This window comes from Myotis myotis, unplaced genomic scaffold (genome assembly GCF_014108235.1).
Source record: "Myotis myotis isolate mMyoMyo1 unplaced genomic scaffold, mMyoMyo1.p scaffold_m19_p_15, whole genome shotgun sequence".
Taxonomy (NCBI): Eukaryota; Metazoa; Chordata; class Mammalia; order Chiroptera; family Vespertilionidae; genus Myotis; species Myotis myotis.
In genome coordinates, this window is record NW_023416319.1 from 3,214,433 (window position 1) to 3,284,534 (window position 70,102).

General features: G+C 50.0%; 2 protein-coding genes across 5 annotated transcripts in view; one reads left to right on the plus strand and one right to left on the minus strand.

The window, feature by feature from the left end:
• Window positions 1–17,562, minus strand: part of CUNH10orf143 (chromosome unknown C10orf143 homolog) — a 17,830-nt gene extending 268 nt beyond the window's left edge. The window contains exons 1-5 of one of the 2 annotated variants that reach the window (XM_036335696.1): window positions 17,416–17,562; window positions 10,864–11,025; window positions 10,693–10,755; window positions 4,729–4,814; window positions 1–294 (exon numbers count right to left, since the gene is read on the minus strand). The exon at window positions 1–294 is cut by the window's left edge and continues 268 nt beyond it. In XM_036335696.1, the coding sequence (XP_036191589.1) occupies window positions 75–294; window positions 4,729–4,814; window positions 10,693–10,755; window positions 10,864–11,025; window positions 17,416–17,484 (600 nt within the window). In that variant the 5' untranslated portion in view covers window positions 17,485–17,562 and the 3' untranslated portion in view covers window positions 1–74. The remainder of the gene's footprint in view (window positions 295–4,728; window positions 4,815–10,692; window positions 10,756–10,863; window positions 11,026–17,415) is intronic. The other variant, XM_036335697.1, reaches the window with a different exon arrangement.
• A 12,281-nt stretch (window positions 17,563–29,843) lies between these two features.
• On the plus strand, window positions 29,844–58,217 carry GLRX3 (glutaredoxin 3). 3 transcript variants are annotated; one of them, XM_036335698.1, is made up of 11 exons: window positions 29,844–29,983; window positions 34,977–35,085; window positions 41,285–41,359; window positions 42,205–42,406; window positions 47,838–48,010; window positions 48,243–48,304; window positions 50,617–50,674; window positions 52,212–52,264; window positions 54,346–54,385; window positions 54,464–54,556; window positions 57,981–58,217. In XM_036335698.1, the coding sequence occupies exons 1-11, from the start codon at window positions 29,880–29,882 to the stop codon at window positions 58,029–58,031; spliced, it is 1,020 nt and encodes a 339-aa protein (XP_036191591.1). In that variant the 5' UTR covers window positions 29,844–29,879; the 3' UTR covers window positions 58,032–58,217. The 3 variants fall into 3 exon arrangements, with proteins under 3 accessions (XP_036191591.1, XP_036191593.1, XP_036191594.1); XM_036335701.1 differs by lacking the exon at window positions 29,844–29,983 and adding an exon at window positions 41,036–41,124; XM_036335700.1 differs by lacking the exons at window positions 50,617–50,674; window positions 52,212–52,264; window positions 54,346–54,385; window positions 54,464–54,556; window positions 57,981–58,217 and adding an exon at window positions 48,540–49,166.
• The last annotated feature ends 11,885 nt before the right edge of the window (window positions 58,218–70,102 follow it).

The window sequence follows — 70,102 nt, forward strand, 5'->3', positions numbered from 1 at the left end:
TTGATAACTGAAGTTTTCAAACGTCCCAATGACACAATCGCCCTCCTTCCCCCCAGGACGCATGGGGAGACGGCTCAGGAGGTGCAAGCGATCTGCAGTCTCTCTGGAAGTGACAGGGTCCTCCTGGCTGGGTTGCGGAGGGCGGTGGGGTACCTGGATGAGAGCACAGGTGTGCACCCACACCCATCCGTAAGAGGGTTACGTTCGCCATCACACGGAGGTTCCAAACCAAATTCAGAATATTCCTCTTCCGTCTCCCATCTTCTACTGATTCTCGGAATGGTTAAAGTGGCCCTAAAATGATAAAACAGCACACGTGGGAATTAGTTTTCATGGACTAAATTCATCCATTGTGGCTGCGTGTTCACTGACACATAGACCTGCTACCCCTGAAGGGACTGGCTACCCTGGTGAATGAGGCCTCATTTCTGAGGCAGCTGTGTGCTTACAGAGTGTACAGGGCCGACCTCGGAGACAAGGTGGCCGGGTCCAGACCATCACAATAAAGGGAGTATCGTGATAGAACTCATCATGCGAATCCGTTGGTTTCCCAGTGCACATTGTTTACACTGTACTATAGCCTAGTAAGTGTGCAATAGCACTATGCTTAAAAATGCATCTCTCTTAATTAAAAAATACTTTCTTGATAAAAACACTACGCATCATCTGAGCCTTCAGCAGGTCAGAATCTTTTTGCTGGTGGAAGGTCTGACCTTCAATTTGTAAAAAAAAATCAGTATCAGCGAAGCACCATAAAGCAAAGCGCAATAAAACGGGGTATGCCTATAAATGTAAAAATATTATAGTTAAGATAGTTAAAGCACTTCCTACCGCGCCCGCACTTAGAATGTTCTTAATAAATGTTATTTCTCCTCTTGCCTCTGAGGAAAAAAGAGAATAAAAATATCTATATATTCATAAAATAGAATTTTTAAAAATGATGTCCAAATAATGAATCGGGATTCAACACAGAAGTGGCTCCTGGGGGGACGGGACATGGAAGTAGCCCAAGTTCATCACCATCCGGCCAGGGCCCTCTGCCCCGTCTCCTGGACCAGGCCTCACATCGCCTCACCTCACCGGAGAAAGAGCTGGGGGAGCCAGATGGCTGGTGGCAGACAGGTGGCCGGACCCTGTGCTACCGTGAAATGAGAGGTCTCTCCAGCATTTAGAAACCTTTGTCACACTTGGCCATAATACAGCAGGAACAGCATGGCTCCGTGGCCCAATGGCAGAGGCCGCCCTGCCCTCCGAGACCACACTGGGGTGGCAGTGGGCCCCTGGGTCAGTGGATGCCAGGAAGGGTGGTGGGCCCAGCGGTGGGAACAGCAGCCAGGTCCACGATGATGTTCCAGTTTCCCGGCGAGCAGGTGTGCCCGAAGCCACGGGGACCAATAGGAGAGACTCAGGCCTGACTGACAGCAGCCGTCACACCAAACGGCTCATTCAGGTGATGGGAACGAAGCTGTGGTGGCACTGATTCCACCTGATGAGGGTCGGGGAAGTCTTCACAGAAAGCCATGTGTCCTGAGTGGACCACGACAGTGGAATAGAGTCTTACAGGGTGGGAGAGGCCATCCTAGGCAGTGAGAACAGCATGAGGTCAGAACTTTCCAGAACGGAGCGGCTGTGATTTCGCCGCACACGGGCAGTGGTGGGAGACCTGCCTGAAGAGCCCAGCGGTGCCCAGACTGTGGAAGGCCCCGAGCACCACGATGACTGCAGGCGCTGAATTTCCCCATCAGGCTGTTTCCCCAGCAGTCTCGGAAGACCATGGGTGCGAACACTCTTTCCAGAAGGACACTGAAGGAATGAACAGGTTTCCTTACTGACTCTCCGGGTCGTTACTAGTCCAACGCACACCAAATCTACAAGAAGTGGGGAAGCCCGGCCGGCGTGGCTCAGTGGCTGAGCGTTGACCTATGAACCAGGAGCTCATGGTTCAATTCCCAGTCAGGGAGCATGCCTGGTTGCGGGCTCAATCTTGTCTGGGAAGTGAGGAGGCAGCCGAACAATGATTCTCATCATTGATGTTTCTATCTATCTCTCTCACTCTCCCTTCCTCTCTCTCCCTCTCTCTCTCTCCCTTCCTCTCTAAAATCAATGAAAATCTATTTTAAAAAAGAAGTGGGACCCAGCCAGCATGACTCACTGGTTGAGCGTTGACCTATGAACCAGGAGGTCATGGTTCAATTCCCGGTCAGGGCATATGTCTGGGTTGCCAGCTCAATCTTCATTGTGGGGCCGGCAGGAGGCAGCCAATTAATGATTCTCTCTCATCAATGATGTATCTGTCTCCCTCTCCTTTCCTCTCTGAAATCAATAAAAAATATATTACAAAAAAAAGAAATAAAAAAAAAAGAAGTGAGGAAACGGATTCAGCATTTCTCAAACTTCTTTGACCTAGAAACTTGCCCTGAGACCCTCGGCGGCAGCAGGGAAGAGCAGCTCTGGGGAGGGGAGGTCAGACAGCGTCTGGGCAGCTCACTTGGAGCTGCTGGGGGCGAGGGAGAGGGGTGGATGGGTCAAGAGACAAGACAGGGCCTCTCTCAGCACAGTTTACAGAATACCTTGTCATTTCCAACTGATTTGTAGTATCTTTTCTGTAAAGTATAAGCTGCCACATGTTTGTTTAAAGCCCTTGACTTTATTCATTGGCCCCTGTGTCCATTGCTGGACTCATAACACATCACCTTAATTATCACAGCTCTGTCATATGTCTGGATACCCGATAGGTGATTTCCCTCATCTTGTTCTTCTGCTTCAAAACTGTTTGGCTTTCTTCCAATTCTAGGAAATTCTCAGCCATTATCTTTTCAAAAGTCATTATTCTTTGCAAATCTTTTTTATTTTCCTCTCCCATTCTAATATTCCTCCATTCTGGGTTTCCTAATACATCTTCTCATTTTTTTTTCTCTATGACTCCTAAACACTTTCCTAATTTCCATTTATTCCACTTGGTGCATTTTAGAAACTTTCCTGATTTATCTTCTAATTCACAAATTTGGTCTAGAACTGTGTCTAATCTGATGGTTTTTTTAACTTCAATGACCATATCATTCACTTTAAGAAGTTTTTTTTAATCTTCCAATTGCTTTTTCTTCATACTCTTCTATTCTTTCATTATGGCTCCATTTCTCCTTTGATCACTTTTAAAAATTAAAATACTTATCTTTACAGTAAACTTCATTTATTTCAGATTCTTGGAGGTTTGTATTCTCCTGTTTGCTATAGTTCCTGCCTCCTACCCCCAGCCATGGCTGGTTTGCTTATGTGCTGCTGTTTCATCTCTGCATCCTGTATGCTCTGGTGGGGATGCCTACAGGATAATTCTGCATTTGTCACGATGAAAGGCCATAATGTGTTCAATAGTTGCACCTGTTTTTATGCTAATGTTTGGCTTTTGGTTCTTGTGCTGCTGAGGCAGACTAAAACTGGAACCCACCCCCATGCACGGCTGGTGTTTGAATTTCTAAGCCCTAAGGTACAGACAGGTCTTCAAGGCTCTGAGCTTTATGCAAATTCTGGCTCCCACACCTCCACTGGGAATTAGAATCCTAGCCCCCAGCCCCTGGACCAATCCTGGGCCAAACCCAGCAAAGGCCAAGACTGAGGACAGCGGCGAGGGGTGTGCTTTGTGCTCCCTCTTCACTTACAGGATTAACTATGCACTTCACTTCCTGTTTTCCGAGCAGGAGGGACACCTTTGTGTTAGCTTAGTGTAACATGCTTATAAGAAGTCTAAACTGCATTTTTCTTAAAGTGCTAACTTTTCTTTTATTCCATTCCACCATCTCCTCATAGAGTAACATTTGACTCCTAGAGAAAGGTTTTTGTTTTGTTCGTCTTATCATCTGAAGGCTCTCTTCCTTCAGAGCCTAGCAATGATCTAAGTTAACCCTCTTTAACCCTTTGTGTGCCAACCAATATCCTAGGAACTATGCTAAAATTGCCAAGGCATTTTTGCTGATTTTACAGCAGTTCAGGAAAAAAAATTATGAATCGCAAGTAAATGAAGTTACATATTCAAAAACTTAAGGAAACCTTTACTACACTGACATATTTAGCAATATCATCATCACTAATAAAAGCAGACTTAGAACTGGACGCCATTTCGAAGCTTTGATAGCGCTCCCGGCACTTTTGGCGAAAGACAGGAGGAGCGCGATCACACTCCCCGGCACTCTAGGGGTTAATAACACTATTTTTCTGGGACCCACGTTCCAGAGGAAGCATTCACTATCAGAAGCTCCATCAGAAGATTGTGGCAGTGAGTCTATTCACAAGCATCTATTTTGGGATTCACATTTGGCTGCACTGGCACAGCCCAAGTTTCCCCTTGGCCAGCTCATTCGCTCACAGTTTGAATAATTCAGCTCTGCGTCTGAGCCAAGCAGCTCTCATTGTGTCTGGGAATGAGGTCCACGAAGACCCACCGTCTCCCTGCTGCCCTTCTTGGGGTGTCAGAGCAGGCCGCTGCGCCCAGTGTTGGGAAGTGATGCTGGCACGCTGGCTGTAAACACACACACCAGCCAAGAAGAACAGGAGGGGCGGGCGCAGTGCGTGCTGGAGCCAGCCTCCCCATCAACCACGCCGCACGGCAGGCCAATCACTTAACCCCCGTGGACCTCATTGCCCTTATCTCTAAATTGACGGGGTTAGACCGATGAACTCAGGATCCCTGACACCTTGAGGGGGGAAATGCACAGAGCACAATTTCATTCTTACAGAATGATCAATGAAATCCCGTTGATAACTCCATGATTGCGTTTTCTTCTCTCAGGACGTAAGAATAAAGGCCTGACAGGAACTAGCTGTTGAAACAGGACACACGGAGTGAACCACGGCACATCGATCTCTCTTAATCTATGTCAGGACATCACATTTCCCTCCTTGGCCTTGGTCCCGGCCTGACACCTGGGCCTGCGGTATCGAGCACAGGCGGGCACAGGAGACAGGCAGCCTTGCTTCCGCCGGGCCCGGGCCCGCTCCTGCTCTGCTACCGTGCTTCTAGATGCTGCAGACGTGCAAAGCAATCACCAATGAGACAGACAGGCAAACAAATAAAGCAAATATTTTAAAGGTCACCCACTTGGAGATAAAAGTATAAAAAAATGTATGTCCATTTAGAATCAGAGTCATCATCACGCTTCGGCTCCTGCTGCGCCTACAGGGCAACAACGAACCAACACCCCCTCCCCTGCCCTCGATTCCTCCCCCTGCAGTGACCCACCCCCGCCATCAGGCAATGGAGTCGAAAAGTGAGTGTCACAGTGAACAGCACAGCGGCTGATGAAGGCCACTCCCTCAGCAGCTGCCCTCAGCCCCCAGCACAGGCTAGGATCACAAATCAATTTGTTGGGAAGTGGGGGTGGGGTGCTGGTCAGCAATCCAACAATCATGGTTCCCATACTGGGTTCCAGTTTGGGCAGTAACGCCCACTAAGGCCAGATAAAAGCAAGTGAAGGAACCCCAGTGATGGGCCAGAGTAGGGGCCTGACTGTAGTTTTCAATGTAACACCCCCCCGTGTGACTCACAGCCAGGACCGGCTCTGCCACACGCCACACGCTGAGCCCAGACCAAGACCCTGAGCCTGAGCGGAGGCACAAAGGCCCGGAGGCCTGCGTTTAAAACCGCAGTCTCTGCCCTGGCCAGGTGGGCCCAGTGCATAGAGTGTTGGTCGTCGGATTGAAGGGTCTGGGTTTCTATTCCAGTCAAGGGCACATACATGGGTTGCAGGCTAGATCCCCAGCCTTGGTCAGGGCACGTGCGGGAGACAACTGATTGATATGTCTCTTTCAGATCAATGTTTCTCTCTCTGTCTGTCTCGCTCTCCCTTCCACACTCTCAAAAAAAAAAAAAAAATCAATGGAAAAATATCCTCAGGTGAGGATTTGCCGGGAGCCGGTCCATCCTTGCTGTTTCAAGGGACCGGCATATATGGCATACTGTTCTTAATGTTTGCTCACCTTCTTGGCACTATGTGTTTTAACCAAGGTCTCTGAGAAAGGTTGTTTCCCCAGGTAGGGATTTTCCCCTGAAGTTAGGGAGGGAATAAAACCTCTTAACTAGTGCCAGGTGGGTAATTAATCACTTTAACTACGAACAATCATGCTTGAGCTACATAATCTTTACTCCCTGGAATGGAGATAAGAAACGCCCTAACCTTTGTAATAGAGATTGATAGGATTGAATCAACTGGTATAAATACAGATGTAATAAGACAGCAAGACACAGAACTTAGAATACGGAACCAAGAGAGACAGAACCTAGGCACAGAACCTACACAGAACTAGAGACAGAAGAACTTCGCTGGAGAGAACATGGCAAAAGATCCTGGACTGAACCTGACTACAGAAATGGGCAAGAGAACCTGACTAGAACCTGGTGACTGAACCTGGCTGGAGAACCTAGCAAGAGAACATGGACACAGAACCTGGCTGGAGATCTGAAGCAGAACTTCTCTGGAGATCCAGACCAGAACTTGGCTGGAGATCCTGGCTAGAGATCCTGGCTAGGCTGCTGATCAACTGAACGCTGTCTCCGTGTCCTTCCTTCTTCGCCGACTCCGTCCACACCTTTGGGGACCCCTGGACCTGCTGGGGTTGGACCCCGGCAAGGATTAACTAAAAACAAATACAAAAACAAAACACGCTATCTTTTCTTTTCTTTTCCAGGGAAATCTGTCCGTGCATTAGCTGATTAGCCCAGGTGAGGTCCAATCTAGGTATTCCCAACACAGGAAATTGAGCATGGGATTCAAGGACACAAATGGTGAAAGAAATCTTAGCCACACAGGGCGGGGGCGGCAACACAACAACCCCCACTGTGGGACGCCCACCCTGGGCGGCGAGGGCCAGCAGAGTTGGGACCACAGGGACCCCTCTGCGGGAGCCAGGGCCTTGGAGAAAGGCGCTGAGAGGCCCTTAAGGAAGAAGGAGGGAGAAATGCTCTGGCTGCCACCCCTCCAACCACGCTGGTGTCCAGCGTCAGAAACCAGAGCAAGGGAGGCCAGAAATGCAGCCTCCGCAATACCGAGCAGGGGACCCAAAGCTGGGGGGGTGGCACTGAGAGAAAGCAGGCCACTGCCTGTCCCGCTGACCCAGTGACAGCTGAGGGTGGCCCCTTCCCTGAAAGGCTCCCGCTCAGAGGAGCGACAGAGTGTCCGGGGCCAGATCCCCTCCAACACTTGGTGCTGAGAATACAGACCTGTCCCTCAACTACCACCCCAATCTGTTCTTCCCAGGGTTTCTGTCTTACAAGGCCACCCCTTCTCATGTACCTGTCATGCCACCCCTTTCGTGTATCTTTCTTGATTGTCCTGGAGAGTTCTGGCAGCCTCCTTCGGTTTCGTTTAATGGGTCTGACTTTACAAAGAATGGTGTGCTTTCCTGGTCACACTTGGGACGCTCTGGGCTGAGCTGGCCCGAGAAAGGAAGCCTGCTGCAAGGCTCTGGTCCAGCTCTGGAACCTCTGAGGAAGGAGAGGAAGTCTGCCAATGACAGCGGCCACTGGCACTGCTTCCAGACTGGCAGCATGGGATGGTGCATAGAGCGAGGGCAGCCTGGCCGGGTGTCGTGGAGAGACCCCGAGTGACGTAATACCATGTCCTACCACGTGAGTAGAGGACGGTTTCGTTCCAACTGTCAGTAACACGAGCAGAGGAACTCGCTGAGAGATGTTTCTAAATAACAATACATATGAGTTCAACCTTAACAGTGACTACTATAAACAACATCGGCTACTACTGAAATAGTGTCTTATAACAGCGACCTAGCATGAGAAGGTAGGGGAAGATCCTGGCAGATGTGAGCAGTCAAGACCTTGCATTTGTGAGAAATGACTTATGATAAAAATAAGGGAAAGCGCCCTAGCCGGTTTGGCTCAGTGGATAGAACGTCGGCCTGCGGACTGAGGGGTCCCGGGTTCGATTCCAGTCGGGGGCATGTACCGTGGTTGCGGGCTCGTCCCCAGTGCGGGGGGGGGGGGGGGGGGCGCGGGGCGGTGCAGGAAGCATCTGATCGATGTGTCTCTCTCATCGATGTTTCTGGCTCTCTATCCCTCTCCCTTCCTCTCTGTGAAAAAATCAGTGAGATATATTAAAAAAAAAAAAATAAGGAAAAGCTTAGGGACAGAAGGAGGACAGGAACTCGGGCACCGAGCTGAGACAGCCACGTGGAGAATTCAAGGCAGAACTGATCAGCTGATATCCCACTGGGGTCAGAGCCATACCAGGGAATTAGGATGTGAAGGGGTTTGGGGGGAAAAGCACCAAATAAGCTCACAATCACACACAAGATCCCCGTTAAGAATCCCACACAAACTACCCCTGGGCCAGTGGTGGGGATGGGGCCTGGGTGGGAGGCACTTTTGCCTGGTGCAACCTGGTGCGTGGCAGGGCCTGGTGTGTGCAGGGCCTGGTGCATGGCAGGGCCTGGTGCGTGTGGGGCCTGGTGCGTGCGGGGACGGTGCATGGCAGGGCCTGGTGCATGGCAGGGCCTGGTGCGTGTAGGGATGGTGCATGGCGGGGCCTGGTGCGTGTAGGGATGGTGCATAGCGGGGCCTGGTGCGTGTGGGGCCTGGTGCGTGCAGGGACGGTGCATGGCAGGGATGGTGCGTGGCAGGGACAGTGCATGGCAGGGCCTGGTGCGTGTGGGGCCTGGTGCGTGCGGGGACGGTGCATGGCGGGGCCTGGTGCGTGCGGGGACGGTGCATGGCGGGGCCTGGTGCGTGCGGGGCCTGGTGCGTGCAGGGATAGTGCATGGCGGGGCCTGGTGCGTGGCGGGGCCTGGTGCACGGCAGGGCCTGGTGCGTGGCATGGCATGTTTAATGAAGCCGTCTGACATGCAGGGCTACACCCACCGGTGATCTGCGTTAAGCACTGCTCCCTGGGATCCTGCATCGCTAAAAATACTATTTGCTTTTTATTTAACACTGGACTTTCAATGTTCTAAAATGCAAAAATAGTGTCTTATTATTTTAAAAGCTTAGGAGGGAAAGTAGCCATATTATTAGAAAAAGAAGATATATGCAGCTAGAGTCTGTTCAAATATCAAGAGGTGTGACTTTTCGAATTCATATTTCAATCTTTATTTACATAAGACTTTTAGAAATAGTGGGTGTAAATATTAAATCACCCAAGGCTGGGGGAAATTTTATTGAAAATAACTACAAATAGAGAGAAACTGATTTTTTTAAAGTCGGTTTCTGAAATTTAGATGAAAAAGAGTATCAAGCATTAACCAAAAACTGATATATTTACATATCAATATAGGTTTTCTGCTCATAGACTCATTTCCTATGAAACCGAACAGAGGCGAGCTTGGGGAATTACAAAGGAAGGAAAAACCCTAATCAAATAGGTACTGTTGTTCAAACAGAATATTAGCCAAAATGATCCAATCAGTTGCTTGAGCCAAATTTTTTTCCTTTAAGCCACTCATGCCAGCGCACAGCTCTGAGAGCACAGAGATCCACGGTTCATGCCCAGTGTGTGCCCCACGGGTGGGTCTGGAAGACACTGAAATTGGATGAGAAGGGAGGGCGGCAGCAATAAGCAATGGGCCCAGAAAGGGTCCCATTTCTCAAGGTAAATATTACTTCTTTGCATTGCGTGGTGTGTGTGGCAGTCGCGTGAGCCATCCTACACAGAGTAAGTTCAGGTGCTGGCTCTTGGCCTTCCCCGCTGTGAGGGCAGAGCTTCCTAAGGACAGCACTGAGGCAGAAGAGCGCGCCTTCTCGGGGCGGGTCTGACACGGGGCTTTGTTTTCATACCTGACTCATGACTCCACATGAGCAGAGGGGCACGCAGGTGACAACTAACACCCTTTCAGTTCTTGGTTTAAAACAAAATCGTTGCCTATCCTTGTAAAACATAATAACTTGCAATGTGTCAATTGAAGGTCTAATTCGTTGACTCAATCTTTTGCTTATCAAAATCAGAACAATGTGCTTCTGTAAAAACCTTTAGGGAGCAAAAGCAGATATACACAGACGACACACACAGACATGCGCGCACACACACACTTACACACACTCCTGGTTTCTATGTAAAATTAAACATAATTCTATTTTATTACAATATTAAGATTCCAATTTTTAAATTGAAAAACCCCCAAGAATTACAGAGGTTATCAAAGATATATTAACTTGTTCTTAGAATAAGCTCAAAATTAATAACCAAGGCATGATTATGCTAATGTATACTTTATGATATTCCGCCTGACACAGGAGACTGAGAACCGGGCCCTGGCAGTGTTAGACCGCCCTTGACTTTGAATTAATGGTGTGAATATTGCATTTCTCCTGAAATCTTTGGTTTATGGGAAGTTTATGGAAACATGAAGGAAAAGCTTATCAGAGATGAGAAAAAACAACACTGATTCCTATTTGGATACTTAAATGAGGGCAGGCCTTTCTTCCCAGATGTCCTCCAATTCCCTTCCCTGAACCCTGCTTTTAAAAAGAATTTTAAACATATTTGCAATTTCTATTTCCAACTTGAAGCTGGAGACAAATTAGTTTGCACCCCAGTAGAATGCTAAGAAAAGCTTAAATCAAGCGGCACCTTTTTATTTACATCCCTCATTCCTTAGAAGCGTAATTGCCTTTTTTATTAACTTTGTTTTATGGATCTAATATTTAAGAACAAGTCTACCCTTTATGTGACACAAGAAGGTGAATGCACTTACAGACTCCCCTGCAATACATCTCGGGCAGGGCTGGGCGGAGCTCCTCCCACCGGTCGGAGGGACCTGGTTGACAAATCACAGGCGCAGATGGATCAGAACAACGGTTATTTACACTTTTTATTAGAATATTTAAATGGGTTCCCAGCTGGTTTGGCAGGAACAGGAACCTACCCCCGCACTTGGTGGCCCCTGGCCTCTGGCTGGCCTTGGCGCAGGGAGGCCTCCCGGCTGCGCCTCCAGCTCCGGGCTGCCCCAGGACACCAGGGCGCCGGCCTTCACCTGGGGACAGCCCCGCTCCTGCGCAGCTGCTTCGAGGCTCCTGCACACCCGCTTCTGAAACGAACAAAATTTCACTTGAGATGGCCTCGTAAAGCACACAACGCTAATTAAATTTGCTTCCTGAAAACTTCAGCTGCAAATACAGACCCTGTGGAGCTGGGAAAGTTTATAGGACATTTGAGGGGATGACTTTAAACTTTATCTTCAGGAATAACTGCCATCAATTACATTTAACCTCATTATTTCCTAAATTGTCTGATATTTACTTAGCTTTACAGATTTAAAACAGTCATTTTAACAATTTGAGCAGAAAATCTTGTCATAAACTACTGTGACTGGTTTATTGATATTGAAAACGTACAAGACCCATAAATTTTGCTCAAGAAACTAGTTTTATGCTGCACCACATTCTGCCAGTACTCAGTGACACAGCAGGAATAATCCACACATGAATAACTCTTTCTCTTACGGGCACCGAAGACCCAGTTCATTTTATTTCAAAAGTTGCACACACAGTCTTAACTGATAACCTTTGGGAAAGTTAGCATTTGGTTTCTGCTTCCACTTGAGCGAAAGGTAAACTACCAAAGCAATCCCCTGAAGCTAAAGGAAACATCGCTCTCAGAGTGCCAAGGCTGTGTGCTGTGAGGGCACCGCTCGCACGACACCGAGTCAGATGCCATTGCCTTGCCCAGCCCCAGCGGTGTCTCTGGATCCCTGGGCAGCCTGCAGGCCCGGCTGCTAGACAGCGCCTGCCCGTGACACCCGTGGCTACAACTTCTTCAGTCACTTGCAAACCAGCATCATGATTTGTGCCAAATTACTTATTATCTGTACTGTCATTTATTTAATATTTTCTAAACTGACACCTTTTTACTTAATGGATTTATTCAATAGAAGCTTTATCTCATAGGTTTAGGCTGCTGGTTCTACTGTTCTCTAACATGCCTTAAAACAGATACGTAGAGATTAAAGTGAGACCCTTAAGCCACTTGGAGTCATTTCTTGGGGTAAGCGCTTGACCTCTAGGTGGCAGAAGACAAGGGCGGGTACACAGTTACCTACTCCTACAGTTCTTCCCAAGTGACAGGAAACTAAAGCCTGAGAAACTCAAAATTCTGCACCAAACCACACCCCGAGCAAAACTTAAAGACAGAGGATGCCAAAGTCTGCATCACAGTCTGCTAGTACTAAGTGACACAACAGGAATAATCCACAATGAATAACTGGTACAAAGAGAAACACCACCAAATCTGAGTGTGGGTCCCGGGCTCCCCCACCCCCACTGAGGCGGGCTCTGTGAGGAGCCACTAACACAGGGTGAGAGCCGTCTCCATGGCCCCGGAGAGGCCACTACAACCACGAAAGAGCTATGACAGTCCCTGCGGGGCCCAGAGCATGGACGCAGGGAAGGGACTGCAAAGTCCACACAATTCTAAGGAGCAAACGCCATGTAAAGAGGCCTCTTCACAACTCACAGCTCCTGGGAGCCAGCAGGGGAAAGGGGAGGGCGACGTGCCCTTTGGCAACTGGTGGTGAAGATAAAAAGAAGAAAAGCAGGGAAAATTTCGGGTCCTACAAGTAAAGAGGACCACGATATCAGGAGGCTCACGCCCTCCCGTCAGACACAGGCACACACACGCACACACACGCGCACACACGCACACACACGCACACACACGCACGCGCGCGCACAGCAGCTGCACTGACTGGACCAGGTGCCATCAGACCAGGATCTTGTAGAAAGACCAATGTTATAGAAATTCCCTCCTAAAAAACCACCATGAACCAAAAGAAAACTGTAGTTCAATACTCTGCAAACATAACTAAACGTATTCAAGCAAACACTGGAGACGAAAATCACCTTGAATTAGAGATGTCAATTAAAAACAGAAAGGGACAAAAGTAGGGAGCAAGAAGGAAAGCGGTGAATGAACCCAGGAAAGTAATGGAAGGGGAAAACGAAATTACGTCAGAAATGAAGGATAAAGTGTAAAGTACCCAAGGAGAATTCAAACGAAAATTTTAAAAAAGGGTAAAGGAGGTCAAATACGTGGTGAGGAAGAAAACTGGACTTTGGGTGGTGAGCACAGAACAGATGTTCCATGATAAAGTCGGACACCTGAAATTTAAATGATGTTATTAGCCACTGTTAGCCCAATAAATTTAATTTAAAAAAGAGGTGTGACATGTTAAAACTGGGTTATTGTCAGCTTTCAGTAATCCGTGTTAGCACAACCCACGGACAGAGACAAAAGGGTGATGAAGGCCTGGGGTGGGGGGGGGTAGGCTGGAAGGGGTCAATGGGGGGGAAGGGGGACAGATGTAACACTTCCAACAAAAAATATTCAATTAAAAAGAATCTGTGTTAAAGGGAAGCAGTGAAATGCCACAGGCCCCCTGCCATTTTATACGTAGGCGCGGACCTTCCATCAGCGACATCACTCAGCAATGAGCACTCCTACTCTGTCCCTGCCTTTTGAGTGCCGTCAGACTTGCTGAGAAGGAAAGCGCGGGGCAGGGGTGGGGGAAGGGAGGCAGAAGCACTGCCTCTGCGACATGCCCCGCGCTCCACCATGACATCTCAACCACTTCTGGGTGGGGCCACAGCACAACTGGCACGTGAAGGTCAGCAGACTGGTGAGTATCCATGGTGACAAGCCGAGGTTCTTAGGGGCTCAGGTGGCCGAGGAGGCCAGCTTCCCACCTCTGTGGCAGGTGAAAGGAGGTCCCACGCTGACGCCAAGGTGCTGGGTTAAGGCTGGGCTCCCCAGGGAACGTGGGGATCACCGGCTTGATGGCCCTCAGTCAGCCGAATGGATTAAATTATTCATGTGTGCTGCTATTTACTGTGGATTACTGAGAGCTGACTGCACGAGACTGACCTGGACACTTCCTCGGCAAATAGGCGGGCCATCGCGGGCTGGCCTGGACCACAGCAAAAGGAAGGCTGCAGAGGCCTCTCATGCCGGATGCCTGTGTTCGGCTCTCCCCCTCCCTTCTAGCGAGGCTCTGTCAGCCTTCATAAGGCAGACGGAGATTTACTGCCCGACTATAAAGACACTCGCACTGTATAAACAAAATTAAAACCCCGCGTCTACACGAAGACCCCACTACTTAACAATAATTGAAGGAGATCAATCGAACAGCAACCTCGCCGGAGAATAACTGAAGCAGGAATGTGATGAAGAGAAGACACTTGATACGACGCATAAATTAAAACAGAAGATATGTATCCTGTTGCCTCAATGATGGAACAAAGTAGACAGGCCTGGGAGAGACACGCTGCCCTCGCCGAGGAGGTGCGGCCGCGCCTGTGTTGCTGAGGACGTGCTTCTTTATTGGAAGTGATGGGGCCCAGGGAGCTGGGTGAGTGGACGCGGAGGGGGGAGGGGAAGGGAGGGGTTAAGGGTTTCACATTTGGGCAGAAATGAAATTCAAAGCCTCGGCTTCCGTGCTGATGCGAGTGAGCCCGCGTAGCAATCAGACTGGAGATGCATTCCCCACGAGCCTGGGGAGCCAATGAACGGTACCAGAACGGGGCACGCAGAGCAAGGCCGGTACCAGCCGTGCTAGGCTGAACCCGGCAGGCTGCCACCTCCAGAACCCATTTTCCACTCCACACTAGAGAAGAACGTGGAGAGTAAAGAAAACAGATACCGACTCCCTTGAACACTGACAGAGAGCACCATGCATTCGCTTCAATCGGCACAGCGAGAAAAAGCCACGTTCACCTTGAATGAACGTATATAATATATAAGCTAATATATGAGTTAAGCATATATACCATGAATTAGAATACCAAGGTAAATCATTAGAACTCAGTAATGTAATTAATGGTAAGTCTCCACACACACACACACACACACACACACACACACACACATCTAACCTTTCAGATTGAAGGGATTTGAGGGTTTTTACTGACTAATGGCCTTTATTCATTTGTATTATAAATGTGTAATGCTGGCTAATTGAATCCTAGTTGCTAGAAACAGTTTGCTGAGTGAGGATTTTAGTTGAGTTTGGTTTTAATTCTACCACAGTAAGGAAAGTTTACTTTTGCTGATATGGAGTAGCTGATACGGACGTCCATCAGCCCTGAGTACAGAACGGTTAATGCTGATGAGAAAGATTAATAAGGCCCTACAGACCGCCATTTAGAAAGAGAGCATGGTTTCCATCAAGCAAAGATCCCTCCTCGATGACACTTTCATTTGGAAAATGACCTTGCACTTGGGAGGTTTGCTCTACAACACAGTGAAATCTGGCACAATGTCAACTACAGAGAAGACCAGAAATTAGGAGTCCCGCCATCAACTCCCATGTTATCAGGGCATACAGGACGTCAACCAAATCTGAGTATCTTGATGCTGTGCTTTCTCCAGCTCTGACCATGCCTTAAGACTCAACGTCCTGTACACAGCCACACTCAACCTCCTGTGCAGGTCCACACGCTGGACCAGTGGTTCTCAACCTTCCTGATGCCGCGACCCTTTAATACAGTTCCTCGTGTTGTGGTGACCCCCAACCATAAAATTATTTTCGTTGCTACTTCATAACTGTAATTTTGCTACTGTTACGAATGGTAATGTAAATATCTGATTGCAGGATGTATTTTCATTGTTCGCGACCCACAGGTTGAGAACCGCTGCTCTGGACCAATCTAGCCTGACAGAGAGAAGGACACTTATGAGGAGATAAGGCAAGCCGGTGGTCCGAAGTAAGAATGCCAACTTCATTCTATGAGAGTGAGTTATCTAGAAGAAGATAAGCAAAGAAGAGCAAAGAAAAAACACTTGTATTTCGAATGACAGTAAAAATACATAAATGCACATACTATACTTATTGGGGGGTAATCTTAGGCTTGCAGTATTTATCAAGTACAACATAAATCTGTTATATTCCTGATTAAGATTGAGAGTCCTAAGGAAAGCGGGTATACAAATTTACTTACAACAGGTAGAACCTAATAAACATCCCTTCCCATCAAAAACAAACAAACTACGGTTTAGGGTGTTTCCCTATTTGTTCTCTCATTTGATCCTAACAATCATCCACTCCATAAGCAGGACCTGTCCGTTCTTCCTCCACAACATACTGCTGTCTACTCTCACCATGTCACCGTCCTCTGGCCAAGTCTCTGCTGCCTCCCTATGTACTCAACCCATACCTTCCTGCTGACCACCACCCCTTTCAGTTCCCACAGAGCCGCCAGATAAGCTCTTAAAATGGCAGTGTGATCCCGTCACTTGACTATGGACCCCCCAGTCTGGAAGGTGAGCACTGTAGTGATGAGCCGGTGCTGACCTCACGGAAGGGGACAGCACTCAAGGGGGAGGGGGGCGGGGGGGGGGCAGTGCTGGGACAGAAGGAGCTGGCCTCCCTGCGTGTCTCTGATTTGGGCATCAGCGGTCTCATACCTGCATGTAGGGTACCCATGTTCCATTGTCCTGGACTGCTCACCTCTATACTGTTAAGGGAGAGAATCCATCCAACTTGTTTGAGCCAATGTGGTATGAAGTCGCCCTGTTACAGAAGCTACACCTGTGCCCTAGTAACATGGTCCCTGGAAGTGGGGTGTGGCTGTGATGTAAGTGATGCTGGCCTCCTGATCCAGCAGTGAGTGGGTGGCGAGGAAACAGAGAGAGGCTGCAGGGTAGAAAGGTAAGCCACCTGTCCTACTGTGCGGAACATTGGAAAACGCCTTCCGCATTACCTCGGGAGAGATCTGTCTCTTGGAGCCTGTAGGTCCAGGAGAAGCAGACCGGAAAACGTTCGACGCTGGGTGTGCAGGCAGCGGGCCCACGCTCTGGGGCAGAACCGAGACTTCACCGAGGTGGCGAGGAGCCAGCAATCCGCGGACAGAGGCAAGGATGCCAGTGCTGCCCGCTTCAACCCCACAGACTTCTTTCCGTCCCCGGAAAGGGGAGGTGCCTTCCCGCGTCCTACACTGTTTTTCCTCCCAGTCTCGCACCCACCTGACCACCCACCCACGCCATCACCTCCCACCCGGTTCTCTCCCGTGAGAGCACTCAACCCAGGCGGGACTGACCCGTCTGCCCAACCAGCACTCCTGCCACAGCAGCCCGGCGCCTGCACGTGGAGGTGGGGCGCAGGAACGCCCCTCCCAGGCCCAGACGCCAAGTCCTCCAGCCATGCGGGGAGGCCCGCGCACCTAGAGGGACCCTGGGCTCCCAGTGCCGGGACAGCGTGCGGGTCTGGCGGCAAACGAGTCCTGATTTCTGCGCAGGCGCGGCAGGAGGGATGACCACGCCCACCCCAGGCCCCGCCCACCTCTGGCCCCGCCCCAACAGGTGCGCGCAGGCAGCTGCCAGGCAGGGCGCCTCACCGAAGAGGCCGCCAGGAGACGCGAAGCCCACTGTGGGCCAGCCCGAGGACACCGCCTTCCCGTTCCCAACGCCCAGGCCCCTGAGGGCTCACCGCGTCTGCTGGAACCTGCAACTCCTCCGGCCTCCGCCGACGCCACCGGCCCAGCGCCAGGGTGTCCATGCGACCCACAGGCCCGAGTCCCCGGGACTATCTATCATCTCCACCAGACGCCGGGCGCCCCGCCCACGCCGCCGCGTCCACGCCCTCTACCTCCACGTGTCCCGCGGGAGCCAATGAGAAATGGGGGCGGGGTTCCGCCGGACCACTCGAATCCTGCCGGGCGATCGCTTCAGGCAGGAGTAGCGGAGACCAGAGTCTTCTGGACTTAAGGGACGCCTGTCCCAGGCCATTATTTTGCAACGAGGGCCGGCCTATCGCTTCTACAATCACTGAATCGGTCGTGAAGGTCGGAAGAATTTAACTTTTTAAGGGACCCACCACGCTTCGACTGTAGACCTTGGATCGGAGGGAGGAGCTCCCGCCTTCTCGCCCTCGTAATTGGCCACCTTCCTGGCTGGTTGGCTGATAGAAGGCGCAGTGAGCCAATCAGAACGGGCGAGACCGCGGGGTCTCTGGGAATTGTAGTCCTAGTGAGGTGGCCTCACTTCCTGGCGGGAGCTGGCAAGGACAATTGCGGGGTGACTCCACGGTCTCCAGCCCTGTTTGGCCAGGTGCACGGTGGCTTCCGGTCCGGAGACCCTAGGGCAGTGGTTCTCAACCTTCTGGCCCTTTAAATACAGTTCCTCATGTTGTGACCCAACCATAAAATTATTTTCGTTGCTACTTCATAACTGTAATGTTGCTACAGTTATGAGTCGTAATGTAAATATCTGATATGCAGGATGGTCTTAGGCGACCCCTGTGAAAGGGTCGTTCGACCGCCAAAGGGGTCGCGACCCACAGGTTGAGAACCGCTGCTCTAGGGCCAGTATTTCTCTGCTGGCTGAGGGCAGCGCTGCGGGGCCCTTGGATTGTGTACAAGGGGAAACCATGGCCTCACCGCCAGACCTTGGGGAGTGGGGTTCTGGCTGTGTGCATGGTGAGCTGGGGTACCCAGGTGCCTGGTGTTGGTAAACAGTGCTGAGCTACACCACATCCTTCTAAATACACCTACTGTATGTCGTGTTGGAGGAAAGATATTCGTGACACTTGTTAAAAATGGTAAGGCAGACTTTCCCCGGGGGACCATCATGACAGGTATTGGGGTTCGCAGCAGGGAGAGAGAGTGGGCTCAACTCTGACTTCAAAGACAAGTGGGACTTTGTACCCTATTTACTTAGTATGTTTATTGAATTTTTAATATCTTAAATTTTTTAAAACTTTAAAAATAATAAAATGATAGTTAACGTGCTCGTTATTTAAACGTTAAATACATTAACCAGTGGAAGAAAAAGGGAGACTTTCATGACAATGGAGTCTTGCATAAAACACAGTGAACAAAAAGGGGACAAAGGTAATACTTTCAACAATAAAGATAATTTTTAAAAAAATCACAGTCAACAAAAGAGAAAATACCTAAATTGAACTATTTTAAAATTTGAAACTTTTATGCATCAAAGGTGATAATACAAATGGCCAATAAACACATGATAATATGGTCAATATCACTAGTCATTAGGGAAATGCAAATATAAACCACAATGAGATACCACTTCATACCCATTAGGAGGGTTGTAATAAAAAAAATCATTGTTGGCTAAGATGGGAAGAAATTGGACCCCTGGTGCATTGCTGGTGGGAATGTGAAATGTAGCCACTACTAAAAACAGTATGACAGTACCTCAAAAATTTTTTTTAAAAAGTTATCATATGATTCCACAATTCCACTTTTGAGTATAATTGAAAGCAGTGATTAGAATATCCATGTTCAAAACAGTACTATTCATAATAGCCAAAAGGTAGGAGTGACCTGTGTGTCCATATATGGGTAAATGGATAAACCAAATGTGGTAGATACAGACCATGGAATATTACCCAGCCTAAAAAGGAAGGAAATTGTGCAACCAGCTGCATTATGCTAAATGAAATGCGCTGGTCACAAAAGAACAAATGCAGTGCAATTCCACTATTTGAAGTACTAGAATAGACAGAGGATAGAGTGGTCTCTCTCCGTGAATAGAATTTTCAGATTTTCAGAGTGCTGAAGGGAGAGGGCAGAGGACCTATTGTTTAATGGGGACAGAGTCTCAGTTTAGAAAATGAAAAGGGCTGTGAACACGGAGGGGATGATGGTTGACAAAAAGGTGGATGTGCTTAATGCTACTGAGCTGTACACTGAAGAATGATTAAAATGACCCATTGTAGCCCTAACCGGTTTGGCTCAGTGGATAGAGCGTCGGCCTGGGAACTGAAGGGTCCCAGGTTCGATTCCGGTCAAGGGCATGTACCTTGGTTGTGGGTACGTCCCCAGGAGGGGGTGTGCAGGAGGCAGCTGATCGATGTTTCTCTCTCATCAATGTTTCTACCTCTTTCTCTCCCTTCCTCTCTGTAAAAAAATCAATAAAATATATTTTTAAAATAAATAAATAAAATAAAATGATCCATTGTATGTTATGTATGCTTTACCACATACCTGTTACAAGTTGCTTCTCCGTGCACCACTTCCCGCCGCCTTGCACACCACCTTCAGGGGAAGTGGCTCAGGAGGTGGGTGACCCAAGTTCCAGTTTCCCCCTGGGGACTTCCAGCTCCAGGGCAAGGTGCTTTCACCTGGCAGTCCCCACCCCTGGGTTACAAATTGGGGTGATTAGGGGTCTACCTTAAGGGGGCGCTCTGGGTTCTCAGTGAGCCTGCCATCCAGGACAAAGTCAGCTCCGGCTCCTTGTCCCTCCTGTGACCACCTCCAGCCTCTCCCAGCTGAGCACTGGACCAGTTGGAGTTCACAAAGGGTCAGCAGGGGTTTCGTTTGCACTTAACTAAAGGATGTGTGCTGGGTGAGTGTTGATCTCTGAGTCTCAGTTCCCCCCTCTGTAAACAGGAATACAACAGCCTGCTCCTGTCGCCTGCCTTCCAGGGGAGTCAAAACTTCAAGGAGTAGCTGTGGATTACCTTTCATAAGTGGCGCAGCTCCTGGCCAAGGGATCATATGTGTGTGTGTGTGTGTGTGTGTGTGTGTGTGTGTGTGTGGTGGGGATGGGATTGCGGTTTTTAAAACAGTTTTTAAAAATATATATTTTTATTGATTTCAGAGAGGGAGAGAGAGACAGAAACATCAAATCAAGCCCACGACCCAGGCATGTGCCCTGACTGGGAATCGAACCATGAGCTCCTGGCTCATAGGTTGACACTCAACTACCAAGCCATACTGGCTGGGCAAGTGAGTAACAGTTTTCATTCAATTGTTGCAAAGCCATTCTATTCTTCCACTGACTTAACCTTCCCCCCTTTCAATTTTTTAATGGCCTCTTTCAAAAATTACTGTCCTCTTATCTCATTTGGGATATAAAAGAGGTGGTACTCAGGGCAAGGCCGGTGAATGATGAGTTCAGCATTTAGCTGTGTGGCATCTGCTCCAGCCAGGGCCTGGGGAGGCCTTCAAAGGGGCACCCCGCCCTCCAGCTCCTGTCCCCTAAAGACGTCTAATATGGCACTGGTCCACCTCTTGTCTTTATTCAAATCACAGTGTTTCTGCAGAGCAGCTGACCAGTGTTGTCTCGGGCCCATACTTGGCCCTCACCTTCTGCCTCAGTGATCAGCTCTGCAGCGCACAGGTAACCTGTCCGGTCCACTCTGGGCAGACAGGTGTCCATCCCGGAGGACCGGATCTGCAGGACACCTGTCTCTATGAGGTCAGCACACATCCGTTTGCTGAGGGTCATGATCTTGTTCCAGTGGCATCTTCGCTCAGGTTTCTTGTTTGTTTTTTTTAATGTATGACAAGTTCAGTACAAGATTTTCCTAGATGCAGTCCTTATAATGATCTAGACATACTTCTTTAAGGCAAAAAACAATAACTCACTGCTTTTCAGCTTTCTAAACAATACCTCTATGTGGAGGCCTTTGGGATCTGAGCCAGTGACATCATATGTGTGCTCTTCAGGGATGACCATAAATAGAGGATTGTTTACTATTGAAAGACTGGTGCGCAAGCGAGAGTTACACGCGACCGACCGGGCGATGGACGTGCCCCGCTTCATCCCCTCATGTAGACATTTGCTGGGTACACAGCGGGGATTTTTAATCTGTCACTTTGCATTTTCTTCGCAGGTGCTGTGGGTGAATAAAAATATCAATAAACCGCAAATGTGTCTCCTAAACTCCACAGCGTTAGGTTTGACTGGAAAGTATTAATTGTGCCTCATTTGAGCGCATCCCTGCTTCGGCTCTGTTGGTGACATTCCCTGTGTGTCACACACAGTGTGCTGTCTGTGCTATGCTATGCTTCGACAAGAGATTAAATTTTAGCACGCTTTATATTTCATCCTAAATTTTTTTTTTCGAGTGTATGAAGTCACATCGGTTATGTTTGATAACCCACTTTTGCATGGATTTTCCTATAAATTAGAGGGTGTTGTGCCTCTCAACTCTCACACCACAGTACGGAGAAACCCCCAGCACGTGGAAATATGACGGATGTCGTGTTAGTGTGTGGCTTGGCAATAATAAGGATTATAAATGACTCACTAGGCAGAGAGAACCGGGGAGACTTGCTGGGAAGAAAGAAACGGCGTGCTGTCTTTATGGGCAGCCCGAAGAAGGCACCAGAAAGATATATCACTTTCACCTGGTTTGTATTTCTAAGGGGGTTTTATTAACCCCTTTTTATCAATCGAAATAAATTGATTGCCAGTGAATGCAATATTTCCTGACTCTTTGAAATTATAAAACAGAAGCAAAGACCGAAAACTCACGTATTTCATCTCCTGGTAAATGAGAGACAAACTCCCTCCGACGAGACTGCTAAATAGTGTTAAAGATTTCTGTGGCGGTTCCTTAAGATAGGATGTTTCCTTTAAGGCCAGGAGTGGGCCTTGGGGCGTCTGGAACTGGCTTTATCCTGCCGTGTTAGTGGCCAGGTATTCCAGAACACCGCTCTTTAATATTCATGCCTCATCATAAAAGGACATATTTCTGTAGGTAAATACATTTATGGCTAATAACGCGCTCTGGGTAGAGAATGATATAATAACCTGCTTCAAGGAGAGAGGAAGCCGGGTGGCCAGGAATCCCTTGACAAGTGCCGCCTGAAGCCACTTCCAGCCGCGATACAGTGATGGCGAACGTGTGGGAACGAGAAAATCAACAATTCTTCCAAGCGGGTGAGAGCCTCCCTCCTGCTCCTCCCCAGTCTGGGAAGAAGGCTGAGTTTGGGGCAATTGGAATAAAGCCCAGAAGTTCAGACGATGGGACCATGTGGGGCTCCACGGAGAGGGGCTGAGAATGGGAGGGTAGCGGCCTAGGCTGAGGACCCCCAGGCACCCAGAGCTCTTTGCCTGTCCCCCCTCACCCTCAGGGGGGCTGCACCTCACTGCTTGAGGGCCCGGGGCCTGGCAGAGCCTTCCTGTCCTGCCCGCAGATCGGCCAGGTGTGGTTTAGCACCCCTGTCCCTCAGACCCAGGGCCACCCATTTTGGGGTCTCACACATCTGTCCTTTATCATAGGAGGAGACTCCCCCCACCTCCTGTTTTTAGTTTCTTAGTTCAAATATGAACTGAAGAAAGAATGGATGTCACGTGGGAAAGTCTAAAAGTAATGTTGGCGTTGAAATTTCTAAATGAGGGATTTCTTCTGATTAAAGTGTGCATTTCACAGGAATGAGTGAATAGCAGATACTGACTTAAACTCGGGCTGATAATGGAGTCACCGCAAGTGTTTGCTTCATCTGGTGAGAGAACACAGCCTCTGAGGCTTAAACTTCAGCGACTTTATCATGAGAACGTGAAATAAAGCCCATTTCTTTTTACACATCTTACCGAGCAGGAGGCCTCCGCACCATTTGAAAATCACAGGTTTGCGTTTTTCCTTTCTTTTCTGTTTGATTCCACAGGAAGGCATTTGAGGTCAGCAATCATTCCACAGAAAACGTATCCCAGCCACCCCAGCCCGAGGGGGCAGCCCCGATGGGAGACCCTCTGAACTGGGAGTTCTTCCAGGATCGGAAGCCATTCTGGACCCGGCACAGCCTTCAGGATGGCTTTACTGTCACCGCCTTCCTCAGGGCCCCTGAGCCTCGCTGGGGGCAGCTGTTGACCCCTGGGCACAGGAGGTCTGGAGGAGGCTCAAGAATACAGGTTTCAGAAGATTAAAACAAATACTTGGCCCTGGCCGTGGTGGCTCAGCTGGTTGGGCGTCATCCATCCCACACACCAAAAGGTTGCCAGCTCAATTCCCTATCAGGGCACATGCCAGGGTTGCAGGCTCCGTCCCCGGTAGGGAGTGTGCATGAGGCAGCTGATTGACGGTTCAATGTTTCTCTCTCCCTCTCCCCTCCTCTCTCTATAATAAGTCAATAACAAAATCTTAAAAAAACAACAACTTGGTGTTCCTTTGTCCTGAGCTGGGAGGAAATGCCATGCTCTCTGCTGGAGGACAGAGAAAGGAGGGGGGGAGGGGGAGGAAGGCCTCGTAGGTGTGGCACTTTTGGGGCTCTGTGGCAGGCAGGAGACATTGTGGTCAATTATTTAACTGGTTAAGCCCATGAACTTTCCAGGTTGGGGTGGTGTCTGCCATGTGACCGAGGACCAGTGACTGTGTCCTTGGCCAGAGCTCGGACCCCAGAACTCAGCGGTATCTTGCCGAGTGGTATCTTTCAGGGGCACACACGTGTGTTTGTGTCCCAGCCCTCTGCACCCTGAATTCCTTCTACAGGCTGGGAGGGCCAGCTCTGCTTGGCGTTCCCACTGGACACTGTGGGTGTCCACTCCGTGAGGTAAGGTCTCTGTGCAAAAGCAGCCTGTATGAGAGCACCCAGGTCAGCAGGAAGAGGGTCCGTCAGCTCGAATGAGGCAGCGTCCATGGGGACCCAGTGTCTGGAAGGTTCCTTGTTGAGGTGTGAGCTCTTGGAGCCACAGAGCTCATGCAGCCCACCTGGTTACAACTTCTTAGCTCTCTTAAGAATTACTTCTGGCCCAGCTAGTGTGGCTCAGTGGTTGAGCACCGAGTATGAACCAGGAGGTCATAGTTCAATTCCCAGTCAGGGCACAGGCCCGGGTTGCCAGCTTGATCCCCAGTGTGAGGCGTGCAGGAGGCAGCCTATCAACGATTCTCTCTCATCCTTGATGTTTCTATCTCTCCCTCTCCCTTCCTCTCTAAATCAATTTAAAAAAATGTTTTTTCATTTAAAAAAAAAAAAGAATTACTTCTGACTTTACAAGCATTCTTGTTTGTGGCACCAAGGCAAGCTCACCTAGGTCCTTCGTTTGTCAAATTTGAAACAATTACAAGTAAGAGCAGAAAATTAACTCCCCGTGGACTTGCAGAATAAATATACACAGACACACATGGGCACACACACCACCGCATTTTCAGGTCAAACATTTGATGGGACGCCCTGGTCCCAGCGTGTCCCCGACGCTGCATCTGGGGTGACCACACGGGGAACTGGTCCTTGGGGTAAACAAGGATGCACGTGGAGGCGAGTGTGCAGGTGGCAACATGCACAGCCCCTCCTGCTCTCTCCTCCGTCGCCCCCCTCAGTGCCAGCGTGTTCACAGCACAGACTTGGGAAACTACAGGATCTCAAATACCCGGCGCGTGGGAACGAGAGGCCGGGAGCAGGTGTGCGTGTCCTCAGGCCGGACAAGGCACCTGCTCCTGGTGGGTGAGCAGCGTCTGTAGATGCGGCTCCAGGCTGTGTAGACTCTGAATCTCGGCCTCTCCAGGCTGAACAGAGAGCACTCAACAAAGAAGACTCCTGCGGCCTGGAGGGGCGCGGATGCCACCTGCAGCCTGGAGACGGGCTCTGCACCCGCCTGCCGGGCTGGTGGCTGTGGGAGAGAGGAGATTGGGATGTACATCGCGGGTGGAAAAAGGGCAGTCGGCTCTCCGGATGAATTCTTTCCTGATGAATTGTAAACCGTTAAAAACATGTTTAAAATTCATTTTGGCTAAAGAGTTTTTGGAGACTGCAGCAATTAGATGAAGGCCCACATTTCTTAGAAGTTGATTTCTTCTAGAGAGCACCTGATGGGATAGGTCACGTCTTCCCCCGCCCCTCCGCGCCCCTCCGCGCCCCTCCCCGCCCCTCCCCGTCCAAAACGTCCAACCCAACACGACAGGTCAGTGGGTACCTGCTTGTCCAGGTTGTTATATGTTCTTAGAGGAAACCGGGTTACTGTGAAACCATCCGATAGCACACCTCTGAGAAGAAATGAAATGTCTTTTTATTGGCGGAGCCAAGATGAAGAATGTCTTGAGATCTGTTTTACAAATAACCCGGCACATAAATTGTCCATTCCTGCTTCAGGCTCTTTTGTCATGTTTGAGGAGCTGTCAGAGGTCCCTAATAAACATGAACCTTATTTACTTTACTGGATATGTAATTCTTCTTTTCTTTGAAAATAATAATTTTTTTTCAAGCAAGTACAGCAAAAATACAACCAATAAAAATCTAGCTATGGCAGCATAAACCACCTTTATAGCCAGCATATACATAGAGCCCTTCCAATAAAAGCAGCTCCAGGTAAGAAAGGCAACACAGGAAATTGGCTGACTTGTGTCAAGATCAAGTTCCTGGCTCCTAAGGGTTGACAGAGGAGCCCTCACAGCCCTCCCACTTCCCTAACCAGGCTCTTAGGGTGACAGTTGCATCATCCTTGTCGCCAGGCTGGCCCTTGGGCTAAGGAGAAGAGCTGGTCTCGCGGTTGGACCCCTGTCCAGTGTATCTCACCATCCTTTTTTTTTTCAAATCCGTGTTTATTGATTTCAGAGAGGAAGGGCGAGGGAAAGAGAGAAACACCAGTGATGAGAGAGAATCACTGATTGTTTGCCTCCTGCACACCTCCCAATGGGGATTGAGCCCACAACCTGGGCATGTACTCTGACTGGGGATCCAACTGTGACCTCCTGGTTCATAGGTTGGTGCTCAACCACTGAGCCAGGCATGGCCAGGCTCTCTTCATATTTGTGAGCTGCCCCTTGCCTAGGCCCATTCTTGGAGCCACCCAAGCTGATGGACAGTGGAGGGTGCGTGAGGGCAGGACACAGACTGCCTACCTCTTGGTTCCCCCATTCTGCATCCCAGGTAGGTGGTCCCCCAGTGAAGCAGGTGGCAGGGTTAGTGGCAGAGCTGGGTGTGGGGATGGGCTTTGGAGAGCCTAGTCCAGGGATAATGCTCTGGGATTTGGTCAACCTGTTGGCGCTCATGGGGAGGCAACTTTGTTTGGGCCCTTCCCAGCCAGGCACCCAGTGGTGGTCGCTGTGCCCCTGGCCATAACCCTGGGCTCCCAGACACCTTTGTGGACAGACTGAGGGTGGGGTCCCTCCTGGTGTCCCCAGCCGGGGGGTGGGCTCCTCCTGGGGAGCTCTGTTAGTAGGTTCCCAGCAGCCTTGTGGTGCTCATTTGGGCTTTTTATAGTAGCTCTAGAGATGTTATCGCAGCTTGAGAACAGAAATTTAAAATATGTCTTCTTCAGGTGCAAATCTACTGTACTTACAGTTTTACTGTTTCTCTGCAGGGGGGCCCATTCATCTTCTAGTAGTGCAATTCCTAAGGAAATTAAGTCCCTGCAGTTGGGGTTATTTTCAACTGGTCTTCTGGGGCAGAGTAATTGGAATTTAAGAGTCTCTCTTAAAAGAAAGGAAACATTAGCCACTTTACCTGAATAACAACACTTTGCAGTGCCATGCTTTGCCCATTAAAAGTGCTCTCTGTCGGGGCCAGTGTACCTCAGTGGTTGAACCAGGTTGGATTCACCATCAGGTTACTGGCTCAATCCCCAGTAGGGGGCATGCAGGAGGCAGCTGATCCATTATTCTCTCTCATCATTGATGTTTCTCTCTCTCTCTCTCCCTCTCTCTTCCTCTCTGAAATCAATAAAAATACATATATTTTTAAAAGTGTCCTCTGAGTTCTTCCCTCCTGTACCCCCGTGTCTCTCAGCCCCTCTGGGTGGGGTTTACAAAGCTCCCACCGCCTGGGAATTCAATGCCAAGTCCTCATCCCCGCTGACCACTGTTCGCCTCTACTCTGGGTTATATATGCCCACCTAGAACTCAGCACTGTGCCCTGTCAAAGAGTGCACAGTGGCACTTGGTTGGCTACAGGAATGAATGGTTCTTCGTCAGAAGGGCATGGCTACACTTCCTTGCCCACGTGGGAGCAGTATTAGCTGTCATTACCAGGAAGAATAATCAATCACACACACCCCTCTTTCAATGAGGTCAATTCACAGCCCGGGCAGCCCTGTCTGGAGCTTTGCTCTCCCAGCCTAAGACTTCAGCCCCGGGGACCCAGAGCCCCAGCTTCCTGGTCCTGGGCTCCTGGCGCTTGAGTGGCACCCAGCACCCAGAGAACTAACTGTCCGGTCCTCCTCAGGGCTGTGCTGCTGTCTGGGGAAAGCTGTTTCTGACCAAGAGAGCCCTGGGAGCCCAGGGCACTGAAGATGAAGTGTCACTCAGTTCCCTAGCCCCAAAGAGGGAATAGGAAGTGGCCCAGTGATGCCGACATGGAGTCAGCAGAATGCCAGTGATGAACCCACATTGGAGACAAGGCCAAAATCAGGCCCAGGATCTTGCTTTGCTGTGTTTGTGAACTTCTGAGCAGTAACAGGGGCATGAAGGTAAGCCAAATCCAGAGCATTCTCTAACAGGCCGAACCAGTTTGGTATAATGAGGAGTTTTTCCTTCTGGGCCCAGATGAGCTCAGAGAGAGCGTTGGGCAGTGTATCAACAGCAGCAAACGGCACTAAGATGTATATAATATAAAAATGGGGGTTTCCCCCTCTCAATCCCCTATTTTCACACTCTCCTAACATTGGGGCACATCGTTCTGAAGACCTTTTTATTTTGTTTTTTATGTTAATCCTCACTCAAAGATATTTCTTCCATTGCTTTTCAGAGAGAGTGGAAAGGAGGACGGGGGAGAAAGAGAAACATCAATGTGAGAGACACATCAACTGATTGCCTCCCCCACGCACCCCCACCGGGGCAGGGAGTGAATCCACATCTCAGGTATGTGCTCTTGACCAGGAATCGAACCCAAGACCCTTTCGGTGTGCAGACAGATGCTCTAATCATTGAACCAGGCTGAAGACCTTTTTAAATGCTATATTCAGTTATATATACTTATGCATTTTATTTACATGTAGTTCTGCTGCAAAATGGTTATTGGCATATAACCCTGTTTTGCAACATGCTGTTTTCCCCTTTCTGATTGCATTTTTCCCATGGTTATCTCTAGGCTTTATTTACCTTTTTTTTTTTTTAACTAACCTTTTGGCCCTGGCTGGGTAGCTCAGTTGGCTAGAGTGTTGTCCTGATAAACCAAGGTTGGGGGGTTGATATCTGGTCAGGGCACATACAAGAATCAACCAATGAGCCCTAACCGGTTTGGCTCAGTGGATAGAGCGTAGTCAGACTGAAGGGTCCCAGGTTCGGATTCCGGTCAAGGGCATCTCCAGTGGGGGGTGTGCAGGAGGCAGCTGATTAATGTTTCTAACTCTCTATCCCTCTCCCTTCCTCTCTGTAAAAAATCAATTAAAAAAAATATATATTCCACCAATGAATGCATAAGTGGAACAACAAATCGATGTTTCTCTCTCAAATCAATTTAAAAAAATTAAACTTTTTTATTTTAAAATAATTGTAGTCATATGCAGGTGTAAGAAGTGACACAGAGAAATCCTGGGTACACCTTCTCCAAAGGCATCTTGCAAACTGTGGTGCAGTTTCACAAACAGGATGCTGACACTCCTACTGTCCGCCCATCTTGTCCAGACCTCCCCTGCTTTCCCCGTACATGTGTGCACTTGGTTCCATGTTTAAACATCTTATCACGTGTTTAGGTTTGTGTATCGACCAGCAGTCAGAATACCAAACATCGCTCTCCTGTTGCATTATAAATACTGTCATTTACCGTTTTCAGTAACATCTGTTTCTCAGTGAGGCACACCTAGTTCAGCTCCCAAAGGCCACTTTGGGTCACTGCACCCTTGGGCGCAGGGGGCCGGACACCCGGTGGCGCGGGTTGGGGTCCCCCAGGCCCTAGTTCGCAGTCCACGGTCAGTGCTGAGGTTCCGAGACGAGCACCCTCCCTTTTCCTGACCTTTCACGCCAATCCTTTTCGGTGTAGTTTTAGGTTAAGATTTAGATGGAGATTTCGGCGTATCACGTGCAATTAGTACAAGCGACTGCGCTCACACTCACATCACGCGCACACCCTTTCCCCGCCCAGAGCGCCCCCCGCAGCTGCCCTCGGCTCCGGAGCGGGGGCGGCCGTAAGCCCCGCCCCGGCGGCCCGTCCGGGATGGCGCCTGCGCAGGCCTGGGGCAGGGCGGGGCCTGGGCGGAGCCTCTGCGCGAGCCGCCGTAGGCCACGCCCCCTCCCGCGCTCGATTGCTCCTGTCTGGCGGCGGCAGCATGGCGGCGGGGGCGGTTGGGGCGGCGGCGGCGGCGGCGGCGGCGGCGGTAGTGGAGGTCGGCTCACCCCAGCAGTTTGAGGAGCTGCTGCACCTCAAAGCCAAGTGAGCGGGGCGACGGGCGGCCGGGGTGAGGGTCGCGGCCGCGGCGGGCGGAACGGCTCGGCCCGGCCTGGGCGGAGTGGCGGGCGCGGGCCCCGGGCCATGGCTCCCGCCGCCGGCGGAGGAGCGGGGCCCGACCCCAGATCCCGGGCCAGACCCCGGCCCGCCGGGCGCTCGCAGGCCCGGGTCCCCTCCTGCCCGCCCGGCCCCAGCCCCCGGACGCGGCGACGCGGTGACCGAGCCGGGAGCGGGAGGGGCGCGGAGACCCCTCTGCGGCGGCGCCGCCCGCGGTGAGGGAAGGCCCGCCGGGGTCCGGGCTGCGGGGGCGCCTGCCGCCCGGGGGAAGGACACTCCCAGGGCGGCCCCGAGGCCGCGTTGGGGACATAGGGACCCGGCCTGTCCGAGTGCCCCCGGGCAGGGCTTGCGGGTGCGCTCGCGGGCCCCGCGGCGATACTGCCCGGTCTGGAAGGGTGGCGGGGTCCTCCGTCCCCGGCCTGGGAGGTTCCGGGCGGGGAGACGGTGGGTGGCCGGGGAGCGAGCTTCAGCGTCGGTGGCCGGCGAATCCCGGGCACGTTTCAGACCCGGCCTCAGTTTCCCCACCGCGAGCCGGGTTGGGCCAGGGCCCCGCTCGGGGCCGGGGGATGAGCGGAGGTGGCACACGCGCTACCCAGCACGCGGGAGCGCTCGGCGCCGGCCCTTCTTGCTGCGGTGCCGGCGGGCAGCTCACAGGCTGGACAGGCTATGGACTTGGCCCGTGTGGCTCAGTAGGGCAGCGTCCGGTGCACCAAAAGGGCACATGCCGGGCCAGGCTTGACCCCCTGGCTAGGGTTGTGGGGGAGGCAGCCCCTGTATCCATCCGTGTTCTGCTCTTACATGGCTGTTTCTCTTACTCCCTCTCCCTTCCTCCCTCTCTCTCTCTCTCTCTCTCTCTCTCTAAAAATCAGTGAAAATATTTTTTTAAAAAAGGTTGGTAGCCTATTTTAATTTTGAAAAAGTAGAATCATATCCCATGTGATTAAAAATTCTTTGGTAAAGTTAACATATCTTAATGGCTTTATTTTGCTATATGACTATTCAAACCTATATTGTTGGACCATATATATGCATATATATGTATATATACATATATTTGTTTGTTAATCCTTATCTGAGGATACTTTTTCCATTGCTTTTCAGAGAGAGAGAGAGAGAGAGAAAGGAAGGAAGGGAGGGAAGGAGGGAGGGAGGGAGAGGAGCATTGATGTGAGAGAGACACATTGACTGGCTGTCACCTGAACCCTCCTCGATCATGGGACCATGGGCTGAGAGTGAACCGGCAACCCAGGTACATGCCCTTGACCAGGAATTGAACCTGAGAGCAAGGGCTGATGCTCTACCTAGTACAGCCGTGGGCAAACTAGGCCCGCGGGCCGGATCCGGCCCGTTTGAAATGAATAAAACTAAAAAAAAGAAGACCGTACCCTTTTATGTAATGATGTTTACTCTGAATTTATATTAGTTCACACAAACACTCCATCCATGCTTTTGTTCCGGCCCTCCGGTCCAGTTTAAGAACCCATTGTGGTCCACGAGTCAAAAAGTTTGCCCACCCCTGACTTAGTACGCCAGCCAGGGCTGGGCAGTATGTTTTTACAGTTACTTGCTATGTGAAATAATAGGGAAGTATTTGTATACATATACCTTTGTCTCTTGAATTGTGTTCTTAGGATAGAGACTTGAAAGTGTAAGAAATTTCTGAAAGGTTCCAGTTTAATTTTACCCAGCAGGATATTTCACTTTATCCTTTTTATCATTGAACTAGAGGTCCGATGCATGAAAATCGTGCAAGAGTAGGCTTTTCTCCCCCGCCCCCCACTGCCAGCACGGGCTTCCCTCTGATCGCCCGCAGGCACCCGGGACCCAGGCTTCCCTCTCAGCCCTGGCTTTGTCAGAAGGCCCTCCGGTCTAATTAGCATATTATTCTTTTATTATTATAGATACTATGATCTTAAAATCTTTTTTCAACTTAGTTAGAAGTTGAGATATTAACTTACTATAATGAAATGCCCAGATCTTGTTAGGTGCGATGAATTTGGCAGTTGGGTGGGTACACACAAGTAACCATTTAAAACAAGGACAGAGCCCCGGAAAGTGGACTCTGCTGTGAATGGAGTCACACACCTCCCTGGCCTGTGTCTTGTTCTGCTCAGTATGTTTCTGAGGTTCATCCTTGTTGAATGTCTCCATAGCTGGTTCTTTTTTATTGCTGAGTAGTAGTCCATTGGATGAATTTTACAGGTTCTCCAATTTGTGCACTTTGAGTTCTTTCCAGGATTTGGCCTTTATGTCCAAGGCCACTGTGAACATTCTTGCATGGGTTTTTGTGGGGGTTCGCTTCTCATCTCCCTACGCCTTAGGTCTTGGGGCTCAGGCCCCCTTATCCTCTGCAGAGGCTCATATGGGAGGGTTCTGAGGGGCCAGATAGATCACTTCTGGCCTGCATGCCAGCAGCCAGAACTCAGACCCAAGCAGCTGCAAGGAAGACGGAACCGCAGCCTAGCTGCTGTCCCAGAGGCGGAGGAGGCAGTGCTGGAGGACACAGCGTCTCTGGCCCAAACCCTGAGGCCTCTACTTGCACCTGCCGCTTCCCCCTCTGCTGATACAATGGTAACGCACTGGTTGGGCCCTCACTTAGTGTGTCCTTCCCACCTTGGGTGGGTCTTCCTGGAGAGCCTCCTGCTCTCCTTACTGTAGCTCTCCCCTCAGCGTCCGTCCTCTCTCTGCCCCCTGCCCGCCGGTTTCCTTGGTGTCAGCAATGACCTTGCTTCTTACCTGGGATAACGGGACTTGCAGAGCATCTCCCGAGCTCTCCTTCTACTGTCCCTCCCTCAGCACTTACACATTTGTTTGTGGCTTCACCCATTCTCCATGCCTCTGCTTCTGGCCCAGGGGAGACAGTCCCTCCTCTCAAGGTGGATTCCTCTAGATCTCGCTCCCCTGCCGCCTCTGCGGCCTCGCACACTCAACCCCGTGGTCTTCTTCAGCTTCTCCCTGTGTCCACTCACAAAATAAACCGTCCAGGCTTTCTTGTATTAATAAAACCCATTCCTGCCTGGCCGGTGTGGCTCAGTGGTTGAGCGTCAACCTATGAACCAGGAGGTCACGGTTTGATTCTCGGTCAGGGCACAGGTCTGGGTTGTGGGCTCGGTCCCCAGTGTGGGACGTGCAGGAGACAGCCAATAGGTCAGCCGTGGGCAAACTACGGCCCGCGGGCCCGATCCGGCCCGTTTGAAATGAATAAAACTAAAAAAAAAAAAAAGACCGTACCCTTTTATGTAATGGTGTTTACTTTGAATTTATATTAGTTCACACAAACACTCCATCCATGCTTTTGTTCCGGCCCTCCGGTCCAGTTTAAGAACCCATTGTGGCCCTCGAGTCAAAAAGTTTGCCCACCCCTGCAATAGGTGATTCTCTCTCATCATTGATGTTTCTCTCTCCCTCTCCCTTCCTCACTGAAATCAGTAAAAATATATTTAAGAAACAGCCCATTCCTTCACCCTGTCTTTGCCTCCGCCTCATTCTTTGTTTACAGCCAGATCTCATAAGAGCGGAGTTCTAGCAGTCTGCCTTTCCTCCTCCTCAGTCCCCACGACGCTGCCGTGGGACCGGCCCTGCTGCCACTGGAATCCCTCCCCATTGCTGGCTGTCCTTCCTGCTGAGTTGATGGCTGTCACCTCTTCCTTCTTGGCTCTGGGTGGCCCTCTAACCGTCCGGTACCTTGGCCACTACCTGGGCGCCGTCTCCGCCCCCTGCCCTGCAGCTTAGCGTGGAGGAGCCGGAGCCTCTGGCCTGGCCTCTGTCCCTCTGCGTGGCTGCGCACGGGGCCAGCACTGACTGTTTCTTCCCGGGTCTGCAGGTCAAGTGCAGACTTCTTTCCTGGGCGCCAGACCATCACATCACAAACAGCATTAGGCTCCCTTTCCTCTCAGGTTGGCAGCTTCTGTCCCAGGATCTGCACTCGGCCAGACACTCGAGTCAGCTCCAGGCTGTGCCTCCACTGTCACCAACTCCTGCCCCTCCCGCCTCTGGCACCCCAGTGCCTCCCTCTGCTTCCGTTCTCCCGACACTGGGTGGCGGGCTCCTTCTCACCCAATTCACTTTAAATAATTCACTGTATTATTTTCCTTGCCCACAGGTTCCTCTCCATGTAACATTTAAAACTTGTTTTCTTCCTGAATTTTCAGATCTTTTTTGTTTGTTTGTTTCTTCGTGGGTTTTTTTTTGTTGGGGGATTATATTTGAGCTTAGAATTCTATAAAACTGTAGGGTTTTTCAGTTGGCTATGAAGATAGACTTAAAGATATCTTTGGCAAGATAATTTTATATGGGAGTAGTTGATAGATACATACAGAGATTCCTAAGAATTTCATCAACAGTTTATTAATCTATTCTGTTTTCATACTATCACTTTTTAGACAATCTTTGTAGTATAATATAAAAAGTATGTCTTTGTAAAAAGCAGTTCAATTTTTTCCATGTTTGCTGCTTGCGTGCTTTCATTTTCAGTATTTTATTCCTGTTTCTATGGTTACATTATGCCCCTTCATCATAGTTCTGTGTTTGGAAAGGTAAAGACTCTCATTAACAGTAATCCTGCTTCTGCAGCCGTTTTTTACGAACATGGTGCGTCAGCTACAGAAGTCTGGTCTGCACCTGCCCTAAGGGCCAGAACGTGTAGGTGACTTCCATCCTCTTGGTTAAGGTGGAGGAATATTCAGAACCACTTCGTGGGAGCTAAGTATTGACTAAGAAAAATCATTAACTTGAAAATTCACCTGGAAGATTCCCAAGACCTTGCAAGTCCTTCTATCTTAGTCTGTTTAATACAATGAAATTCTAACAGAACAAAAAGACTCAGGCCATCCTCGTAACTGGGGAAGACCTGAATCTATATCAGTATCTGCTTATTTCTAAAGATACCGTCTCCTTAAAACGGCATTTCACTTACTTACAGATCCCTCGTTGTGGTCCATTTTTGGGCGCCATGGGCTCCGCAGTGTGCGCAGATGAACGACGTGATGGCAGAGCTGGCCAAAGAGCACCCCCAGGTTTCGTTTGTGAAGGTATTTCGTGCTCCGCGTCCTGTCTTTTAGGAGTTTATATGAACTAATGTGAAAGGAATTCCACATGCTTATAATTGAGGTTGGAATCTGTTATTTTTGTAGTAAACTATTCTTAAAAATCTTAAAATAGTTTTGCATCTCTCTAGTATCAGGCGTGTAAAACTCACCACACTTTGCCTACATGTGTGTGGGGGCGGACAGGACCAATACCGAGCAGGATGGGCCACGGGGAGATGCCTGTGAGCAAAAGCAGACTAGATCATTCACTGTGGATCATTGTGATTTTAATAAAGGGAAAGTATTAGCAGACACATTTCATGGAACAGGTAGGTGTGGTGTGGAAAGTGATTGAAGAAAGGGCATCCCAGGTGCTGGGAACCTGGGGGTTGAAAGAGTCGCTCTCTGGGATTGGCAGACCTGCAGGAGACACCGAAGGTTTTTCTGACTTCTCAGGAAGCAGAGGACAAAGGAAGCCGGTCTCTTTCTTGCTTTCTGTGTTTGTACTGAGTTTTACATGCTGTATCTTTGCAGTATCTCTTGGATGGGTAAGTAGTAGGAAAGTGATAATTGTGGCTCACTTGGTTTAGCACACATAATATCATTCAGGACTTAGTACTGGTTTAGACAAAAGGCTAGCATATGAGTTGAGAGTCTTAGAAATGAATTATTGGGAAGGAAGGCACACCCTATATTCAGAAGCCTGGATCTTTAGGATTTAAAACAAACTAAGAAACCAAAGCCTTATTTCTTAAAACCAGAATTTATTAGTTCATAAGACATGTTGACAAGTATACCTGTACATAGAGTTAAAAATGACATCAGCTGGGTTTGTATGCCAGTGGATATATAAATTGAAAACAGAATTCGGACAGGCTAATTCATTTGTACAGCAGGTGTATAATTTATCAGAGTTTCTCTATAGATACGTGTGCTCTGAATAGGTGTTGCAGTTAGGTGGCTCAAAAATCAAAACTGAAAAGCTGTGTTGAGCAGGCTCATCACACGCCTTCCCATCGGTCCTGTTGTCCCCCCATAAGTAACTGCTTGCATTAATTTTGTATGAATCCTTCTTTATGCAGATAGAGCAAGCGTGAATATAATGGCTAGCTTTTTAAAATTTAAGCACTTATTTAAAATTCCAATGAAATGTGTAATGTAACCTTAGGATGTCACCCTAAAATGTCCAATATAAATAATGGAAGGGAACATTAAAACTGCATGTTTGGTCAGTGATAAAAGATAAGGATTACAAGTGAAATGAATGATTAAACATTTCAATCATAAGATTAATCAAGGTGATGGTAATTGTTGTAAGCCTGCTTTTATATGTATAATGTTACTGGTGTAGGTAGCACATTGTTCCTGGCTGCCATCGGAATGATTTATTTAAAGTGACGATACAGTTACTTCTCACATTGGTACCAGACTTGGCAGTGAGTCTTTAAGTTGTTCAAGTGCTTGAGTGTCTCAGCAAGCCAAGGTCGGGAAGCCCTTATCTGCCGGAGGTACCTGAGCCGGCTGCGTCTGCCGTTCCCAGGCGGTGACAGTGTGGACGGTCGCTCCCTCTCCAGCACGGGTTTTCTTTCACGGACATCAGGGAGGGCGGAGGCAGTTTGCATGGAGCTTGTGAGGTGGATTGCTTAAAAGGCTGCAGTGGCTGAACCCTAGTGAGCAGATGAGAAAGGAGATTGGCGAGCTCTATGGGCATTTCCTAGTAAGAGAGGCATGTGGCTCCTTCTGAAACAGCTGGCTTGTGGAGAGCTTTTTGAAACTTCCGGGCTATGGAAACTGATGTTCTGTTACCTCTGTGTCTTTTCATTTGATTTCTTAGTCTTTTTTAATGACTGCAGTAGTTTGGCATTTTTGACATGTGAAATACGGAGATTAGTCCATTCTGTGACTTAGATTTACAGAATCATTATGTAGGTTCTCTTAAACTTGATATTTTTAGTAGTTCGACGTAAAATTTTGTGACCACCAATAATTTCTTATTTTATAGATAATGGTAAAATATACCTGAGAAAAGTTAGCATGCTTTTTTGGTCCATGTTTTGCTCACTGGAATAGGTGGCTGAAAGGCAAGGCTTTCCCATTATGGAGGCCTCGTTTCCTGGACTGCTGTGTGGTGATGATGCAGGGCACGCAGGTCCTCCTGGCTCCATGTTTATGTCCATGGTGGTCCACTCGCCTGGATCGGCCACCAGGTTTGGTCAGATCCTGAGGTTCTCAGGATCTGACCTACAAGGGCTTTGAGGTGATGCATGAGTTATTTCTATTGCTAAGCCTCATAGAAATCTATTTTTATTCAGAATAAAATTAAAACGTTCATTAAAATGTCAAATGCCTTTGCTTTTCAAATTATGTAAAGTTGGTTTGCTAGCACTAACAAAAATGGGAATACATATTTATCATTTAATCAATTGTTGGGTAGATAAAATCTTTGAAGATGAAGTGCCTGGTAGAGAAGATGGGAAGAAGAATTATACAAAGTTTTTTAGGTGATGAACAAATTGGGTTCCCCTAGTCATATTCAAAGTCCAAATCAAATCCATGTTTTTTATAGGCATGGCAATTTTTGATATTTTATATATTTTATTTTAAAAAATAAAAATGGTCTATATTTAAGGTGTCTAACATAACGATTTATACAAACCATTTTATATGAAGTCGTTCCCATGGACCCCTGTGGCCTTTTTTGGGGGGAGGACCTCTGAACTTAGTCTGTGCCGTTGGTTGGACTATTAGTCAGGGAACATTTTTAACTCCTGTTTTGATTGGTTTCTGAACGAGATGATGGGTGCCTGAGGTGGGAGCCTGTACCCTGCCATTTCTTAATTGCTTTCCTTTGTGCAGGTGGCTCCCACCTCCCATGCCAGCCTCCCTCTCCGCCCCCCCAAGTTTAGTACATACACTGATGGCTGCTGGGCTGTGGTTACTATGCAGTGCACTTGGGTACAAAAATTCTCCAAGTCAGACTCATCAGCCACCTGGTTGGTGAGATTTCCTACTGTTGCATTTCATTTAGCATTAATCTTGTTTGTATAGTAGCTGCTGTACTTGCATTTATGTTCATTGTAACTTCATGATGTAAAACCAAGGGTACAGAAGGAGTTAATATACAGACATTTTATTTTCTGATTTAAAAAAATAGGAAAATTTATAGTTTGATTTATTCTTAAATGTGCAACCATCTTAAAGATACAGCTCACGTTGTTTAATTTTGGAAGCTCTTAACAGTCAGTATAGATCATCTCTGGAGCCTGCACTGTTTAATTCTCTATGTCTGTGCAGTTGGTGTAAGCAGATAACACAGGGCAGTCTCCAGGTCACCAAGTGGCTGTGCAGCTAGGTACCAACTGAATTCCTGCTTTTCTGTCGGAGGATATTCACCAGTTTACTTGGCATCTTATCATAGTAGAATTTATTTTTTAGGAACTCTAAAAATGCTCCTCAGATAATTCTAGTAGAATTGTTAAATCTTAAGAATATCCTAGTTGTTATCTATGTTGTTGTGGTAATAAAAGAAACCCAATGAATATAGTTTATTAGCTGTTACTGCACTCACTAAGTTTGGCAAAAATCTTTAAAAAGGCATCAAAAATGTTAATTTAAATATCTATTTTGAAATTTATATCTGACTGTCTGACAAAGAATTTGATTTTGAAAAGTTCCCTGTACTGTCAACATGCCATGAGTAGAAAGAAACCTCTGTTTGAGGTTTAACAAAATGTCCCTGAGTGTAGGTTTAAACGTTCCCTCCTCAACCTTGCAGCCTCATTGCCACCAGTGGCATTTTTATATCCTTTCTGAGCTCAGCTGCTTATTAACTGTGTGTCTTTGGACAAGTTACCCTGTACCCAGCCTCCTGTAAAGTTGAGATGCCATGCTGCATACCTGTCCAGGTTGTAAGTAGACTGGGCACGCTTATGTAGAGGGCTGTCATGACTTGTGACACAGGGTAGGTCTTCCATGAAAGATATCTATTATCCATCAAGGATATCTTTGGTTTCTTCTGAATGTAGATCATTATTAAATATTTATATATTTAGTTTCCATTTTCATTATTGTAACTCATGTTTTACATTCAACCAAAATATTTCCAAAGAATTTTAGTGCTGCAAAGGTTTTTGAACTTCAGCTGCCCTTGCCGCCTGGAGAGTGGCTGTCCTTCACTGGGACTCCTGGCCCATGCTCAGCAGGATTTGCCTGTCGCCATTGCCTTTGTCTTTGTAGGATTGGTCTCTGGGGCTCCTAGTGGAGAGGCACACGTAGTGATCTGGCTTCAGCAGGATGTTAGAGGCTTATTTGCTTCCCAGAAGAGTGGTCAGTAGGGACCCTACTGGGACCCACGACTGTGAGAAGAGACCACTTTTAAAAGCATCCAAGACTCTGGTTTTATGCATGTTCTGGGTTAAGACCACATTATCTTGTTTCTACTTAGTGTAGCTCTTTTATGGATTTTACTTTTCTGTTAGAATCCAGTCGTACCACAGATGGGGATCTGGTGAGCCTAGCTCAGTGATGGCGAACCTTTTGAGCTCGGCGTGTCAGCATTTTGAAAAACCCTAACTTAACTCTGGTGCCGTGTCACATATAGAAATTGTTTGATATTTGCAACCATAGTAAAACAAAGACATTTTTGATATTTATTTTATATATTTAAATGCCATTTAACAAAGAAAAATCAACCAAAAAAATGAGTTCGCGTGTCAGAGGTGACACCATGTCATAGGTTCACCATCACTGTGTCATCGCGTGTCATAGGTTCACCATCACTGGCCTAGCTCAATGCCCAGTGCCCAGTGTGTGGTGGGCACGCCACAGATCTCAGTCGAAAGACAAAAGATAATGAACTGCCTTTGTGGTCACCTTGTGTGCTCCTCTCTGGTCTGACTGCGGAATTGTGGGAAAAGCAGCACAGATGTGTCCACAACTTTAGAGTCTGTCCTAGAGTTGCCTCCCATTGCTTAGTCTTCTCTTTGTTCTTTTTTCGCTGTTATTGGACAGCTGATGTTGATTTAAAGTGTATATAGTTTTTCTCATAAACACATTTAAAAATGAAAATAATTAAAAATATTGTTTCAAAAGGGTGTTCTAGAGAAAAAACAGAATTAAGGTAGTAAAAGAGCACCCAAGAGCATATGAGGTGGGAGAATCAAACCAAAGATAAATGGTTGTGCCTCCTCCATGTCAAGGTTCATTTGCGTAGATATGCTGGATTGGTTAAAGCTCCAGCTAAAAATAGTGTTTCAAGCCCAGTGGAAATCTTTCACTCTCGGAAAAATGCAGTAGTTATATTTTAAAAACTTTTAACAATGTAATTTATCAATAAATTTTATTTCCTACAGGTATAATGTAAATACAGGTTTTTATTGGTTTTAAAAAGTTTATATTGCATTGACAGTCCTATGAGGGAAAGATGCAATATATCTCAGTTTTTCTCAAAGTGCACTGTTTTTTAAAGTCTTACATAATAGCTTATAGTAATTGTGTTTAATTATTGGGAGATTGTGTGACTTAATGTGTTTCAGATTCGTGCGTCAGCTATCACACGGTGTCTTGTTGAGGGGAACTATGACACAGCGTGCACATCTCATTTCACAGGCACTCAGATGGGCGCAGATACCCGAAGCCAGGAAGCTGCAAGGTATCTGCTTCGTGCCCAGCAGCCTTGCAGGAGTTAAAAGTAAAATTTATCAGACATCAATAGTTTATTGAAGAAATACTCCTTTTTGCTTCATAATTTGCAGAAGGCTGCAACTGTCAGTCATGATGTACTGCCTCTTGAAATTAGTCAATAGAGCAAACAGCAAGAATTGCTGTGGGCAGAAAATAAGCACTGTAATCATGACATAACTGGGGTCAGTGATTTATGGATTTCAATATAGTAGTAGCTGCATATGATTGAAAATTTACTAGGTCACTAGTGCACCAAAAATTTTATTCACAGCCTCCAGGCATCTTTTGAAATGTGCAACAAAATAAAAACCTCTGAACCTGTTTTGACACCGCAGACTCAGTGGATGACATGCCAGCCCAGTGAGTCTCATTTAAATGTAAATGTGTCATAAACTTTTGTACTACACTCTTTAAAAAACGTCAACTACTAGAAGGAATAATGCATGTGAAACTGATTTACATATTGAAGTTGTCAAAAAGAACCCTTTTATAATCAAGCTTAAATTCTCTTATTTTAAAGTTGGAAGCCGAAGCTGTTCCTGAAGTATCTGAAAAATATGAAATTAGTTCTGTTCCCACGTTTCTGTTTTTCAAGGTAAGGATAAAGCTGACACAAGAGGGGCTCCTCTGCCCTGGGCCGGGGGGTTTCTGTTTTGGTTTCTTTACCCTCTCCCCTGACCCCTGAACATTCCCATTGGGTTGTTCCTGGCTTTGTCCCTTCTCGTAGTCTCAGTGTTGCTTGTCCTGGGGGTCCTGGAAAAGTGACATGGCTTGGAGGTCCAGCAACCAGAACTGGAGCTTCTTGAGAGCAATTCAGATACACGCTGTAGGCCCACTGTTTTTGGCGCTGGGCCAGAAGTTGGTTGCTAGGGCGGTGTGGACGGAATGAAACCGCGGGCTGGCCCTGGTTTGATGAATGTTTCCTTTATGAAGCCATGCAGATCTGTCCTTAGGATCCCCTGGGTGTTACCTCAGTCCCAGATGCCTCCTTTATACTTAAAGTAAAGGACGCATCCCAGCCAGAGTGGGGAAATCTTTCTGTTTTAGGTGAGACTGGTCTGGCTTGAGTTTGAGATGTGGTGATGTTTACAGCCAGCCCAGTGAGTCTCATGAAAATGTAAATGTGTCAGAAATTTTTGTACCGCAGTCTTGAAAAACATCAACTACTTGAAGGGATTTGACATTTGAAAATTTACAGATGCTTTCCTAGTATGTTCCCAAAAAGGGAAGAAAGAAAAAAAAGAACAATTAGTTGTTTCTAAAATTGAGATGCATTGCAGGCAATTGGTAGTCAGATTTCTAAAAAGTTTTCCAGTAATAGTGTTGACCCCTTTAAAAATTGGCTAGAACTATGGATTCATAATTGTTATAATTTTGGAGCCTAAAATATAGAGGTGACGGAGGAATGCCTCACATACTAAATGAGTTTTTTAACTTTAGAATTCTCAGAAAATTGACCAATTAGATGGTGCACATGCCCCAGAGTTGACCAAAAAAGTTCAGCGACATGCATCTGTGGGCTCCTTCCCACCCAGTGGTAGTGAGCACCCCAAAGAAGACCTCAACCTTCGCCTGAAGAAATTAATTCATGCTGCCCCCTGCATGCTGTTTATGAAAGGGACTCCGCAGGAGCCGCGCTGTGGTAAGACGCTGCTGTTCAGATCCTGTAACAAAGGGGCCTTCACCAGGATGGGTCAGCGAGGTGCCCACGCTATTTTCAAGCTGTGCCATCCTCCTGTGCTTGGGTTCACATACCTCCAGAAAGTCAGGAAGGTTCCAGTTCCCAGTGGGGTTAGGTAATTACTTGGGTCATATGAATTAGTTTGCATTAGAGACTCAGGATATTGGAACCAGAAGGCATCTTAGAAGTCATCTAATTCGGGATTGTTGTTGCTTGCGTAAGTACCCAAAGGTGTGAGGGCAGCGTGCCCAGGGCCTGTCTCCTGGTTGTGGAGCTGGGATCAGCTTCCGACTGCACATTGCCGGTCCCCTGAATGGCTTCCTGCCTGTTCCGTTACCTTTGCTGTTAACAGCCGCCCTCTCCGCCCTGGCACCCCCTTTGCCCACCTCCTCCAGATGTAGCCGTTCACAGCTCACTGAGCTCTGCCAGCGCCCCCATGTGTGCCCTGCCGCTGCTGCCCGCCTTGCCTCCCGCACCTAGTGACTGTATTACCCACTGCTGCCCGCCTTGCCTCCCGCACCTAGTGACTGTATTACCCGCTGCTGCCCGCCTTGTCTCCCGCACCTAGTGACTGTGTTACCCACTGCTGTCACTTCTGATTTTTAGCTTCTGCTAATTTAAAGATTTCTAATTCTGTGTCTTACAGCCACTCTTATTTTCTGAACCTCATAGCTGCTTGTGATTCTGTCCTTAAGTAAGTTTTACAGTTATTTGACGCCTCTGGTATGGGGCTTCTGTTGTTTTCTTTGTACTGTGCCTCACAGAGCAGTGATGCTGCATAATTGAGCATTTAATGCCTTTTGATGCTCTGCTGAGAATCCGAGTATTGGTTTCAACTGCATAGGAGGGACTTCGTTAGGTGGGTGCTGTTGGTAGGATTACTGGCTGTCTAAAGTGACCATGAAAATAGCCAAGCTTCCAAATAAATTCAATTGTAAATTCTTCCCTATGTGGTTAGCAAATTACATATTAAATTATGAAAACGTCTAGTTGAAAAATAAGGTTTCATGATGAATTCTATCCTAAAAAGATACAAGAAAATCATTTCTTTATCTCTCGGTTCTACTTGAACAATTCCCTTGCCAACATCCACATATCAGGTGGCCTGCTGCGTATGTACTGAAGCCAACGTGTTCTGTCCCCATCTGTCCCCAAGCTAGCTGCAGCGGCCTCGGGCAGTCTCTGGGAGGTGCTTTGTTTTCAGTGGAGGGTGCCCTGGTTTACCCTCTGCCATCAGGCATGAAACTCATTTCTGGCACTTTATGTGGTGACAATAACAGGACTTAGAACACCAGCCCAGTCACTGGAAGTCTGCATTGCTGCAGAACTGGCTGCAAAATGTGGGTGAACCTGTGTGACAGGTTAGACTGGGTGAACCTACAGAAAAACCAATAGAATGTTCTCCTCTCTGGGATTGAACAGTAGCATTCTCCTCATCTGTGCTGGATGAGAACCTAAGGAAACTGGCAGGTGGGCTGGCTCAAGCTTGAGGCACCGGAGGGGAAGGCCAACTGGATGTCACGACAGGGGGGCTGTGGTCCCAACTCTGCCCCTTGCCACCTGCCTTGACAACTGGAGGTGCAAGTCAGTCTCCCTCCTGTGCCTCCATTTCTTCCTCGACGGAGGTGGGAGTGGGAGCCAGTCTCGAAGATCCTTTCAGCTCACTTAGAAGTAATCCTTCTGCTTCCCTTTCACTTCATTAGACTGCCTTTATGATGTATTTATGGCTATTTTTATGTTAACTGTCTGAGTGGCATTTAGAAGATTGTACAAATAACAAGTTAGAATAAAAAAAGAAGCTTTAAAGCATTTCAGAGCAATCTGAAAACACGATATTATAGACAGATATTCAAGATCTAATTAGGAAATTAAAAGATTTTTAGATACCAAGGATTTAACAAATTTTATTTTTTATAACTACATTTTTTTTAAAAAATGTATTTTTCAGCGGCATTTGACATTCAGTATCGTTTTGTATTACTTTCAGCATGATGGTTAGACATTCATATACTTTACAGAGTATTCCTCCCCTGTTCCCCCCCCCCCCCCCCCCCGATATTTCAAGTACCTATAACTACATTTTAAAAAGGCTTTTCTACTTCCTGGTGTTTGGTTTTTGCTACATGCCTTTCTGTCCCATATAGGAAATAGATCATTGCACGGGGCTGGTATTCTCTAATAAAATGCCCACCTGAGGATGAATTGGGAGACGTTTTATGCGCCTGCCCATTAACGTCCTTCATCAGCTCTGCTTCCGTTGCTTGCCCGTTTCTGTGCGCACTGCGACACAAGCTCTTGACCTTCCAGCGTTTCTTAGAGGACTGTGTGCCACCTTCGCCCCTTCCTTCCTGAGCCTGTGTGGTGGGAAGTTGTTTTGCTCCTCTCTCAGCCTGTCCGAGGTGAAGCGGGGCAGAGCCTCCTTTGTGGCTATTGGCTGTGTGGACTCGGGCGGCTGGTACTTCTGTGTTTTGCACTGAGTTCACTTTGAAAGCATTCCCGTCAGTAACAACCATGGCTCCCTTTGATGCCGTGGCTTTTTGATTAGCTGGCTCCCACCTCACTTTTAGTTAATCAGAAAAAACGTGAAGGAGTTAACACCATTTTGTATCAGGGAACCTTGAGAGCTGTTTCCGGGTCTGCCCTGGAGTCTCCTTGTTCTCAGCCCAGGCCCTGCACGGCTCACGTCTGTCTTCCTAACCTTCCGTGGGCTCTGTCTGCGGAATCGTAGTGTGTTGCGAGCCTGACATGTCGGTAGGGGCTCCGTCGACAGGATTAGGTTGTCATTCTGTGATCCTAGGAAGACGGGACACAGAGGGCCCTCGTGTGTTAGGGGGATGTTTATGAAGCACAGAGCTGTACATCCTTTTAAGCAGAATGTAAAATCCTCGAACATGCAGGTTCATTAAGTTAGTTGGGAATTCTTTTATCTCTTTCAGTTAACAAAGCTTGTAGCAAAAGGAAAGGTATTTGAACCGCAGAACAGACATTTCTCCTGCAGTGAGAGTCATCTAATTGGGTTTTACTTTTTAAATCAGACACAGAAACATGGAAGGTTCAGGAGTGTTCTTTCGGTTTCATTGTTGTTCGTGATGGAATGTGGCAGTTAGACTTATTATTCACGGCGTCTGTCGTGGTAGAAATGACTGCAGGTAGAGAGCGATTCTGTGGCAGTTAAACATGCGTTTTCTACTTTTAAGTATCTTTACTCCATGTGCGCATGCATGCATGCATTTTTCTTTAAAGTGTGTGTAAATATTTTGTTATTAGAATAAAGCCTTCTTACTATTTTATCCTTAAGCATAACATTTCCAGTCTGCCACTTTAACCCTTAAAAATGAAGCACTACCAATCAATCTTTCTGGTCTGCATGTAATTGCCTGAAGCTAAAATAAAGCTCTTTCTCAGCCGGTTACAGTAGAAATGAGTTAATATATTGGCAACAGAATAACCATCAGCCATCAGCCGTTAGCTGTTTACTAATGAACTCCCAGATGAATGAAAACATTTCAGAGTCAGGGTTTTACTTCAGGCTGTACGTGAACTTAACACTTCAGTTGTAGGAAAGCAGCTTCTATGCTATACAAATAAATATAGGGGGCAAAAGGAGGTTTACAGTTGCTCATATGGAAAATAATACGATGATTAATAAATAATAATGCAAGCGTACACGGTGTTTCCTGTACAGCTGTAAACCCCCTTTTGTCCACCCTGTACTGGTGCTGCTGTCAGTAGGCTGTGGGCTGGGAGATGTTTGGTGCTCACCAATACATCCACATCTGGGTAGTAAAGGTGCTTTTGCATGGCATCAGGTAGAGCCTGATCTTGAAATAATCTTTTCTTTGTTTGCTTGCTTGCTTTGTTTTCTTTTTTTGTTAATCCTCACTGAAGGATATTTTTCCTATTGCCTTTTTTTAGAGAGTGGAAGGGAAGGAGGAGGGAGAGAGAACGAGAGAGAAACATCAAGAGAGAGAGACACATCAATTGGTTGCCTCCTGCATGCACCCTGACCTGGGCCGGGATTGAACCTGTAAACCAGGTATGTGCTCTTGATGGGGAATCGAACACGAGACGCCTCAGTGCTCAGGCTGATGCTCTAACCATTGAGAACACTGGTCAGGGCTGGAAATAATCTTATACTGAATTTTATGATTCAGTTTTATTTACAAATAATTGCAAGTATTGAAAACACTTGGGAAGAATTAGCTTACAGAAAGAAAAATATCCTCTTTTCAGACAAGAACAATAGGTTTATAAAAGACTGATATTCACACTCTTATTCTTCAGTACTAATGTCATCCTAAGAAAAGGATGTCAAAAAAGTATGGAACAAAAATGTGTCACTAAATATAATAAAATTATGGAGCATAAGATTGTCACTACAGTGGAGGGAAAAAAATCACATAACGTACTTTGGGGAATGTAAATAGTTTAAAAAAAGAAACTGCCAAGTTATGACACCAGATGAGAAAGAGCTCCCTCAGTTTATTGACAGTTCGTATATAATAACAGAGGGGGCAGCTTTGAAACCCGGTGTGCAGAAGTATCCCTTGTAGACGACACAGAACACATTCACTTGCTTTTTAATTTCTCCCATTTAGAAGCGGCAAAGATGAAGAACTGGAATGGTTGCATGGGAAGCGGTAATGGGCAAACCGACTGGGTCTCCAGTGTGGTCAGGTGGTAGTTACAATAACTGCTGTGGAGCTCTTCCCTCCACTGGCGTTGATTCTCACAGACGCACACAGCAGAGCTCCCAGGCTCAGTCCCGGGTCCAGGTCAGTCCCGGGTCCAGGTCAGTCCCCTGATTGATGAGCCAGGGCTCGAGGCTCTGCTTTTTGGCTTGTACTGTTTCTTTTACAACAAAAAAATGTGCCTGATATCGAAGAGGAACTTTGATAAACACACACACACACACACACACTTAAAAAAAATTCACAAGTGTATTAAAAAGTTAAATCAGCCAAAACCGGTTTGGCTCAGTGGATAGAGCGTCGGCCTGCGGACTGAAAGGTCCCAGGTTCGATTCCGGTCAAGGGCATGTACCTCGGTTGCGGGCACATCCCCAGTAGGAGATGTGCTGGAGGCAGCTGATCGATGTTTCTCTCTCATCAATGTTTCTAACTATCTCCCTTCCTCTCTAAAAAATCAATAAAATATATTTAAAAAAAAAAAAGTTAAATCATGTGAACATGTGGTATGTGGTTCAGCAGTAGATAAGGGGTTCTTGGAATTTGTTTCCTCTGCACACTATTCAGCCATGGTTATGAAATCACTGGTAAAATAGAGGCAGACACCTGTGGTCAGTAGATATATGTTCTCTGAATTTCAAGTTGTGTGTATGTTTGTGCGAGAGAGAGAGAGAGAAACTAAGTGTTTTCTTTTCTCTATTCAGGTTTCAGCAAGCAGATGGTGGAAATTCTCAACAAACACAATATTCAGTTTAGCAGTTTTGATATCTTCTCAGATGAAGAAGTTCGTCAGGGCCTCAAAACCTATTCCAATTGGCCCACCTACCCCCAGCTCTATGTGTCTGGCGAGCTCATAGGAGGACTCGACATAGTGAAGGTTAGAATTGGGAAGCTGTACTGGTACCGAGTTTTCATTTAGAGTGCAGTTTCTTGAGTGCTGGACTAGGTCCAAAGAGTAAGTTTCTTAAGAACTGCTCCATTCAGCAGGCTGAGTCTGGAACCTGTGCAGGGCATTTCTGATGAGATGATTGTCACTGGCATTCTGTGTTAGGGTGTGGCCAGGATTTACCTGTAAGTGCTTCCTTCAGCTTAACCTGTGTTTATTTCAGGAGCTGGAAGCATCTGAAGAACTAGATACAATTTGCCCCAAAGCCCCCAAATTAGAGGAAAGGTAAGTCTTTCAAGAGTTTCAAATAATCTGTTGTTATTTTTAAAAATATTTTTTAAATTCTCAGCCTTTGCATTGCCTTTCTGTACAGAAATCAGAGATGTGTCTCATATGCCAAGTTCATCATTCTGCTGTTTGCAGTCAGACAAGTCATGCTCACTCAGGAAGTGTGATTTGGACTGGGGAGTGTTGTGTGTCACTTTAATGACTAAGTGGAGGATGTTCTTTGTTTTTATAGAGATGTTATTACTACAGTGGGATGGGCACGTTGTAGCTGTCTCTGCATTTCTGAGCCAGGATCCAGCTGTCTTGATGTCCAGGTTTTAGTCATGGCATAAGCTGGTGCTGGTGTTTCCGACACGGGCCCTGGTGCTGCCGCTGTCACAGTCCCATCAGAGCACTGGCGTGGGCGTTGGGGAGCCGGTGCTGTGCGTGCTGTGCGCGGGCCACGCGGATCCCCGCTGCCTCCGAACCCTGGGAACTGAGCGTCCGGAGAGACTTCGGAGCTGTCACATCTGTCCGACGCGTCTTATGAAGCATCTCAATCAGCTGTTAGACATTTTATCTTATAGAAATTTTGGGCTTTGGCCTGTAGGGAGACTTAAAGGATTTTTTATTCTAATAAATATGAATTAATGTAGAGGTTTAAAAAGGAATTTCTTTTGAAGTGTAGTGGCGTATCAGCCATTCATTGTTGGGGAATGGCTGGGCTTCAGTCTGAAAGGTAAAACTTCCCCATGTCATTGTGTTGCCATTTCACATTTTGAGAAATTTTTAAAAAAATTTATTTTATTGATTTTAGAGAGGAAGGGAGAGAGAGAGAGAGACAGAAACATCAGTGATGAGAGAGAACCATTGATTGGCTGCCTCCTGCATGTCCCCTACTGGGGATCGAGCCCGAAACCTGGGCATGTGCCCTGACCAGAGTTGTACCAGGGGCCCTTCAGTCCGCAGGCTGACGCTCTATCCACTGAGCCAAAATGGCTAAGGCAAGAAATTTTAAGTGTTTAAAAATAAACACCTGATTTACTTACCCTTGATTAATGAAGTAATCCTTATAAACAGTATTCCTTCTATGTCAAGCCAGCCTTTAGGTGGCACATTTTCTCAAATGATTTACATCCTTTCTTGCCTTTTTGGTAGGAAAGTGGTGCTCCTTGTCCCTTTGTTACTCTGGGGTCCTCTGCTGAGAGCTTGGGCGGCCGCAGAGGCTGTGGCCTCAGGAGACTGCAGTGCACCTGCTCTGCTTGGCTTTGCTCTTCGTTTGCTCTCTGTTGAATGCACCTGAGTCCCTGTGGTCAGACACCAGGGGCTGGCCGGCTAGAATTACCTCGGAAATAAGTTCAGTGTATTTTGAGTAACAATTTAAAGGGCTCCTGGGAGGAAAAGTGCAGGAGCCAGAGTTCCTGGGCTTGGTGACATCTGTTGGGGATGGGGGTTGGGGGGGGGGGGCGTGCAGAGGGACCTGTTTTGCTTCCCTGGATGCAGGTGGCGGTTACTAGGTGAGAGATTGGGATCAGCATCATCATGTCGTTTCTTACTGGTTTTTGTTTGTTTATTTTGAGAATTAGCTAATTGCACTCTGTTGAAAGTGTACATGACAGCTTTGTGTGTGATTTGTGGTTCCATTTGTGACAACTTTATTCTGTGAGGAGATTTGGAGCCACCACGAAGGATCCAGAGAACCAGGGGCAGGAGGAGAACATGGTGATGGGGCCGGGTCTTCCGCAGCCACTGTCCCCGCACTGACTTCCTGAGATCTGTTTCTAGGCTGATATGCAGATGTTGCGCATTCTGACAGCAAGTTAGCTCCTGGTGTTTGAAAGATTGTGCGAAATATTCAGCTGAAGTTAAGACGAGAGCATTTGACTTTAGCAGCTGGTGTTAGTGGTGTTCCAAGACGTAGTGCTCCCCTCAGGGGTGGCCTTGTGGGCACTGAGCGTGCGGAGCCGTGCGCAGCCTCAGGATGAGAGAGACATGCAGGATGGAGTGCTGGAGGTTCCGGACGGGCCCCTTATCGAACAAGTCCTTATTGAACTGGGTATTATTATTTTTTTAGAACTGAGAGTTGATGGGCTTAAATTGCAACTTGAAGGAACATTCTTTGCCTTAAAAAGCCACATCGTGTTTTACAGTGGCTTAGGGAGAGCGTGAAATAAAGGGAAATGTCAGTGCATTTGCTTGTTTAGTGCCATTCCGAGCTGCGAACCACCATCCTGCTCTCCCTCAGCATGCACGTTGCTCCTGAGCGCACACAGCGAAAGTGGGGTTTCATAGTTGAGCTGAGCCGTTTCATATCAATTTTCTCTCCTTAGGCTCAAAGTACTGACAAATAAAGCTTCTGTGATGCTCTTTATGAAAGGAAACAAACAGGTAAAGAACTCAAGAATGGTTTTACTTGTAATTTCTTTTGCTGGTAACATGTGCAGCAAGGGGACACTTACCAGCTTTTTCCCAGCGCTGGCTAATGGAGCCGCGGAGGCACCAGGAAGTTATCTGGGCCTAATTGGTGCTTGTGGACACCAGACCCAGTCATCTGCATGTTTTGCCTGTCCTGGCATCGCACGCAGTGGGGCGTGTTTCTTTCTGCTGCCAGACGTCAGCTCACAGGTCAGCAGTGTCCTCACCTCCTGGTCTGTGAGTTGCTGTCGGGACCATGACTTAGTCCACAGAGTGCAGTCTGGTCACTGCTTCCTGGGTCCAGGAACCTCATGGGTCTCAGGTTTGCGGCTTTAGGCCATCCTGGAAGTGTAACCCGTGCCGCCTGTGTGCCCAGTGCTTGGATGATGAATGAGTGAAATCATTTCGGCAATTTTTTTCTTTTCTGTAACTGCATATTCCTATTTTTCTACAAAGAGAGTTCTTGGTGTTCATCAGATCCTCAAAGCGTCTGCCCCTCACTTGCTAAGAACCACTGACACATCTGACTTCCCTCTAAATGCCGTTTCGCTGTGTGGTTCCTCTGGTGTCAGGGCGCTTGTCACTTGTGGCAGGTGGTTGTTGGAGCTGCTCTGCCGTCACTTCGCAGAGCCTCGCCTTCCCTCGGTGCACAGAGCCTGGTGCCGCCCGCACAGCGTCTGCGAGCACGTGGTCGCCATCACTGTGGAGTTAATAAAGCTAATACAGTGACACCAACTCTCTTACATAGGAATCAGTTCATACAACTGTTCTAATGAGAGCAGGACAACTAGGAAAATGGTCAGATAAATTCCAACATGTGATCCCTGGATGAGGACCTAGACTCTTTGGTCCACTGTATTTATGAAAACAAAATAGAGGAAGCTAGTAATTCCCAGTAGTGAAAAAGCCATCTTTTCGTTTTGGTGATGATTTTTATTCTCAGAACACCCCCCCCCCCCCCCCCGGAAGCCCAGACAGTATTCGTGCATTTGGGGAACATAATTATTAGCGCCATCAAGGTGTTTGTGTGGCCCCAAGCCTTCCCTCAGGATTGAGGGGATTTGAGATTCTGTGCATGAAAAGTGTGTAAGATCTCCATAACCTGAAAGAAGTTTGGAACAGGAAGAGGATGATGATGGCGAAAGGTTGAGTATTGAGATGGTCTCCGTGAGTGACATCTCAGGAGAGCGTGGGAGTTTACTTGAGGGACTTCTGACCACAACGATTAGAAGCTACTAGACACACGCCCTCCCCTTGGTTACAGACCGAAGTGAATCTGTGGGTGGAGGGGGGAGTGCGTTTGAGCTGATGTCTCCGGGTCAGTACTGGAGGTGCCCCTGAGCCCTCACCCGTCTGACTGCCCTGTGATGTGAAGGGCCCTGAGGCTCGTCCTCGCCCACCAGCTGTCCCAGGACAGAGCGAGAGGGACAGCCATGCCGTGGGCTGTGGGCCGTGGGCTGTGGGCTGTGGGGAAATGCCATGCATCTTCACTTTTTCTCTCTGCATTTAGGAAGCTAAGTGTGGATTCAGCAAACAGATTCTGGAAATACTAAATAGTACTGGGTAAGTCAGTCTTACTTTTAAATGGTCTATTTAAGAAGTTCTAATTTTTCAGTTATATCTAAATCCATGCATTTTTATCTAGTGTTGTTATACTGGTTTGTGAATGCTTTAAGTTAGATTACAACAGAATGTTCTGGCCAGTGTCAAACTCCTGGTAACATTTCTCAGGCAACAATGAAATAACTATTTGTCTACTTTCCCAGAGGAAAGTTAATAACAGTTCTTACCAGGCATAAAGATATTTTGGAGAAAGTGAATTATGGGTTTTTTAATTTTCTTTAAAAACATTGTAGTGTCTAAAATCATCCACAGAGCAGATGGGGTAAGTATTAAGGTCGATTATATGGATCTGAGGAGGAGGGTAAATTACATGCAAGGTCCTTGCTTTTCATCTGCTCAGTGATAAGATGTCAGGTGAGAAAATTGTGATTGATTTTTATGGTTAAAAACAACCACTTTTATATGTCAATTATACCTCAATTTAAAAAATTAAAACAAAACCACTTGGGGATATTTACACATGTTTTATAGAGTTTGTCATGTGTTTTTGCTTATTTCTTTTATTTCACAATTGCTTTTTAATATACGTTTTCTAACCATAGCTTTAAATAGATGAGGCAGTCCTATGAAATTATAGGGAAAGTAATCTTCGAAATATTTAGACATTCTTGGGGAGAGTTGAAAGTCAAATAGTACAGGTTTACGTACAATTTTAGGGACATAAAAAGAAAAAGGATAGATTTCTTAAAATGATCGTGACATTGCACAGAGCAGAGTCTGGTCAGCCTGTCCTGTGTGCTGAGCCTCCTGTTCACTGGAGGACGGAGGACAGCTGGCTTGGTTTTGGTCCTTATTTTTATGGCCCTTCCTCCGTCTTCCCTCGGCCACAGCTCCACGGAGACACACCCAGTCCACTCCTTCCTGGCCCCAGCCTGTCCCTGGGGCGCCCTCTGCTTGTTCACGAGCCAGGACGTGACAGCTCGCAGATTTGGGAAGGGCTCCCTGCTTTCTGTCCTGTATCTGCGCAGTCCAGACCGGACGGGAGGGCAGTTCTTGGGGGGCTGGGCTTCTGAGGGAGAGAGTGTCCCACAGCCCGAGTCTTGGTAAACAGGATGGCGCGGCGGTGGGCGCCCGTGGAGCCTCTGCGGCTCTGTAGCGGGAGCACACCGTGAACTCGGGGGGCCCTTTGTTCTTCCTCCTCTGATCTTGCGCTTGTCGTTTCCTTGCTAGTCCAGATGAACTCGCCGCAAGGGCTGAGTCCCAGGTGCAACAAAGAACTGCTGGGACCCTCAGGCCCATGCACCTGGGCCCCGGGCTCCCTAGGTCCCTGACAGGTGGCCTGTCACTTGCCCTTTTCATCAGACGGTTCAGCCGAAGATGTGCCTCCCTTGGTTCACCCTGAAGGGAAACTCACCTCGTGTAGGTCCTTTTTCATTCCCTTTTGCTCTTTCAAACATCTCTTTTCTCGTACTTGCTGCTGGTTAATCCTGTCGTCTTCTTTGAGTATTTCTGCGCCATGGATAGTTTTCTTGGGAACTTGTTGACCAAGTAACCAAGGTTTCCCTTGAGGGTGGCCTCAGATTTTGTATGTGGCATTTTCTTTGGCCAGTTTTTGGACCTGCACATAGGACCTCACGCCTGGCCATACGCCTGGCCTCATGCCGGCTGATTCCCTGACCGCCATGCAGGTAAAGCACAGCCCCGTCCTGGAGTCAGTCCATTCCCGTGTCACAAGGCGGCATTCGCTGGCAGTGAGGGTGTCCTGGCTGGTGAGTCCCAGCAGCTCTGGCCATGGCCTGCGGCATCTAAATGTTTCTCTTGCCCTTTAGGAGAAGGTCTGCTGGCCCCTGTGTAACCTTGTATTGCCTAGAGAAAAATTCAGACACGTTTGTGTCTTGGCATGACTTATTCTGAATAGTACCCAATGGAGTGAGAAGTAAAATCATTTCCGTTTTTCTACAGTAAATTACTTTTGTTGGCACCAAAATGGTTGATTTTCTTGACTATTTTAAAAACACAAAGTAGGTTTACAGTTTCTGTTTAGACTGAATTGTCTGTTAAAATGTTTTCTCCTGTTGCAGTGTTGAATATGAGACGTTTGACATATTGGAGGATGAGGAGGTAAGTTCTGTCTTTATGTCCTTGGTCTCTGCGTCCCTTGTGCTGAGGGCAGGTGTCAGAGTTACGGCTGTTCCGTAGGTGCGGCAGGGACTGAAGACCTTCTCCAACTGGCCCACGTACCCGCAGCTGTATGTGAAAGGGGAGCTGGTCGGAGGGCTGGACATCGTTAAGGTGAGTCCCGTGCCACCGGCGCCCTAAGACGGGGACATGAGAGTTCCGTTTCGAACAGGAACTCTGGCTGTCCTGGCCGCCTTTCTCTTCTGGCCTCACGTCCAGGCACTTGTACACCATGTTACCCTGTCTGGGCCCTCATATCTTGTCATCTCCCCGACACTGCCATGTCAGACCGTCCTCACCGCTCACCTGAGCCCCAGGCTCTGCCTCACGGTGGGGCCTGACCCGACCCTGGCTGCTGCTCCGGGAGCCCCTCCAGCTCCTGAGCGAGGCCGCCAAGCCCAGCCTCTGGAGCGTGGTGCTCAGAGCAGCGTACACGGCGGCCATGCTCCAGATTCCCTTCCTCCCGCTGCACTGAGTCTGGTGGAACTTTCCTGCATGTTTTCAGCTTTTCTGCACCGCCGCCTCTGCTTTGGGTGGCCTCGCACGTTCCATAGTTCAGTCTGTTCTTTGAATCCATTAGGGTCGCTCTTGTCTGGGAATCACCTAGAGCCGTGCTTGGCAAACTGCGGCTCGCGAGCCACATGCGGCTCTTTGGCCTCTTGAGTGTGGCTCTTCCCAAGCCTTAGGAGTACCCTAATTAAGTTAATAACAGTGTTCCTACCTATATAATTTAAGTGTAAAAAATTTGGCTCTCAAAAGAAATTTCAATCGTTGTACTGTTAATATTTGGCTCTGTTGACTAATGAGTTTGCCGACCACTGGCCTAGAGTATTCCAGCTAGAAATGTTTGCTTCTGCTCCTGAAGTCCTTTAGACTCAATGTGCCTTTAGACTCACATTGTTATAATTATTCTACTGCTAGAGGCCCGATGCACGAAATTCGTGGAAGAGTAGGTCTTCACAGCCGCGGCTGCCTGGATCCTTCCCTCGCAGCCGCCCTAGCTTCGCCCTGGAAGGACGTCTGGTCTAATTAGCATATTACGCTTTTATCGTTATAGATTTTCTCATGTTACTCTACTCTGCCTCACTCACATGCTCTCGGGTGACAACAGGTCGTGGGCAGGAGGCCTGAGCTGCAGTGCCAGCCGGCCCTGTGGTCACGGCCTAGTTTCCTGAAGGGAAACTACAGGATTGCTTAGGCCATGCCAGATCCCCCGGGTCTCAGATGCTAGGAAATCGGTTCCTTCTCAGACTGTGAGCACATTTCAAGGGCACACTGTTTCTTACACGTCTTCAGGGATTTGCTTCCTTCTTTGTTGGCTTTAAACTCTCATTGAATTTTCACTGGCCATGGCTTTTCTTCTAGAATTTAAAGTCTGGAAGTGCAATGGCACCTGTGTGCTGCAGACACTACTGAGGAGCTGATACCCCACACCGGCCCCCCTGGGTGACGGTGCCGGAGGGGGTGGCAGTGGTGGGTATGGCAGGGCCTGAGCAGGGGCGTGGCCAGGCCGCGAGCTTCTCCTGCGCCCAGGCCGTCCTCTGCCTGGACTGCCTCTGAGGTCACATCTCCGGCTTAGGTGGAAGGCAAGTAGTAAGTGGTACTGCTTCTAGTTACGTCGGAGATGAAAGCTGTAAAGCCGCACTTTGTAACGGGAAGGCATCCGAGCAGGACCTGCGTGGCGTCAGTGCTGGTGGAGGGTTCTATAGGCCGGCCTTTGTGTGCAGAGGCTGCAGGCCTTCGGGTTTGACATCACACTTTCAGGCGAGCCAGGGAGGCATGTTTCTGCTAAACCGTCTACTCCTGGTGGGAAAGGTCTACCTTAGTAGCTTTTGAATAGCCCTGAAGCAACAGAAACATTTCTGCATCTGTTATTTTATACAGGGATTTTATTTTTGTAAAACACAGTCTTCAGACCCCAAATTCTCTCGAGCCTGTTCTTGTCTGAACGTTTTATAGCCGGTACCTTAGCCATCGGTAACTCTTGGGAAGATGCAATCAATAAATCTCATTTAATTCTGCAGCTGAGCTGCACGGCAGCTTCTAGGTCAGCCACAGGGTGTTGGCCGTATGCCTCGATGCTCACCTGCGGGAACATGGGAGTTTGGGGGTTTGTTCTTTGGGAAGAGAACCGGGAGCAGCTCCCAGATCGGCATTTTACAAGAACCTTTTTTTTTTTTTTAATATATTTTATTGATTTTTTACAGAGAGGAAGGGAGAGGGATAGAGAGTCAGAAACATCGATGAGAGAGAAACATCGATCCGCTGCCTCCTGCACACCTCCTACTGGGGATGTGCCCGCAACCAAGGTACATGCCCTTGACCGGAATTGAACCTGGGACCCTTCCGTCCGCAGGCCGATGCTCTATCCACTGAGCCAAACCGATCAGGGCCTGGATCGGCATTTTGATGTGTTTCTTGCAGGGCGGGGCTCTTCATCTGTAGGTTAGTTAACCCCGGGGTTACGTTCCCAGGGGTCTGTCTGTTCTGGCCTCTGTGGGAGCAGAGTGCTGGCTTCTGTGACGAATGGGTGATTGACTATACGGACTGGTGGTCAGTGACCCAGTCGGTCTCACATCCTGACCGTCTTAGCTGCTATGCAGCGTGGACTCAGTGAGTGCGTCTCAGCTCTGAGGGGTCCACTCGGGAGAGTGTGTGGAGTCGGAGCATTTATACCTGGTCGCCCTTAAACCGCCCCTGAGGACAGTTGCTGGGCTCAGGACTCCCGCCGGGCCAGCGCACCGCTCTAGGGCCACCGCCTGAGAGAGGCCTCGTCCTGTCAGAGGGGGTCACAGGCCTGGCGAAGTAGGCGAGCTGTCTGCCATGTCAGCCAGGACGTCCTCCATCCGTCCTCCATCCGGATCTCCCCGAGGGCCGCCGGCCTGCTGGTGCGTGTGCCCGGGACGGCCCGCGGTGTTTGGTGCAGCAGGCGGCTGCTGTTCTGTGGAGTGGATCCCAAGGCATCGCTGCCGGCGGCTGAGAGCGCGGGACAGGGTCTCCCCTCCCAGGCCTAACCCAAGAGGAGCTCGCACGGGGCTGTTGATTGGTGTTCAGGCTGCTTCATAAGAACCTGGCATTTCTATCCAATTAAACTAGATAACTCGATCCTTCGGTCACACTTTAAACTTGATGGCTGTGTTCCAGCTTTTCTGGAGGTTTCTGCAGCATGTGCCGGCTGCTGGCCTTTACGCTGTATTCGCACGGCAGTGCGGTGGCTTTGCCGGGTGGGGGGAGTGGCGCGGTGCAGGTGTGAGTGGCCGCTCATCGCAGTGCGTTCCTTCAGCCGCTCACAGTTTCCGCCTCTCTCTGTTGTGTTGTGTGGACAGGAGGCCGCATTGTGTTGTTCCAGTTGCTGGATTTGTTAACGTGGAGCCTTTTCCACCCGAACGTTGCGGTCTGACCGCGTCCTCTGACGCCGTGGCTCCGTGCTTAGCTGGAGGTCCGCAGCTGGCGTTGGTTTGGTTCTGGTACGGATGCCGGCCCTCACTGGTTGTTTTTCACAGGTGCCTGTCCATGTTGTTTTCTTCTTTATTTCTAGGAACTGAAAGAAAACGGCGAATTGCTGCCTACACTGAACGGAGGAAATTAATAGCAGCTAAGCGTGGTGCCCAACTCGTGCAGGAAATACTTCGCTACAGCCGAGCGGCTCGGGGCCAGGCCTCCCCACGGACGCAGGACGAAAGGCCCCTCCCGTCGCTGTGTCCCACAAAGCCGTGCTAAAGACATGTTACCATTTCCCCACCCAAACCAGAGCGCAATAAACCAGTGAAAAGCACTGTGGAAGGAGTGTCTTTACAGGGAGTTAAACATAGTGACGTGGTGAACTCACTCACAGCCCCTCTCCTAATGTGGGCTCCCTGCCGCAGCAGTAAACAGGTTTCCGAAAGGGGAGGCGTGGGGCGGAGTGAGTCCACGGCGGTATCGCAGCGCAGGCCAGGCCAGTGGCTCCGCTCGCTGGCCAGAGGCCTCCACAGCGCGGACGCACATGGTGGTGGATCGGGGAGGCGATGCAGGGCGCCTCGGACTCTGGTGGGCGCAGCGTGTGCTCCCAGGAAGCACTGCAGAGGCAGCGGCCTGGCGGAGTTGGCACAGCACCGGGGAGTGGGCGGCTGGGACACGCTGAGGGAGTTGGTGCTGCAGCTCCCTCTAAGCTACATGGACAGCATCGATTTAACCTTTAAATAGGTTGGCAACATCCCGAGGTTCATGAAAACGTCAGCACACTTTTTGATCCTGAGTCTCCCTTAGGCCTGTGTCATGCACGCCATTCACAGGATGGCTGCCTTCCCCTCCGTGCTGCTTAGCTTTTGGGGTGCCTAGGGCCCTGTATGGTCACTGACTTTTCCCAGCCTATTGATCTGGTGGTGGTAAGGACAGGGTACCAGCCAGCCATTCAGATAAGAGACGGGAAACGCCGGACTCCGGGAGGCTCGCCCTGCCCGAGGCGCGCTTCCCTGCTGCTGGCCTGTGTGAGCGAGGCAGCGGCTCGCGGGGGTGGAGGGGGGGGGGGGGGTGTTCCCAAGGGCGTCTGCGCAGGTCGCAGTGGTGGACATGGCCTTGCCTCCTGCTCGGACACGGACACCATCTCACCGGGTTTTCTTGCCGCTGTGTAATCAGATGGGGCTCCTGCATTGTCCATGAAGCAGAACCTCCAAATGCAGATGGAAATGCGGTTTCATTAAGCCACTGAGTGACTCACGGGCGAGGAGGCCATCCATGCATACTTTATCCCAAACTGGAATCGCTTGCTTTTGTGAATTTTGCCCTCTCCACCTTGTCCTATACTTTCTGCTAAATTACCTTTTAACTTCCACTTATCCTAAGCAAGAATATCTTTTTTAAAATATATATTTTTAGTTGATTTCAGAGAGTAAGGGAGAGGGAAAAGGAGAGAGAGAGAAAGAGAGACCGAGACATCAGTGATGAGAATCAGTGATTGGCTGCCTTTACTGGGGATTGGGCCCACCGCCCAGGCATATGCCCTTGACCAGAAGAATCAAACCCAGGACAATTCTCATCCACTGAGCCAAACCAGCTGGGGCAAGCATGTCTTTGCTATCACAGATTGATAAGCTATTTTTCCCTATTGCAGCTCAAAGCAAATGCCTGACACTTCACATCAACACCCACCAGTAGCTTAGGAACCACTGTTCTGCCAAAGGGGTTGCTCTGATGATGTCAGCTGTGCTGTGAATTTTAGAACAGGTTGCCCTTCCTTAGGGTGACTCGCATGACGAGAACCCTCAGCGACATCACCCTTGGCTGAGCACCCTGGTTTGAGTAGGGGTGAGAGTTTATAGAGTTCGGGGCATATAGCTGTCCAGCACATGCTAGTCTGCTTTTCTCTACATTCTGGCGGGGTTGCTTGTGGACCCAGGTGCACTGCAGCGAGGTGTTTGCAGCCAGACCTGGGAAGGTCAAGGGAACCTCATGCAGCTGATCGAAGGCCAGTCCTAACCTATTTTAGGATTGAGGCGATTCTTGGGCCCACCTGAACCCCACGTTCCACTGGCAGTCCCCAGTAGGTTTTCTAACAACCTCGAGCTCACCTGCGGTAACGTTTGGTCAGAACCGACCTCCTCTCCGATGCATGAATCCTAGAGAGAGTTGTTACCAGCACTTGAGAGGCTGTGAGCAAGGAGAGGTGACGTCATTTGACTGTCACCCCAGGTCTGAGCTCTGTGGGGAGGGCCCTAGCGAGTGTGGGTGTTGCGGGAGTGGGGGTTCCCGTGTGGAAAGGGCCCGGTGTGCACTGCAGGTGTGAGAAGCACCGCCACGCTTTTGGGGGGTAGGGCCCTTGCATGCCCAGCCACTCCTCGCAGCCTCCCTGTGCTTGTGTCTCCTCGTGGCTGGAGCTCATGGCTCTGAGGGCTGTGGATTGCCCTCCCAGCATGGAAAACAGACCTCAGCGAGGGGGGTGCCTCATGTGGAGCCTAAAGGTGACCTTGCCAGGGGAGGGTTCTTAGGGGATTGGTGTTCACTCAGGGAAATAGCCGGCAGGGATAGGCTTTTTCTTTTAAACTCTTTGCTTGGTAACCAAAACTGGAAAGAAAAATACAATGAAAGGAATTAGGAATTGTGCAGGTGAAGAACTTAGGGACATAGAATTCGTTCAAGGGCATAGTGGTGGAATGGGGATGTGTGTCCCCAAACCCCAGGCTCGCCCCTTCTCCACGAGGGCAGCATTGCAACACCTCCCTTACTACGGTGCTGTTCTCAGAATGTCCACAAGAGGGCACTATTGCAACATCCCAGCAGGATGAGAGCCCTCTAGGTGTCAATAGGGTTTTCTCTTCAGACTTGTGAAATTCATGACTACGGTTCCGGTCTCAGAATACCTGCAAGAGGGAAATACTGCACGACTCCCTGCAAGGGGACGAGCACTCTAGGACCGTCAGTGGGACTTCCTTTTCAGACTCCTAGATTTCATTATAGGGTGCTCTTCTCAGGCTGTCCACAAGAGGGCACTGTTGCCACACCTCCCCGCAGGGCCAGAGCCCTCTCAGTTTTCCTTTCAAACTGGCAGAATTCGTTACTAGGGTGCTCTTCTCAGAATGTCCACGAGAGGGCACTGTTGCAGACCCTCAGCCAGCATTGCCTGCAAACTGACCTTTTTGCATACCCATTCTTGCCCTTTTGTCTTTGTCCTTCACCCAATAGAAGCAGCTGAAGGGCTATGGTGGAGGGCAGAGCAGGATTGGAATAAACACTATATACGATTCAACCCTGTCCCTGCCTAATTGGCTCACGTGGGGACAGGCAGCCCAGGCCCACTGTGTGTCCGGTTTCAGTTTTGGACTTAATCTTTAACTAGAACCAGTTTCCTTAAATTTGATAATTGTTACCAAAATCGAAAGCTTTTTTCTAAATAAAAGGGATTGGGTCCTTTACACATAAATTCTCTCATACATATTCCAGATGTTGAGTCCTAGGGATGGATATACCTTAACTTGATGCCTCATTCACCGAAATGATGAATTTCTTTTTTTAATCTTTAAAAAACTTTTGATTTTTTTCAATTACAGTTGACATACAGTATTATATTCATTTCAAGTGTTCAACATAGTGATTGGACATTTATATAGTTTAGGAAGTGATCACCCCGAAAAGTAGCACCCCAATGACCCTGGAATGGGGAGCTTCAAAGAGGTCTGTGAGGTTAGTGTCGCACTGGGTCACAGGTGGGGCTTTTTCGTCCAGCTGTGTCTGATATCTGCGGACGTTCAGATTCGGGGATTCTGGACCCAGTGAAGAGGGTGCGGGGGGGGGGGTGGGTAGGGTCGCCTGTGCTGCTGTGCGCCCTGGAGCCATGCGCGCTCTCCTCGGGCCGCGTCCTCACTGGCAGGACTTGGGCACTGGAGTCACTCTCCAGGCACCTGCCTGGGAGCCCCAGCAGGTTCAGTGCTCTGAGCCTCCCCACACTGGCGGCCACTCCATCCCCTGGCAGGCGCCTCACTTCTGAAATAACAGCAGTTTTACATCGAATTCAAAATTAAGTGCCCAGACTCGGCGAGGCGTGCCTGTAGGAGGCCTCTGTGTGCCCCCTTCATCTGAATGGTTGTTGTTTGTAGATAGCTCATTTAATCTTTTCTTGGAACAAAGTTTTATGTGAGGGAGCGACACGTTTCCCATATGGGCCCAGAGAGGGAGAGCGGTGCCTTCTCAGTGGCCTGGGGGTGCCTGCCATGTGGGGGGTCAGGCTTCTGTCTCCCTCAGGTAGCCTCAGGACTCAGCCTGGGAGCTGAAGAGGGGAACTGGTGTTCTTACAGTGCGGGGCTGCCGGCAGGCCTGAGCAACGGGCGAATGATTGCTCCGACACACGCTCCTGGGAAAGAGAGGCTAAGGGGCTGGTTTGCTTTAAGAGCAAAAAGCCCCGTTCGCCTGCCTCCTTAGGCTTTTATTGGAACAACGGCTTGAACTAAAATTTAACGATTAGATCCTATCAGGAGGGTAAGCATCCTTGAGAAAGCACCTGCATCTGTAGTGTCTTTCAAACAAGGACGTTTTGAAGTCTAAACATAAAGATTCCAGTAAAACACCCAGGGGCTCAGACTTGTTTGGGAAGTCAAGGCAGGGGCTGCCGCCTTTGGCAAGGTCCCCCTAGAGGCCCCGACCTTTCAGATTCCTCCTTACTGACTTTCCAACCAAGTCCCGTGCTCCCCCACATTATAGGAGTCACAATAGTTTATTATGCTCTTGCCCTGTGTTTTAATAGAGGACTCTGCAGGATATAATGAAAAGTTAGGAGGAGGTGGGTCCTCAGAGAGCCCCTTCCTTCCCCCTTCTCCCCCCCTTCCTCTTCCTCTTCCTCTTCTGGTCCATGGGAGGGTTCCATGCCTTTGGCTGTGGTGACTGCAGGGAGGGAGGGTGCCCCAGCTGTTTCAGGTCCAGGAGTGGAGACTTCACCTCACAGGGTTGGAGCAATCTGGGGCCCTCGTCCTTCATGAGCCCCGAGGGTCCCACCCCAGAATCACCAGCCCATTATGCACCACCCCTCCTGGCTGGGGGACTTTGCAGAGGGGGCAGCTGAGCAGGAGAGCTGTGTTTGGGGAGGTGGCCCTTGAGTCCAGCGCTGGGGTCCCCAAGTCAAGTGAGCCTGGACTTGCTTTGAGTCTCCCTGAGCTCCCCCACGTGGGGCCCTGGGACCCTGAGCTCACGGGGCATCACCAGCCCTGAGAACGGGGAGGGGGCCTGGAGCACAGGTGGACACGGAATGCATGTGTCTCTGTTCACGGACACTCTATTCCCCATCGGATTCCACTCACCAAACACGGGTCCAGAGACAACGTCGTCACGAATCTCAGCTGAAGATCAGCATCACACGCAGTGCGTGTGTGGACCGGGGAGGGATGGGCTGGGAGGCCAAGCCGGACCTGTGTGCTCTCCTGGAAAGCCTGTTGAAGAACCACTCGGAACCACGGGCCTGCTAACGCGTCCTCCCTGACGCCCGCAAACTGCTCACTAGAGCAGCGGTCGCCAACCTTTCGGGCCTCACGACCACCAGCGGTTCGCGGACCACCGGTTGGCGACCGCTGCAGAGGGACAGCACGGCCCCCGGTCTGCACGCTGCCTCCCTGTGTCAGTCCATGCAGAGCAGCAGCAGCGAACACGGTGCTTATTACGGCCAGGAGCTGCCCCGAGTAGGTGACACAGCGAGTCCCTTCATTCCCACGGCCCCCGACGAGGCGGCTCAGCCGGTGCCCGGGTGGGTGGGGCACAGGATAAGCAGACGCTCCAGGTCGGAGTTCCAGGTGGAGCGGGGACCCCGTCCTGGGTCAGGTCGCCGGGCCCTGGATGTGGAGTCAGACTCCGCTCCTTCCCTTGGCGAGGGGAGGGAAGCCAGAGGGCCCTGGGCACAGAGACGGGCCCAGCCGGTCCCCAGGGGCAGGGCTGGTGCAGGCGGGCACAGAGAGGCCCCTGGGAAGCCAGGTGTTGCTGGAAGCCCCACAGTGGGTGCCAGGGGGGCTGTTTTTGTCCTCCGGCAAAGAGGGTCAGAACTGTTCCCCAGTCACTCACCTCCTGGGCAGCGCGTGGCCGGGGAGCAAGCCTGCTGTTCCTGTGCGAACACTGACGCTTTAAATCACGAGAACCAACGTTACAATGTGCGCTGTCCTCTTACCTTGACAAATACACCTGCTAATGACCTGGAGACGCATTTGAATGTCCGACGATCGGTCCTCGAAGGGCGGTGCTGGCACCTTGGCAGAGCGCCCGGTGCACGGGCCCAGCCGGGCATGCGCATTGGGCTGAGCACGGAGGGGATCTGGCAGGCTCCGCGCCCCCCTGGAGGCCTTCGTCCAGGTGCGCCCTCTTTCTGGGGGGTCGCCTCTCGGGAGAGGTGGTTCCAGCGCGCCCACCTTTTGGAGGGGTCCGCCTCAGGGTATGCCTCTTCTGGAGAGGTAAGTCCTAGAGCACCCCCCTGGCCAGAGGGGTCGGCCTGGGCGCCCCCACTTCTGCAGGGGCTGGCTGGGGCGCTTCTGCACTGGGCCTGCGGGCTCCTCACCTGCCAGGATGGGAGGGGTGCGAACGGCCTGACATGTTCGGAAAAAGCCACCCAGAGCCCCTCAAGCCTCACGGCCTCCAGTGCCAAAGGCCCAGGCCCAGGCTCTGGCTGCCAGGCCACCTCTGGACCTCGAGGTCCTTGCACAGTGAGTGCCAGGAGCACGTGTCCACCTGAGGGCGCTGCACATGGTGCTCAGGCCCTGCTCACGCCGAATGCAGTGGCGGCCCCGGGACACCAGAGGGCGGGCGAAGACCAAGGACCACCCAGCAGCCAGCCCATTGCCCCAGGACTGACATCAGGGCCCTGAATGGGTGTGTGGGTCCCAGTTGTAATTCTGGGTTCAGAATGGTGTCTGGGTCTCAGATGTAGGTGAGAATCCTGCCATAGCCTTTAGGGTCCTGCCATAAAAGTCTGGGCCCCGAATTCAGGTCTAATCCTGGGATGAAGTTCTGGGTACTCTGATGCGGGTGTTGGCCCTGGGATGGGGGTTGGGCCCCGACATGGAGGCTGTGTGTCCGGATAGAGGTCCGGGCCCCAGGACTGAGTTCAGGGCCCCAGCTGTAGGTAAAGGTCCCAGATGGAGGTCAAGGCCCCGGATGGAGGACCCAGTGCCGCTATAGAAATAGGGGTCCTGCCATGAAGGTCTGGGCCCCGAATTAAGGTCTAATTCTGGGATGGAGGTCTGGGTCCCGGGATGGGGGTCTGGGCCCCATGATGGAGGTCTGGGCCCCGGGATGGGGGTCTGGGCCCCATGATGGAGGTCTGGGCCCCGTGATAGAGTTCAGGCCCCATGATAAACATAGGTACCCGGATGTAGGTGAAGGCCGTGGATGGAGGTCTGAGTACCACCATTGGAATAGGGGTCCTGCCTTGAAGGTCTGAGCCCTGAATTAAGGTCTGATCCTGGGATGGAGGTTTAGGGCCCGGGAAGGGGGTCTGGGTTCTGGGATGGGGGTCTGGGCCCTGGGATGGGAGTCTGGGTGTCAGGATAGAGGTCCCGGCGCTGGGATTGACTACCGCCCCTATGGAGGACAGGGCTCCTGAGTGAGGTTCGAGTCCCACCGTGGAAATAGGGGTTCTGCCATAAAGGTCTGAGCCCCGAATTAAGGTCTAATCCTGGGATGAAGTTCTGGGTACTCTGGCCCCAGCTCCCTGCCTGTACTAATGGCTGTGGCCCCAGGATCCTGGGTCACAGGTCGGCTCTTGCTGGCATCTGAAACTTACATTCTGTGTCCTTGCCCAGCTGGGACAGACTGAGAGCGTGTCTGGGACCCGCTGGACCCCGTGGCATATGCCCACCGCCTTGCTGTGGCTGCAGTGAGAACACGGTGGAGGAAACAGCTTTGCAAAGCACCGAGCTGGGGGCACCTGCGGGGCCACCCCTGTTTCCCATGGGGATCTTCAGAGGGACCCAGGATCTGTGCCCCAACGGAACTCCTGTCCTGGGTTTGGGGCCCTGCCCACAGCCCAGGAGCAAGGTGTCTATGGGAGTCCCTCTCCGGAGCCCACCGCCCACTTGGACAGCGCCGCCTGGGCTGGCAGATGTGGGCTCATTATCTCGTCTGTCTTGGGGAAAGATATTAGGTTGGCAGTTAATAAAGGATTTTAATTAAAGAGGGAAAATCATTTTGGCAAACTCACCTTGTTCCCCAACTCACATGACCTGTCGAAAGTTCTGTTTGGTTCATTTCCATATGAGCCTCTGCTATGGGGGCGAGGCTGGAGCCGGGGCGAGGCTGGTCGCCCCGGGGGATGCCATCCCTCTCTGCTCCCACCTGTGAAAGCCCGGCTGCCTTCTGGGTCCTCGCTTCTGCGGCCGCCCCTCCTGTCACCCCAGAACCTCCAGCGGGTCCACATGTGCCCACGGAGCCCTTTACAATGGCTCTGCCTGGCGGGGTCTGTTCGCCACGCCGGCCAGGGCACCTGCCACAGAACTGCTTGAGTTCATGGTAGGTCACCTGCAGTTGTGACAGGAGGCGTGCTCTGAAAAGGCTGCAAGAGCCGGGTGGAGGCGGGGCAGGAATCCAGGTGCAGGCGGGCTGCACAGGTGTGGCCTCCGGCCTGGGGAGGAGGGTCCGAGGGCTGCAGCCTTGGTGCCCCCCCCCCCATGTGGGCATGAGCAGGGGCAACGGAAGAGCCCGAGGCCATGCTCAGCAGGAGCCCAGGTCACAGGCTGGACCCCAGGGGGTAGTGCTGGCAGCCACTCCCGGCCGAGGGCCCGTCGGCGTCTCCGTGCTGGTTGAAGAGGACATGAGCAGGGTCCCCAGGACCTGGTGTGGGCCAGGCCTTCTCACCGCCAAGCTGGCGTCTTCCCTGGCGTTTCAAAGCGGCCCCTGGACAGGTGGCCCCGCCCTGCCCATCACAGCAGGATCCTGGCTTCCAGAGCGGGGAGGCGGGGCCCGCACCACCCGGGCAGCTTGGTGTTTTCATGACTGGCTTCTTTCTGGATAAGCTTGGGACCCATTATGCTTTCCTGCCAACAAGACAGGTGCCTGGGCCCCACTGAACCAGCTCCCTGTTGTCACAGTAGCACCAGTCCGCCCTGCCCCCGACACCCACCCAGAGCCTCTAGTTTTGCCTGGGTCCTGGCATCTGTGGCCAGCTGGGGGACGGGGCTCTCACGGGTGTGAGGTCCGTGGGCTGGCTGGGCTGCTGGTCTGGCAGTCCCTGGGGCTTTCCATCCCCCACCCCCACCAGCCGGGGCTGGTCCTCTCCGTGGTCACAGGGTCGGAGGAATTAAGCAGATGTGGGCAGCCCAGGGTGGCACTGGTGCCCCGTCCTTTCCTCTGGCCGCAGAGCACCCGGCCTCAGGGGCAGAGGGAGGCTCTGCCTGTAAGTCGGGCTGCAGAGGTGCACTGAGGGGTTGAGGGTGTGGGGTGCAGTTTCTGGTTCCCTGAGAGCAGCTGCCAGGGAGTTTTGTTGGGGGGTAAAGGCTGCCACTCACCAAGAGAGAGCAGCCTGGAGGGGTCTCTGCCTGGGGAGGGATCGGCCAGCAGGTGCCAGGGGGCAGGTGATGTGAGAAGGGAGGAGCCGGCTGGTGCTGGGACTGCGGGCCCCGGTGAGACAGCTGTGGGCCGGGTCGTGCAGGGAGCCAGGAGCCCAGGCTGCGGAGTAGGTGTGGGCGGGTGTGGCAAGGACAGAGCTCCCATCCTCCCTCGTGGCCCCGTGGCCGCAGCAGGCGCCGGGCTCTCAGCGTCTCTGCAGTGAAGCCCTGGCAGCCAGGCCGGGCAGCGGGGGGTGGGGGGCTGTGATAGGGGGACAAGCAGATGGCCGCACACGAGTCACATAGGTCGGAAGCTTGGCCGCAGAGAGCAGTGTCCCCGGCATCGATGGCTCCTACAGCCTGGAGGGTGGGGGACTATGGGCGCGGCTACAGTGTCTTGGCCAGGTTCAAGCCTCGGACTAATGAAAGGACAGGGTCCTCTCATTGCCACGTGCAAGTCCCAGCTGGAGGGCAGGGCCCTCCCAGCACCATCATAGCCAACGGCTGTGGTTGTGAGCTTGAACCTATGGTCCGAACACGTGGCCCCACGTGCCTTGTGCTAGAGTTCGGGCGCATGTAGTTGAGTGGGGTTGAAACTCATGAGAATGCTGTAAACACCCTGATCACGCCCTTACTTTGCCTCGTGGCATTTGCTCTAAAATAAAGACACGGCTTGTGGGCGCTGGCGCTGTCTCCTCATCAGGGAGCAGCGACCCAGCTTTCATTCTCTTGTCTGTCTTTTCTCAATCCTTTCACGCCCCCACTCAGGGTCACTGAACCAGGCTGAGCTGGCCTGGCACATAAGGCGCCCTGGGGCTGAGCATGCCATGGCTGTGCCGATTCCCCACCGGGGACCCCCTCCCACCTGGGAGGGGCACATGCGTCCCTGGCCTCCCACACGGAGCCGTCAGCGTCGTTGTCTGGGAGCTCGCGGTCCTCCTGGAGCAGGTTCCGCGCGGGAAGGAGGGTGCACATCAGTTTGGATCGATAGGTTCACAGTCGCAGTTCTGCGAGGGGTCATGGGTTACGGTTTAGGGGCCTTTTCAACGTGAGAAGCTCTAGGAGCCCCCTCCGTCCCTCCCCGTGCTGCCTCCCGGCTCTCCCTTCATCGCCCTCCGTGTCTGCGGTGGGGGCTCAGGTGCGAATGCCCGAGCGGTGTCTGAGCCTTCGCTGGCCGGGCACTCGTCCCCCCAGGTGGTCCTGGGCCCTGGCGATGGGCAGTAGGACCAGCCAGCCGGCGAGAGCCCAGTGCCAGTCCCTGGCCCCCGCCCGTCAGCCCGGCGCATGGGCAGTTCCAGCCGGGCTCCCCAGAGCCACGCCGTTCCCCTTGAAATGATAACTGGAGATCAGCACCATCCTTCAGAGTTAACCTCTCCCAGTGAACATCATTCGGCCGTAATTCCATTAGGAGCCGTCGGAAACTCCATTTGCTTCTATTAGTTTGAAAGCGGCTTCCAGGGCCGTGTGCAGCGTGGGCTGGAGACAGAGGGGCTCGCCAGGCCGGAGGAAGAGAACCCACCCCCAGGGTCACGGCCCACAGACCAGCCCCCCCACCTCCCCCGGACGCGGCCTGGAGGCTGCTCTCTGTTGTGTTGAAGCTCCATGTGCCTGCGCGCAATGGACTGCGATTCATGTTACTTGGTGTTCTGACGCCCGCTACAGCGGGGGCGAACCTTGAGGACATGCTGAGTGAAAGAAGCCGGCGCATGCGAGTCCACTTATGGGAAGAATGTAAAGTATCAAATTCATGGAGGCAGGAAGCGGGCGGGCGGGCGCCAGGGAAGGGAGGGTGGGGAGCCAGTGGAGTGGGAGCAGTCTCCGGTTTGCAAGATGAAACGCTTGGAGGCGTACGGTGATGGCGGCACGAATGGGGAGGGCACTGAATACCAAACTGTGTCCTTAAAAACGGTACATTTTAGCGTGGCCGGTGTGGCTCAGTGTTGAGCGTTGAGCTATGAACCAGGAGGTCAAGGTTTGATTCCAGTCAGGGCACATGCCCGGGTTACGGGCTGGATCCCCCGTGTGGGGCGTGCAGGAGGCAGCCAATCAATGATTCTCTCTCATCATTGATGTTTCCATCTCTCTCTTCCTACCTCCCTCTCTCTTCCTCTCTGAAATCAATAAAAAAAACCCATCCAACCAAACAAACAAAAAACGATGGTCCATTTTCTATTCTGTGTATTGTACCACCATTGCAAAAAAATAATAACTTTAAAATCCCTCTGCCTTAGTCTGCTTCACTTTGGCATTGACCTTTGACCCTGGGAGACTTGGGTGCTCACCAGCGGAGATGCTGGCTCGGCATCGGATGTTAGGTCAAGCCGCGGTGCGTGCGGGGACGCGGGCTTGGGCGTGTCCTTGCCCCCTTTCCTCCTGTGGACAGGACGGCTCCGTCAGCTCCTGCCGATTCAGAGGCCGGAGGGTGAAGTCAGCCACGGGGAACGGCTCTGAGCAGGGACCGGCCCCCCATGGTGCTTCTAGTCTAAGTCCCCAAGTACCGCAACGAAGTCACCGTAACCAGGGTGACTGTGTGTCCGCTGGTCTGGCTCATTCAGTTCCTGCCAGCCTGGTTATCAACAGACCCCCGCCGTTCTCCGAAGCGTGTCCTGTGTGGGAGACTGTGGGGCTGGCCTGCATGGAAGATGCTCTGTGCCCAGCTCCTGCACAGGTGGGG

Coding starts and splice junctions, on each gene's coding strand:
- GLRX3 (XM_036335698.1), top strand. CDS start 29,880: ATGGCGGCGGGGGCGGTTGGGGCGGCGGCGGCGGCGGCGGCGGCGGCG. Junction 48,305..50,616: donor GCCCCCAAATTAGAGGAAAG/GTAAGTCTTTCA, acceptor TTCTCTCCTTAG/GCTCAAAGTACTGACAAATA. Junction 50,675..52,211: donor TTATGAAAGGAAACAAACAG/GTAAAGAACTCA, acceptor CTCTGCATTTAG/GAAGCTAAGTGTGGATTCAG.